This window comes from Dama dama, chromosome 19 (assembly GCF_033118175.1).
Source record: "Dama dama isolate Ldn47 chromosome 19, ASM3311817v1, whole genome shotgun sequence".
Taxonomy (NCBI): domain Eukaryota; kingdom Metazoa; phylum Chordata; class Mammalia; order Artiodactyla; family Cervidae; genus Dama; species Dama dama.
The window spans coordinates 87,986,068-88,058,156 of record NC_083699.1 but is presented as its reverse complement, the minus strand read 5'-3'; the positions used below and the strand labels follow the sequence as shown (position 1 = coordinate 88,058,156).

Here is a 72,089-nt window from a genome sequence, read left to right as displayed (position 1 = left end):
TAATGCTCTATAACTACAGAAGATGTTGCCACTGAAGGAAGCTAGATGGTAGGTATATAGGACCTTGCCATACTCATTTTGCAATTTCTTCTAAGTCTATAATCATACCAAAGTAAAAAGCTTTAAAAATAACACTGCTCATAAAATCCTAAGGAATATGATTAAAACAGGGCTCAGAGGAAATATTCATATCCTTAAGCAATTAATACTCAGCAAAGAAATTATGAAAATAATTAAATTATGAATTTGATCATTAGAAAAAGCAGTAAAATAAGCATAAAAATAATAGGAAGAAGGAATTGATAAAGCAAAAAGCAGACATTACTGGCACTGAAGATAGAAAAAGAACAAACTTGAGTGGTGGATCTTTAAAATTAAAGTATAGAAACCACTATGAAGTGAAGTGAAAGTCCCTCAGTCATGTCTGACTCTTTATGACCCCATGGACTATACAGTCCAAGGAATTCTCCAGGCCAGAATATTAGCGTGGGTAACTGTTCCCTTCTCCAGGGGATCATCCCAACCCAGGAATCAAACCCATGTCTCCCACATTGGAGGCAGATTCTTTACCAATTAAGCTACCAGGGAAGCCCAAGAATTCTGGAGTGGGTAGCCTATCCCTTCTCCAGCAGATCTTCTCGACACAGGAATTGAACCAGAGTCTCCTGCATTGCAGGCAGATTCTTTACCAGCTGAGCTACTAGGGAAGCCCCAGAGAAACCACTAGCCAACCAAATTTTTGAAAAAATAAGAAACCATAGTACACAAAATTAAAATTGGAATGAAGAAATAGGCACAGATATAAGGAAATAAAAGTAAGTACAAATATTTCAAGAAATGGGAGATTTTCAAGTAAAATATTTTTCAAAAATTAAAACTGACCTTAAAATAGACAGAAGATCTAAAGAGATCTTTAAATTGCTTAGTTGAAACTGAGTAAGTTGTCAAAGAACTACCCTTCCTCACAAAAGCACCATACCCAAAAGGTTTCAAAGGCAAATGTTACTAAATCCTAAAGGAATAAATAATGCCACTTTGTTTATTTTTCTTTCAAATTTTCTTGGTATTTTTATAAATATATTTATTCCTTTTTTTCCTTTGTACTCTCATTCCCTGTATACCATAAGTTACCTTTTTAGTAAGTTTAGTGTTGGCATATTTTTGCAAGATATGCTTTGTTTTATGATACTGTATTTTTAAAAAATTTATGTAAATAGTATCTTGTTATATATGGCTTGTGCTTCTGAAATTGTAAGAAGTATCTCCTTGCCCTTAGGTTCAAAAACAGTCCCCTACATTTTCTTTCAAAAATGTTACAGTTTTACTATTCACACTGAGGTCTTTAATTCACTTAGAATGCACGTTTGCATGGGCTATCAGGGGGATATATGGTTTTATTTTTCTCTGTATATTGAATCAGTTTGCTCACTCTTTGGCCCTTTCCCATTGATCTATGGTATCAATTTGATGGTGTATTAACTTCCTGTACACACAGGGTTCTTTCTCTTAGTTCTCTATTCTGCTCCTTCAGTGTGTGTGTACCTGTGGTAATACTATAGTGCATTTATTACTTTAGCATTGTAGTATCTCTTAACATTGTTAGGACAAATCCCCATCTTTCAGTCTTCTTAGACTAAGCTATTCATGGGCCTTTATTCCTCAATATAAATTTCAGAGCAATTTTTTCATGTTCCCCCATGAAAAATTTCCATCGAGAATTTTGTTTGGGTTTACACTGGATTCATAGATGGATTTACAGATGAATGGTCAGAATGCTAAATCATCTAATCCAAGAGTATAACACATCTCCACTTTTATTCAATTATCTATGTGACTTTTAATTGAGGTTTTTAAGATTTCTCCAAAGAGATTGTGTGTCTTCATTTTTCTTTCATTTTTCATTTTTTCCCATATTCTTTGTAGATTTCTTACCCTTATAAATAATTTCTCCATTTTTATTATATTTTCTAGTAATTTATGGCTGACATAAAGCAATGCTATTGATTTTTGTTGTTTCCTCTTATATTTGACCAAGTTTCTGAAGCCTCTTATCAGTTCTAACAGATTGTGTGCTGATACTGACTTTTCCTAGGTAAATGATTATATCACCTCAAATAATGAGAGTTCTAAGTCTTCCGATCCCTATACTGCTTATATAAAGCAGTCAAGAGTGGAGAGAAACAGAAGAAAAGCTTCCAAATTCATTTTATGAACTAGTGCAGTATTTATACCCAAAGCAGACAAGATAGTCTAAACAGAGAAAACTACATATTAGCCTAAATCAAAAATATCTGTGTAGACATCCTAAATAAAAATAATCAAAATATACTTTAAAAGAACAAGTCACCAGGAAAAATGGTGTTAATTCCTAGAGTGTAAGGAAGATTAAATGTTATTCACCATGTTGATATATCAAAGGAGAAATTTATATGACCATCCCTTTGGATGTGGAACATCCATTTCTAACCTAAAAATGAAAGTTTGGTAAAATAAATATGGATGACTGACTTAGGTGAAAAACTGATAAGTCCTATTGGCAAGACATTAAAAACATTTCTATTAAAAGTCAAGAATAAGCTATAGATACCACTAATATTTTCCTGGAAGGATTAGACATTGCTGTCAGACAATCAAAAGTGAATAAAGGTATAAATTGGAACTAAGGAGGCAAAACTATATTTAATGCCTGCTGCATGCTCAGTAGTGTCCAACTCTTTTCTTTCTTTTTTTTCAATTTTTTAAAAAAATTTATTTACTTTATTATTTTTTCATTTATTTTTATTAGTTGGAGACTAATTACTATACAATATTGTAGTGGTTTGGGCCATACATTGACATGAATCAGCCATGGATTTACATGTGTTCCCCATCCTGTTCCCCACTCCCGCCTTGCTCCCCATCCCTTCCCTCTGGGTCTTCCCAGTGCACCAGCCCTGAGCACTTGTCTCATGCATCCAACCTGGGCTGGTGATCTGTTTCACCCTTGACAGTATACTTGTTTCAATGATATTCTCTCAGAACCTCCCACCCTCGCCTTCCCCCAGAGAGTCCAAAAGTCTGCTCTGTACATCTGTGTCTCTTTTGCTGTCTTGCATATAGGGTTATCATTACCATCTTTCTAAATTCCATATATATGCGTTAGTATACTGTATTGGTGTTTTTCTTTCTGACTTACTTCACTCTGTATAATAGGCTGCAGTTTCATCCACCTCGTTAGAACTGACTCAAATGTATTCTTTTTAATGGCTGAGTAATATTCCATTGTGTATATGTACCACAGCTTTCTTAGCCATTCATCTGCTGATGGACATCTAGGTTGCTTCCATGTTCTGGCTATTATAAACAGTGCTGCGATGAACATTGGGGTACATGTGTCTCTTTCAATTCTGGTTTCCTCAGTTTGTATGCCTAGGAGTGGGACTTGTGGGTCATATGGCAGTTCTATTCCCAGTTTTTAAAGGAATCTCTACATTGTTCTCTATAGTGGCCCTACTAGTTTGCATTCCCACCAACAGTGTAAGAGGGTTCCCTTTTCTCCACACCCTCTCCAGCATCTATTGTTTGCAGATTTTTGGATAGCAGCCATTCTGACTGGCATGAGATGGTACCTCATTGTGGTCTTGATTTGCATTTCTCTGATAATGAGTGATGTTGAGCATCTTTTCATGTGTTTGTTACCTATCTATATGTCTTCTTTGGGGAAATGTCTGTTTAGTTCTTTGGCCCACTTTTTGATTGGGTCATTTATTTTCCTGGAATTGAGCTGCAGGAGTTGCCTGTATATTTTTGAGATTAATTCTTTATCAGTTGTTTCATTTGCTATTATTTTCTCCCATTCTGAAGGCTGTCTTTTCACCTTACTTATCATTTCCTTTGTTGTGCAAAAGCTTTTATGTTTAATTAGGTTCCATTTGTTTGTTTCTGCTTTTATTTCCAATACACTGGGAGGTGGGTCATAGAGGATCCTGCTTTTATATATGTTGGAGAGTGTTTTGCCTATGTTTTTCTCTAGGAGTTTTATCGTTTCTGGTCTTACATTTAGATCTTTAATCCATTTTGAGTTTATTTTTGTGTATGGTGTTAGAAACTGTTCTAGTTTCATTCTTTTACAAGTGGTTGACCAGTTTTCCCAGCACCACTTCTTAAAGAGATTGTCTTTACTCCATTGTATATTCTTGCCTCCTTTGTCAAAGACAAGGTGTCCATAGGTGCATGGATTTATCTCTGGGCTTTCTATTTTGTTCCATTGATCTATATTTCTGTCTTTGTGCCAGTACCATACTGTCATGATGACTGTTGCTTTGTAGTAAAGCCTGAAGTCAGGCAGGTTGATTCCTCCAGTTCCATTCTTCTTTCTCAAGATTGCTTTGGCTATTCGAGGTTTTTTGTATTTCCATACAAATTGTGAAATTATTTGTTCTAGTTTTCTGAAAAATACTGTTGGTAGCTTAATAGGGATTGCATTGAATCTATAGATTGCTTTGGATAGTATACTCATTTTCACTATATTGATTCTTCTAATCCATGAACATGGTATATTTCCCCATCTGTTTGTGTCCTCTTTGATTTTTTTCACCAGTGTTTTATAGTTTTCCATATATAGGTCTTTTGTTTCCTTAGGTAGATATATTCCTAAGTATTTTATTCTTTTCATTGCAATGGTGAATGGGATTGTTTCCTTAATTTCTCTTTCTGTTTTCTCATTGTTAGTGTATAAGAATGCAAAGGATTTCTGTGCATTAATTTTATATCCTACAACTTTACTATATTCATTTATTAACTCTAGTATTTTTCTGGTGGAGTCTTTAGGGTTTTCTATGTATAGGATCATGTCATCTGCAAACAGTGAGAGTTTTACTTCTTCATTTCTTTTTCTGCTCTGATTGCTGTGGCCAAAACTTCCAAAACTATGTTGAATAGTAGTGGTGAGAGTGGGCACCCTTGTCTTGTTCCTGACTTCAGGGGAAATGCTTTCAATTTTTCACCATTGAGGATAATGTTTGCTGTGGGTTTGTCATATATAGCTTTTATCATGTTGAGGTATGTTCCTTCTACTCCTGCTTTCTGGAGGGTTTTTATTATAAATGAATGCTGAATTGTGTCAAAGGCTTTCTCTGCATCTGTTAAGATAATCATATGGATTTTATCTTTCAATTTGTTAATCTGGCGTATTACGTTGATTGACTTTTGGATATTGAAGAATCGTTGCATCTCTGGGATAAAGCCCACTTGGTCATGATGTATGATCTTTTTAATATGTTGTTGGATTCTGTTTGCTAGAATTTTGTTAAGGATTTTTGCATCTATGTTCATTAGTGATATTGGCCTGTAGTTTTCCTTTTTTGTGGCATCTTTGTCTGGTTTCAGTATTAGGGTGATGGTTGCCTCATAGAATGTGTTTGGAAGTTTACCTTCCTCTGAAATTTTCTGGAAGAGTTTGAGTAGGATAGGTGTTAGCCCTCCTCTAAATTTTTGGTAGAATTCAGCTGTGAAGCCGTCTGGTCCTGGGCTTTTGTTTGCTGGAAGATTTCTGATTACAGTTTCAATTTCCGTGCATGTGATGGGTCTATTAAGGTTTTCTATTTCTTCCTAGTTCAGTTTTAGAAAGTTGTGCTTTTGTAAGAATTTGTCTATTTCTTCCAAGTTGTCCATTTTATTGGTGTATAGTTGCTGATAGTAGTCTCTTATGACCCTTTGTATTTCTGTTATGTGTTGTGATTTTTCCATTTTCACTTCTAATTTTGTTGATTTGATTCTTCTCCCTTTGTTTCTTGATGAGTCTGGCTAATGGTTTGTCAACTTTATTTATCTTCTCAAAGAATCAGCTTTTAGCTTTGTTGATTTTTGTTATGGTCTCTTTTGTTTCTTTTGCATTTATTTCTGCCCTAATTTTTAAGATTTCTTTCCTTCTACTAACCCTGGGGTTCTTCATTTCTTCCTTCTCTAGTTGCTTTAGGTGTAGAGTTAGGTTATTTATTTGACTTTTTTCTTGTTTCTTGAGGTAAGCCTGTACTGCTATGAACCTTACCCTTAGCACCATCCAACTCTTTTCAACCCCATGGGTTATAGCCCGCCAGGCTCCTCTGTCCGTGAAATTTTCCAGACAAGAATACTGTAATGGGTTGCCATTTTAGGGGATCTTCCCAACCGAGGGAATCAAACTGAGTCTCTTGCATCTCCTGCTATGGCAGGTGGATTCTTTACCACTAGCACCACATACAGATAATATTATATTCAGAAAAATACAAGAATACAAGCAAATCAACTGAACAACTATTACAGATAATAAGAGAATTCAAAAAGGCCACAAAATATGCTCATAAATAGCTTTTCTACATATGAACAATAATTAGAAAATCCAGAGGGAGAAAATATTCCATTTACAGTGGTAACAACTGATGAAATGTTTAGAAGTAATTGCCAAAACTAAGAAAGATATATTTACAACAAACTTTAAACTCAGTCTTCATATAAAATAAGATTTGAATTAATGAAAAGCTCTACCCTGTTCTTGCATAGGAGAACCCAACCTTATAAAAATGTCCTTTCTTTCTAAATTAATACATAAATGGAATATGAAAAGTTTCTCATTTTTTAAAACAAAATGGAATTTTAAATTAGCGAGGAAATGACTTGAAATTGTGCTAGACAATCAGTCACACATTTGGAAAAGTAAGTAAGCTGAATCAAAGTTTGTAAGCTAAAACTGAACGTATAAAGGTTTTAGAAGTAACAGGAATTTTTTGTTTGTATTCTTTAGATTAATCTTAGGGTAGGGAAAACCATTCTAAAACACAAACTTCAGAACCAATGAAATAAAAGTTTGATACTTATAAATTAAAATGTCTGCACAAAACTTTCAATTTAAAAATTTGGATTGAATACACAGATTTATCTTTTTTTTTTTTTTTTGCAAAATTTCACTTAAATGATGAAATGTTGAAGAAAACATATTTTAAATAAGAAGAAATCATGACCCTCATACAACGTACACACTTGGCAGAGGTTTTATTTAACTTCTTAATTAATGAGGGAACTAGTAAGATGCTACGTCTCTTACAATGGAGGCTTTGACTTACAGATTTATATTCCCCACCTAACAGAATCTATTCATTTTTCCACATTCAGGATTCATTTGCATAGTTATAGACTGGAAACATTTGCACTATTATTGTTTTTTTAAGATTTTTTAATGTAGATCATTTTTAAAGGTTTTTTTTTTTAATTGAATTTATTACAACATTGCTTCCGTTTTATGTTTTTGGGTTTGGGGTTGCAAAGCATGTGGGATCTTAACTCTCTGACCAGGGATTGACCCCACACCCCCTGCATTAGAAGGCAAAATTTTAACCACTAGACTGCCAGGGAAGTTCCTGCATTATTATTATCTTCTATCCCTGAAGTGTTGGGAAATAGCCTAGTCAAAGACAACCAAGGATAATTTGGATGGCTAGGTAGACAGGACAGTTAATAATTTTTTTTTTTTTTTTTTTTTGCCTGTTTCAAAGACTTTCACAATTTTCCTGATCCTCTCCCCTACTTGTAATCATAATAATCTCAAGAAAGATTATTCCTGATGACAAATAACACTCTTCTCATAAGGTTTGACCTGGTTATTTACATAGGTGCTGGAGGAGTGTTCATACAGGTCTCTAAATTTGCCATGTGGTATCTAGAGTAGCCTGCCAAGAAGGAGACACAGGTTCAATCTCTGCATCAGGAAGATTCCCCTGGAGAAGGAAATGGCAATCCACTCCTGTATTCTTGCCTAGGAAATCCCATTGACAGAAGAGCCTAGTGAGCTACAGTCCATGGGGTCACAAAGAGTCAGACATGACTTAGCAACTAGGCAACAACAAACAACATCTAGAACAAAACAAGTTTGAACAATTACAAGATTATCTTCTATCTGAAAGTCTTCATAAGGCAACTCAGATTGAACTTTTAAAAACATCTATTATTTGCCATCCCATGGCTAAGAAACTCTCTACTAGATTTTACTTGCAAAGTTCAATGACTCTCTTTTCTCAAGATTCTTAAAATAACTTGGGTTTCTTCCCCCAACGGAAGTCACCTTCCTTACTACCCATGAGTCTGGACCTCTAAACAAAGCACTCAGACCTGTTTTCCTGGGAGGCCATAATAGGCAATATCTCTTTAAGTACTACCAGACTTTGTTCCTTAAGATTGACTTGTCATGCCTGATTAAAAGAGCATTGTACTCAAATATAATACTGCAGGAAGACCTTGGATGTTAAATCAATTTGTTTTATTATGTTTTCATGTAAAGAAAGAGTCTTATTAAACTTACACAAATAATTATATCGCCATGAAAAGGAGACTCAGTAAGAGTTTCTGAATTAGTTGGTAAATTAGATATCACTTTTAAATCTTTCATTTTAGTTTAAAAAAGCAGAGTCTACCAAATTGCTATAGGCTACAAGGAGCATGAGAAGACACAGAAAGGGCATCCTTATAGATCTGGAAAATATATAGATCTGGAAAAATTCAAAAGGACATCAGCAATATTCCAACAAATAACCACAATAAAATGTTGCACATCAGTTCATTCAGTTCTACATAATTAATTCTTGTTCCGCTGGATCTTGGGTTAGTAGTCTCATGAAGCCATCTGTTTCCCAGTGAAAAGAGTTCTGGAAATCCCAAATCACTCTGTTGATATGGTCTGAAAGTTGCTTAAGTGATTCCAGCTCAGATGCTTCTATCCAAGACTTCATATTTTGAAAGGTCAATATTTTGCAGTACCTCTTCTCACAAGGTTCTGAGATTTTCCTTGTTTGTTGAAGACACAAACTCTGGCTATTGCTTGTAAAAGAGACTTCATCAAGAGTTAGGGTAAAACACAAGCTATTTATAAAAGACAAAGTTATAGTTTTTTTGTCACTGAAAAATTTCAAGCATAGAAGGACTGATGAGAGTTTGTAATAAACAAAAGAATAATACAACTGGGACTTCCCTGATGGTCCAGTGGCTAAGACTCCATGCTCCCAATGCAGGGGAGCTGGGTTCAATTCAGGCAATTAGAGCCCACGTGCTGCAACTAAGGCCCAGTGCAGCCAAATATATAAATAAATATTTTTAAGAAAAGAATAATACAGTTGACAAGGATATTTGGGTGTTTGGTTGGTGGCATGCAAAACAAAGATAATAAACCCATCCTCCAAGAAAACATTTTAAATATATATATCTTAGCTCAATGATAAAGTCTATTTTCTAAGAGGCCAGTGAATGCTGCATCTGATTTATAAAATTGGATTTTATAGGGGAAAATATCTTGAGAGATGACACATGATCATCCTTTGATATACTATATAATGTTCTTAGACTATTGAGTAAAGAGATTCCATAAACTTGAAAGGGCTTAGACACCTATATAGCTGTAAAACTTCAGGATTAAGTCTGATATGCATTGAGACCCACTGGCCTAAAAATTACTCAGTTTGAAGTCTTTTTAAAAAGAAAAAAGACTGGCAATCAATATGCTAAATAATAATTGAAATATATTGTTGCTCAATATTATCAGGTATTGATAACACTACCAAGATTCAGATAAATAGGGGGAAATTCAACAGAACAATTTTATAAGACCTTCAATCAGTGTTTTCTCTGAAATTAAAACATACAGAAAGTGAAGCATTGAAAAATCTCCCGGAGTATCCCATAAAGCATAACATTTCCGGAATGCTTTTATTAATAACACCTTACCTATAAAATTTAACTCAGGGAGGGGTGAGCATCTCTTCTGATTTAACTCTTTCCACACAACTCTCCAAACCTGATTATTATTAAAAAAAAAAAAAAAAAAAGCATCCCTTTTTATAAGGTAAAAGGACAAAATTTTGTGAGTTTCTTCTAGGAATCCTATGGGAAATCTCAACAGCTGCTTTAGGTGTGTAAGATATCTGGCAAATTTTATTATCTTCTATTTTTCAGACCTGATTTTTAAAAGACAGAAATCAAGAGCTGTCAAAGGAGATTTGGACATTTGATTAAGACAGAATAATGAGTACCTGAGAAACAATACTTGGTTGCTTATGAATCAAAGGAACAATAAAACATTTTAAAATAAACAAGAACCTTAACACTTTCATAATTGAGGAATCTTTTTCTTTCTCCTCTTGTTTATAATTAAGAGTATAAAGTCATCATAAAGCATGTAAAATTATTCAGGTTAGTCACAGAATCAGTGCATTCTAGGTAGATTATACAGAGAGTATATAAAGTAACCAGTCATCCTGATTTCCCCAAGACTGTCCTGGTTTTAGCACAGAAAACTGCATATCCCCAGAAACCCCACTGTCCCAGGCCAATCAGAAAGGTGGGTCACCCCAGAAAGAATAACCATTCAAACTGTAAGTGAAAACATTAATCAGAAAACTAATGGAGCAAATCCATCAAGACTGAGAACTTTGCAAACATTTTAACACATTTTGCAGCTTGTGAGATTTAGTACTATAAATCAAGACAAATAAAATCTACTTGTTTGATTCAGGACAAATCCAAGTTTTATCTTTTATTATGCTCTTTTATACTCACCAAGCCTGATTACTTCTAGCATCTCTTTTATTCTAACACAGATCTCAAGGGGTCCACATGTTCAAATCTAATTTTGTAATAGTATTTAGAGGCTATTTCAGTTAGCATGCTATGCATTCATCATTGCTATCTTCAAGTGGATAAATGAATATTTTAAGTCTTTCTCTTTCTCAGTTTTGGTTTTTAATAAACATAACTAGCTATAAACACATAAATAAAAGCGTTTTGTGCCCTCAACAGGCACAAAGTGGTTTAAAGAACAAAAATCCCAAGAACCACTGCTTATGGAAAAGCAAAAATATGGCAGTCGTATTTCTGTCATTATTGCAGTTGCAACCATTCATATTAATTATAACTTTTCACTAAAGTAATTAACTTCTATTTCACAGAGAAAATAATTGAGAGAATTCTGTCATACTGAACCATTTTAGCAGATTAGCACAGTTTATAATACATTTTTTCCAGTCACATGCATTCCTGTGTGGCAAAAAATAAGCACATCCATTAACATGACTCATGTCTACAGCTTCTCTTATAGCACATACAAATACACAAAATTATGCTTTGTAATCAGTGTGTCAGTGTTACAGGCTCTTAGAAAGTCCTAGATATCCATCAATTACATAATTAATTTAATTTCATATTAGCTTAAAATTTTAAGTTACCGAGAGAGCCTGGAAATGATCTTCAAGCTGACATACTACAGAACACAATTACTGCTGAAGTTGTTTATCAGAATCATGATTCGATGGAGTTGGACATAAATTTACATTTTCCATCCTCAAATATTATGGAGGAGTCACGTGAGCTAATTCAATCAACAAACCTGTAATCGTTTGGGGAAAATATGCCCAATTAGAAATAAGTGTTTGCTTGAATTACAGCTGACACTTGAACAATGAGAGGGTTAGGAACACCCACCCTCCATTCAACTGAAAATCCCCATATAACTTTACAGTCAGCCCTTCCTGTCCACAGTTCAGTATCTGCAGAGTCAACTGTGGATCCTGTAATGAGAAAAATTATTTAGCAAAAAAAGTCTGTGTATAAGTGGACCACTCAGTTCAAACCCGTGTTGTTCAAGATCAACCAGATACTTAACAGTGATAACTCAGAGAAGACAAAGTTGTTTTTATTAGCGCATGTTAGTAAAGTGACCTTGTTTGCCAAACATTTACTTTAATTATGTGAATTTGGATTCTTAAAAAGGTTTCTGAGTGAGCTGCTCAAAGAACAATTTTTAGCACATTTAAAGTGTTAGAAATTTAATTATCCTATTTTTCAGGACTTTATATCAGCACTTATTTATTCCATAAACCAATCAGAACAAAGCTCCTTTCATTTAGAAGACTTTATAATCTAATTAATTTATACCCTCCAGAAACAGGAAAATATACACAAGCATATTGAGAGGTAAAGTTCTTTCTAAATTATAGACAGAGAGCTTACAGCTTCAGTTTTATGACTTGTCACACAGGTTAAATGACACAGACACAGAAATTAAAGAAACTTCTTTTTAACATTTTATTTATTAAGAACAACTGCTCTCTTCCTTAGTGGGCATAAATTTTTTAACTAATTTGTATTCAAACACATGAGTAAACAAATAAATAGCCAGATTCTGTGTTATCTCTCACCCAGCAGAAAATAGATATCCATCATTCATCTACAGAAATCACCAAATGGTCAGACCATTAAGCCAAGTTCCCAGTCATTGCTGTTGGCAATGAGGTATAATTCATGGGCTCTAAGTGAAACAAAACCAAAACACAAAACTAATTGAGAGGGAAAAATATCCCAGAGAATGCAAAGCTGGAAAGGTTAAAATTCTATTGACATTTGGGATTCACCTCTAGGAGCCAAGAAGGAAATGTGCTCTGGCTGAAGCTGTCCATGAAGATACTCTGGGCACAGAGCCTAGATGATTCTGTCCAGGTGAATTGATTGTGTGTCTGAGCAGCAACTCCAAAATTATTAAAAGATGGTTTTTTAAAAAGATGAAATCATAGCTCTCATATAAATATAAAATGAACACTTAAATTAACTCATTAATTAATGAGGCAACCATTAAGATGTTGCAACTGGTTCAAATGAGGATTTAACTTATAGAGATTTGTAATCCCTACTGGACAATATATATATATATATATATATATATATATATATATATATATATATTAAACATATTTATATCATATATGTATGTATGTGTATAAATACATAGAGAGAAAGAGAGAGCAAATAGAGGACATGAGTATACATGTGGGAAGGGAAGGAAGAGCTGGTATGAGTGTTACATCTTCACCATTCATTGACAGAAGTCAACAAAAAATGTTCAAAATTGATATAATTTTTAAAGTGATATAATTTTTTTAGAACTGCAGAGGCAAGGGCCAGCAAAACAACTAAAACAACTAAAAGTCATTAAAAATAAAAAAAGAGCTTCTTCTGAAAAGTAGGAATTTAGTGAGTAGGAATGGGATAAAAGACTTCTACATTTAAAAAAGGTTTTATTGAGGTATAGTTGGCATATTGATACAATATAATGTAAGTTTCAGATGTACAACACAATGATTCACAATTTTTAAAGATTATACTTCATTTATAGTTATTATTAAATATTGGTTATATTCCCTGTGGTATACAACATCATTGTAGCTTATTTTATACATAGTAGTATAGTAGACCTCTTAATAGTAGTACCTCTTAATTCCCTACCCTTATCTTGCCTCTCCCTCTCCCCTCTCCCCACTGGTAATCCTAATTTGTTCTCACTCTATTTCTTCTTCATTATATTCACTAGTTTGCTTTATTTTTCAGGCTCCAGATGTAAGTGATGTCATACATATTTTTCTTTTTCTGACTTATTTTACTAAGCATAATAAAGTCCATCTATGTTGTTGCAAATAGCATAATTTCACTCTTTTTGATAACTATGCAATATTCCATTGTGTATATACAAAGCACATCTTTATCCAGTCATCTGTTGATGGACACTTAAATTGCTTACATATCCTGGCAATTATAAATAATGTTTCTATAAACACTGAAGTGCATATATCTTTATGAGTTAGTGATTTGGGTTGATTTGGATATGTATCCAGAAGTGGAACTGCTTGGTCATATGGAAAGCTTATCCATTTATTATAAGCTTGTAGTGTTTTAATTTTTGTAATATCTGCATGCAGTCTTTTCAAAAATGTAGAAAAATATGGAAAAAGTGTTGTAAAGAAAGGTAAGAGCAACTAAGAGAAATAATTATAATAGTTGCACAGTAAGATTAATTTCCTTAGTATATAAAAAGCTCTTTAAATCAATAAACAAGACTAACAGCACAATTTCAAACGAACAAAGGGCATGAAAAGGAAGCTTGTAGAATAGGAAAAATGGTTCACAAAAATTTGAAACTATGTACAACTGTACTTACAAGAATCCATTTTAAAACAAGAAGATACACTTTTTTAAACCTATATGACAAAGATTTTTAAAATTATTTTCTCATGCATGAGGCTGCCAAGAATGTGATGAAATAAGACCTCTCATAACTGGGAAAACCTACTTGAAAACCACTTTGACATTTTCCTTAATGTGCACAAAAACATTTGTACACAATAGATCAGAATAGCACAGTTTGTCATTATAAGTAATGCTAATAATCTAAATGACCTTCGGCTCAGGACCAGCTAAATTAAGTATGGTACTTGCAATCAATAGGATACTATACAATGGTCAGAAAGAATGAAAAAATTCTCTCTGTATTGATATGGAAAGTTTGCCAAGATAAGTAAAAAGAAAACTATAGATCCAAGTTTGTATATTTTCCTTTTTGGATAAACAGGCAAGAGGGAGAAAATATTTCATATTTGGCTTTCCACACATAAAGAAATTCTGAAGCAATTGATACAGATGGTTTTGCATTTGGCAGTAGCAGCAGTGGGACCTGAACATAGGCGAACGAACATTTTCATTGTGTTTTATATGTTTTCATGCTACCTGAATTTCTAACCATGTGAATATGTTACCTGTTCAAAAATGCAATAATATATGAATAAATGAGTAAATAAGAATGAAGTAGATCATGTATGCTGATTTGGAAAGATTTCCAAGATATATTAAATGGATACGTCAAGCAGTCCTTAGGACTGGTGGAAGGAAAGCTCAGTGGAAGAAGTTTTCATCAGGTGTGACTTTCAACGACAATCCAGGGATTCTTGGAGAGGAAGGAACAGCCGCCTTGGGAAGAGGTGGTCTGGGATGACTGCCTGCCAGCTCCTTACCTCCTCCTGACTATTGGTAAGAAGATGAGGAGGGTGGACAACAAGAGAATTGCAATTGGGCCCCTTTCTGGGCCAGAGCAATTTGATCCAGATATGAGGGTTTGTGACTTCCTGCTCTCCTAGCCTGCTTTCTGGGAGCAAAGTTGGAGAAGCACAATTCACATAAAACTAAAGCCAGACGCAGCGCTGCCTGGTGGCTGAAGGAAGTCTCAGGTCTCCTCCCTGTGTCTTCAGGTGAAGACAAATTCAATGGCTTCTACCCCACCTGAGTAAACAAAATTTTACTCAGGGCCATGTGGAGATCTGGATCTGGAGTCCCACCTCTGGCAGCAGGGGGCACAGACTTACCTGGTCTCCATAATCTCATGGGAGCATCTGGTTGCGAAACATTCAAACTAATTCACCTCCATGGCTGAGGTGGGCAGTCTGCTCAGCCAAGGGCAGTGCAACTAGATGCTCCTCACCAGCCCAGCATTGGTCCAAACGCAGCTACATGCTCCCATGTGGCTTCCTTGAGACCACTGTGGGCACAAGGGCGGCCATGGCCATTACTAATACCTATTCCTTAGGCTTGGCTCTCCTGAGTCCAGGGAGCAGCACCTGCAGAAAGCACTTTTATGGTCCCCTTTTATGAGGGACCTCATAAAAGGGGGCCATAAAAGGCTGGTGTAGGGACTTTCCCGGTGGTCCGGTGGTTAAGACATGGGTGGTCCAGGGGACACAGGTTCGATACCTGGTCCAGGAAGATTCCGTATGACACAGAGCAACTAAGCCTGTGCACCACAACTACTGAGTTCACAGTCTAGAACTGAAGAGCCACAACTACTGAGCCCATGTGCCACAGCTACTAAAACCTGTACACCCTAGAGCCCGTGCTCCACAACAAGAAAAGCCACCACAGTGAGAAGCCCGCATACCACAACAAAGAGTATTCCCCACTCACCACAACTAGAGAAAGCCTAAGTGCAACCAGCTCAGTCAAAAATTAAAAAAAAAAGAATCCCTGGTCATGGAGCTACAATCCCACATGCCTCGGAGCAGCTAAGCCCATGCACCACAACAAAGATCCCATGCCTGCAAATAAGAGCCAACACAGCCAGATAAATATTAAAAACAACATCAACAAACTGGTGCTTTTTCTGGCTCAACATCTTTGGCCACCCTCTGCTCTCTTTTTACACATGCATGCATGCATACTAAGTCCCTTCAGTTGTGTCCGACTCTTTGTGACCTCATGGACTGTAGCTTGCCAGGGATTTGTCCATGGGATTCTCCAGGCAAAAATACTGGAGTGGGTTGACCTCATTGGAATTCATACTTGCTTGCTTTTTCCCTAGCTCCCCCATGTCTTAATGTACATAATGTGCTGTATCAATGGTTTTCCCACTTTGGCAAGTATCAGAATCACCTCGGGAGGAATAAGGCACACAGAAGCTCAGCATCCTTAAAGTAGCATAGGGCCTGCCCTCTGTGTTTTCACCTAGTTTACCAAGTGATTCCTATAGGGCCAAAGCTGGAGAATGACTGCACTAAATTTTTTCAGCCATCCAGTTTAATCTTCAACACTGCTTTAGGCTGTAACTACTATCTTCCTCAATTAGAAAATAAGATCCAATAGGCAAGATATAAGAGTGTCTGGATTCAAGTCTACCATCTTCTTACTAGCTGTGTGACCTTTGGGAAGACACCTAACCCCTCTGAACCTCATCTTCATCATCCTTATAGTAACATCCCCCTATCTTAAAGGGTTAAAAGAGACTTAAGGGCTAAGAGAGTTAAAAGAAATAAGTCAGGACAAATTCTCAGCACTCACAAGGTCATAATTTTTTTGTAATCAAGGGTCAAGCCACTTATTGGGAACAAAACACTATATAATAAAAGTTTTTGAATTGGAACATCTTCATTGATTTTAACACATCAAATGGCATTTGATAAATGGTGGGAGAGTATATGGACCAATACATTATTGATTAACTCACCAATGCTTTCATTTAATTTGAAGTCTTAAAAAGAAAGATTGTTAGTAACTCATAACTCCATCGGTAGTCAAAGTCTTTCTGCTCTTCCTTCCACAGAAAATGCAGAAAATTGGGTCTTCTGCTGCGGAAAGTCCCTCTCCTATTCACACACAAGACAAGCAATTTTCACTCTATGAACATTTGTTTATTTCTCATCTGCCATTTCATAGGCACTGAGGATATCGTGGTAAATAAAACAGAAAATGCCTCTTCGTCTCAGGGAGACAGACAGTAAATAAACAGATTGTGCCTATTTGGGAAATGTGAGACATGCCTTCAGTCTGGTAGAAGGAAAGATTAGTGGGAGGAAGTTTCTATCGGTTGTGAAGACAATGGCAATCCAAAAATCCTTGGAAGAAAGGCAGGAACAGCCCCCTTAGGAAGAGGTGGTCTGGGGTGACCCCTGACACCTCGGGACCTCCTCTGGACAGTTGGTAAGTCAGAAGGAGGGGTGGAGGACAAGAGAATTGCAAATGGGCTCCTTCCTAGGCCAGAGAAATTTGATCCCTGTGGTCCTGGGAGGGATGAAGGTTTGTGACCTCCTACTCTCCTGGCCTGCCTTCTGGGAGCAAAAGTAGAGAAGAAGCACAGTTTGCATAAAACTAAAGCAAGACCCCAGGTGGCTCAGATGGTTAAGAGTCTGACTACAATGCAGGAGACTTGGATTTGATCCCTGGGTCAGGAAGATCCCCTGGAGAATGAAATGGCAACCCATGCCAGCATTCTTGCCTGGAGAATTCTATGGACACAGGAGTCTGGTGGGATACCGTCCATGGGATCGCAAAGAGTCAGACATGACTGAGTGACTAACACTTTCAAAGCCAGGCCCAGTACTGCTGGTGGCTGGAAAAAGTCCCATGACCCTTTCCTCCTGGGTCTTCAGGTGAAGACAAGTCTGAGGGAAAGTCTAATTCCCATAATAAGCACATTTAGCTGGATGAGACAAGCAAGTCAAAAGGGCGTTGCTCAACAGAAAGAAAGGGCTCTGCAGAGAAGCTCAGTGAACACCCAGTTGTTGACATTTGTCTTCAAAGGGCACGTCTTTACCCCTCATGAGAAGGAGAGAGGGCGGAGCTGGGCAGGCCTGGGCTGGATGGGCTTCCTGGCTTCCCGGAGCCAGCCTGGAGACCAGCTGCCTACAGTCAGATGCTCTGAAGGACTTCAGGTAAATACCTGGGGATCTCTGCTGTGTGTGCTCTTAGCTGAATAATTTATCTCAGATCCAGGCTTCCAGAGGTCTACATCTTCACTTTTAGTGTGGTCTCAAGAAAGTTTCTTTCAACTTAGACTTTTATGACTGATGAGTTTTCCCAGTCTTCGGAGTCACCTGAAGGATTCTACAAAGCGTCAGGTAAACAAATTCAGTAGTGGAGACACCCAGACACCTGAGAAGATGGGACATCCAAGTATGTGATTTGTTAGTATGACTGGAGACTTAAGGAGCCTTGTGCTGTGCTTAGTCGATCAGTCGTGTCCGACTCTTTGCAACCCCATGGACTGCAGCCTGCCAGACTCTTCCATCCATGGCAATTCTCCAGGCAAGAATACTGGAGTGGGTTGCCATGCCCTCCTTCAGGAAGGGGCCCTAAGACAGAACTTTTGAAACTGGAGTTCTGCTGCCAATTCTAAGATGAGTGTGTTAGTATTAGTCACTTCAGTCATGTCCAACTCTTTGCGACTCTACAGACTGTACCTGCCAGTCTCCTCTTTCCATGGGGTTCTCCAGGCAAGAATACTGGAGTGAGTAACCATTTCCTACTCCAGGGGATCTTCCCAACCCAGGGTTCAAACCCGAGTCTCTTGTGTCTCCTGCATTGGCAGGTGGGTTCCTTTTTTTTTTTTTTTTTTTTCTCTTGAATCCTCCTTCTTGATTCCTTTTTTTTTTTTTTTTTTTCCATTTATTTTTATTAGTTGGAGACTAATTACTTTACAATATTGTAGTGTTTTTTTGCCATACATTGACATGAATCCGCCATGGATTTACATGTGTTCCCCATCCCGATCCCCCCTCCCACCTCCCTCCCCATCCCGTCCCTTTGGGTCTTCCTAGTGCACCAGCCCTGAGCACTTGTCTCATGCATCCAACCTGGGCTGGTGATCTGTTTCACCCTTGATAGTATACTTGTTTCAATGCTATTCTCTCAGATCAACCCACCCTCACCTTCTCCTGCAGAGTCCAAAAGTCTGTTCTGTACATCTGTGTCTCTTTTTCTGTCCTGCATATAGGGTTGTCATTACCATCTTTCTAAATTCCATATATATGCATTAGTATACTGTATTGGTCTTTATCTTTCTGGCTTACTCCACTCTGTATAATGGGCTCCAGTTTCATCCATCTCATTAGAACTGATTCAAATGTATTCTTTTTAATGGCTGAGTAATATTCCATTGTGTATATGTACCACAGCTTCCTTATCCATTCATCTGCTGATGGGCATCTAGGTTGCTTCCATGTCCTGGCTATTATAAACAGTGCTGCAATGAACATTGGGGTACACGTGTCTCTTTCAGTTCTAGTTTCCTCAGTGCCCAGGAGTGGAAATGCTGGGTCATATGGCAGTTCTATTTCCAGTTTGTTAAGGAATCTCCACACTGTTCTCCATAGTGGCTGTACCAGTTGGCATTCCCGGCAGGCGGGATCTTAACCACTAGCGCCACCTGGGGCGCCCTCTAAGAAGAGTGGTCCGTGAATAAAAGGTGTAGAGGACAATACTAGCTGAGTTGTTGAATGACAATTGCTTTCTTTCATCCACTGTCCCTCACTTTTCCCCCTTAGAACCTTCTCCTATTGCCCACCCCCCCCATCCACTTCACAGAGAGATCTGAGATGGAAGATCGTGCCAAAGCTGTGTTTCATTGAAGACCTGTCATATACTTGCTAGGAGCTTGAGCTATGACCCCTGCCATTGCCACTACCTTGGAATAAACCTGTGCTATATGCTAGGGACTCTGCCAAGAGCTTTATGTTTATGACCTCCTTTAATTCTTACCATGACTCCAAGACTCAAAAAATAAATCTGAAACTCAACTAAGTTTCCAAATACCCCACTGCTAGGAAATAGTGAAACTGGATTCAACACTGGGTGTACCCAGCTCCAAAACTTTTTAAGATTTTATTTTTCCATTGTTTCCCTTGTTTTCCCCCATTACTCTCTACAGTGGTTGTCAAATTGTGGTCCTGGACCAGCAGCATTAGCACCACCAGGGAACTTAGTAGAAATGCAAATTCTTGGGTCGCACCCCAGGCCCTTTGAATCAAATTCTAGGAGTAGTATCCAACAATGTGTGGTTTTATAAGTCCTCCAAATGAATATGATGTTGTCTGGAGTTTGAGAACCACTGCTCTAGAGGCTCCTCTTAAGTTTTTAAGATATTTACACCTACATTTCTTTTAAACATCTAGTCAATCAACAGTTCTAGCCTCCTTTAGTACCTGTTTACTTCATGTCAATCAGCTAACTACTCACGTGATCAAAACACAGGATTTTAGTTTGGGTTGAAACTAAATATTTTTTACATAAACAATCATGAATGAATTCATGAATAAAAACAGTTGTATTCATTTTTATTAAGTAAAATTTACATATATTAAAAAGGAATATATAGTAATTGTAGAGTTTGAGTTTTGGCAATATTCTTACAATCACCATCTCAACTATAGAACATTTCTATCCTACCTCCCCAAGAAATTTTTATGTGCCTTTTCCTATCTTTACTTCTCTTCCCATAACATCAAATCACTGACCTATCTTATTATCATTGTAGATAAGATTTGTTTTTTTCTAGACTGTCATATAAATGGAACCACGTAGTATGTGATCTTTTGTGTCAACTTTCTTTCCCTCAGCACAATGTTTGAAATTCATCCAAGCTTATATATATATATCAGGAGATTGTTCCTTTTACTGTTAAGCAGTATTCCACTTTGTGAATATATCACAATGTATTTATTAACTTGTTGATGGATGTTTGAGTTATGTCCAGTTTGAGGCTATTAAATGTGAAACTCTTTTAGTTTTTAAAATCCTCACATTTTAATTAAGTGTGCTGGGTTTGTAATTTTTATACTAAAGTATTTCCCCTTATCACTCTAAGATATTATTCCATTGTTACCTTCCATCAGAGTTGTTTAGAAGTGTGATATCAATTTGATTATTGTATTGTTTATAGTAATCTATATGGTTGTTTTTCTTTTCTCTGTAATATTTAAAGTTTTATTTTATTTTGATGTTCTAAACTTCCACCAGTGTTTTCTGTGTTACACACATCCTGCATATCTCTCCTCAGCTGTGTTTAATCAGTTATTTAACTCCTGTTATATTTTAAATTTTAATGACTGTATTTTAAAATTTTTAGTACTCTCTTGTCATTTTTAATATATCTTTTTTAAAAAATCATTTTATCCTTTTTTATGTTTTTAGATGCTTTAAACTTATTTAATTTTACAATATTTATAGTTTATTTGATTATTTTTATTATCTGAAGCTCTTGGAATTCTTTTTTTTTGTTTGTTTTTTGTCTTTTTTTTTTTTAATTATCATTATTATTATTTTTTTTTGTCATACATTGACATGAATCGGCCATAGATTTACACGTATTCCCCATCCCGATCCCCCCTCCCACCTCCCTCTCCACCCGATTCCTCTGGGTCTTCCCAGTGCACCAGGTCCGAGCACTTGTCTCATGCATCCCACCTGGGCTGGTGATCTGTTTCACCATAGATAGTATACATGCTGTTCTTTTGAAAGCTCTTGGAATTCTAACTGGACTGTATGTTTCTGCCAATGCTCGCTTTCTGGTGGATTAATTTAATGTGTGTTTTGTAGTTTTGGATTATGAGCTCACATTTGGCATGGCTTCATCACAGGGAATTCTGGCTGGGCTGGTTTGAAGGTGTGTCCCTCCAGACAGCTTCTGCATTTACTTCTTTCCAGCAGCCTACAAGTATTGCAAGCTTAAGACTACATTTATTTTAATATATTGGCTACCAGGAAGCATAAATTCAAACCCTAAACCAGAGTCAGAGCAGGGAAGAACCTTTTTTTAACTTAATGCGTGCTCAGTCGCTCAGTTGTGTCTGACTCTTTGCCGACCAGGCTCCTCTATCCATGGAATTTTCCAGGCAAGAATACTGAAGTGGGCTGCCATTTCCTATTCCAGGGGATCTTTTCAACCCAAGGATCGAACCCATGTCTCCTGTATCTCCGGCATTGGCAGTCAGATTCTTCACCATTGAGCTACCTGGGAAGCCCAACTCACATAGAACCCAAGCTAGATTTTGGCTTTCACATTCTCACTGAGGGACTAATCCATCACGCATTTTGACTTTATGCAAGCCTCTCAGTTTCAGCTTCCTGCTTACACAGTGTAAACGCTCCCCACCCCCATCCCCAAGACTTATAAAACTCAAGTCCCTGGGTTTTTGCAGTTGGCAAACCCATTCTTTTTGTCAACCTCCTTTCCTACTAGCACAGGTTTTTCTGTTTGCTTGTTTTGCTACTTTCTTGCAAGGAAGGCCTATAGGGCAGGAGTCCCCAACCTCTGGGATCTAATGCCTGATGACCCGAGGTGGAATTGGTGTAATATTAATAGAAATAAAGGGAACAATAAATGTAATGTGATTGAATCATCTCAAAAACATTCCCGTACCCCCAGCCCATGGAAAAAACGTCTTCCATAAAACCAGTCCCTGGTGCCAAAAATGTTGGGGACTGCTGGTAGGGGTCCCCAGGAGACTCAGGTAGGGGTAGGAATCTGAACCTGGAGGCAAATACCTATCTCTCAACCCAGGAGGCTGAATGCTCAGCCTACAGCAGATTCTGGCCAGACTTCAAAGGATGAAGCCCAAGCCTCCGTTATCTGTCCACTTCTGCTGCCTTCACTCATTCTCCATTTGTTTTAAAGTTTTCCTTTACTCCTCTTTCCCTTTCATCCTACATTGGCCTTTGGACAACAGCTGGGCCATTTTTTTTTTTACTGTGTGTCTTTCTGACTCTAGTATATTTACTGAGAAAAAAATAAATGTACTCTTTTATACCCCCAAACCACACACACTGTTACTAAAAGTTGTGGGGTCTGGCTGCTCACCACCCAAAAGTCAATAAACAGGCCAGGCTGGTGGGAGGGAGAGTTTGCCAGCAACTGGTGGGGAGGGCAGACATCTGTCCAAAGGCCAACTCCGCCTACTGGCAACAAGTGGGGTAAGAGCTTTTATAGACAGAAGTGGGGGGCTACATGTAAAAACAGCACAGTCAGTCCTGACAGTCATTTTTGTATTGGTCACCGATGGTCGGATCAGTGCATGTTGATTGTTTTAGGTACAGTTAATCTTCAGTTCTAGGGTTGGTGTGTTTCCATTTCTTTGAAGCCAGTTCTTAGAACTATGGCAGCTCATGTCATAGGTACAGTACGATCATCATGTAGTTAACTTCTTCACCTGGGGTTTTCGGTATCTCTAAGACAGCTCACAGGATATGGCTCAGAATATTGTCTATAGCCCTTGAGAAAGAACTAAAGATTCTTGACTATGCTTAAGGAATACATTATTATTATTTGGTCTTCTGTGACTATTTTCCTTTGCTCTTCTATGTTTTCATTTCTCTGAGTAAACTTTTCCTTTGATTAAAGTTTTACTCTGGCAAAAGGCAACCAGAGGATGTGGTGAGGGGGCAAGGACCATAGGGTCCTTCCCTGTTTCAACAGCAGAACCATTTGCTTAGATTTAGAGCTTCAAAGTGTCATAATTAAAATCGGAGATTCGTGGTTTATCCATCTCAGTCCACACCTCCGTTCTTCAGAGTGTAGTTAGGGCTCAGGTCGCAACTCTTAGAACCGTGTCAGGGCAGTAAGTCAACCTGTCTTCTGACCTACTGGGGTAGCCCATTTGAAGAACAGTCCTGAACCAAGAGTCCTTGTCCAAATGCCAGCCACACACCCCTCCTTGGTCAAGGTAATCTTCAGCTTTTTCCTGGGGTCTCAAGCAGAGTCCCACTACCCCCACTACCTTCCATCTGGCCTTCCCCTGGGTTCTGCTTGCTTTCGGCAGATCCATGCTCTGAAAACATGCTTTTCTTGAGTAACCCCACTGCTTAGATGCCTTGGGGTACCTTACCGGAAAGCAAGTGAGAATAAGGTTCTCAAATCAAACCCCAATCCAAGCTGCCTTTTCCAAGCTGAACTTGTTCAGTCACTCAGTCGTGTCTGACTGTTTGTGACCCCAAGAACTATAGCATGCCAGGCCTCCCTGTCCTTCAGGATCTGCTGGAGTTTGCTCAAACTCATGTCCATTGATTTGGTGATACCATCCAACCATTTCATTCTCTAATGTCCACTTTTCCTCCTGCCTTCAATCTTTCCCAGCAGCAGCGACTTTTTCAGTGAGCCAACTTTTCACATCAGGTGGCCAAAGTATTGGAGCTTCAGCTTCAGCGTCAGTCCTTCCAATGAATATTCAGGACTGATTTCCTTTAGGATTGACTGGCTGATTACCCTGCAGTCCAAGGGACTCTCAAGAGTCTTCCAGCACAACAATTTGAAGGCATCAATTCTTCAGCGCTCAGCCTTCTGTATGGTCCAACTCTCACATCTGTATATGACTACTGGGAAACCAAAGCTTTGACTATATGAACCTTTGTGAGCAAAGTGATGTCTTTAGCACTCTGTTTTAACAAAACTCTTTTCCTTAGAGCAATGGAGCCAGACAGACCTGGATTTGAATCCCAGGTTGGCCACTGACCAGTAGTTACCTGGCATGTGATTTCACTTCCTTGATACTTTCTCATCTGTAAAATGGAGATGTTTAAACATAGCTCAGAGCTCTTGTAAGAAAACAAGATGAAGGATGTCTGGTGCCCAGTCCAAAGTAGAGTAGAGGTACTCAGGTGTGAGTTCTCATGTCTTGTCTTCACCAGCCAGGCCAGAAATGCTGGCTACATAACTGAGAGACTCCAGCTGAGGTTTGAAGCTTCATGTTGTACTTGAGGGGTGGGCACTGGGTATTTGCTGGACAGAGTGTTCTGTATGGGGCCAGGGGTTCTGTGGGAGCCCAACCAGCCAAAAATGAGGTCACCAGGACACCTATGCCTGGCTGTGCCAGGTTATGAGTGTACATTGCTCATAGTCCTGCTGAGCTTTGCAAAAGAAAGGAAAGTTCCTTTGGGTTGTACTTGTGATCTTTGAGCTTGTTATCTTCAAAGTCATAAGCCTGGCCCACTGGATTATAAAAGTAGCTCATTCTAACATGTTCTCCCTGCAGCTTGCTCCTTGCCATCCAGCGCACACCCACGGTAACCAGAGGCCACCACCATGACAAGGGACCAGAATGGAACCTGGGAGATGGAGAGTAATGACAACTTTGAAGGCTACATGAAAGCCCTGGGTAAGGGGGATGCAGGAGGTGGGAGAGAGGGGAGGTGAAAAAGGGAGAGAGGGGGCAGCTTCATAAGGACTGTGGTCTGGTCCCTCTGACAGTGCCACTGTGGAGTTCCCCAGACCTGTGTGCAAGTCTTGCTCCCCACTTCTTACCAGCTGTGTAGTATCAGGCAGGCCATACTCATTTGCTGAGGCTCAGATTCCTCGTTGGCAAGTTGGGAGCAATAATAAATGAGGCTATGTCTAGAAGGTTCTCAGCACACAGAAAAGATTCACCAAATGGAGAATGCACATACACACACACACACATGCACACAAAGGCACATGCATGCATACATAAGGAAAACCAGACTTGAGAGGAAAACACAGCAGGTCTCCTTTCCTTGTGATCGCCACCAGCTGGATCTGATATTATACACAGATGACCCCTGCATTGCTCCTTTGTTAGTCTTGCAGTGGAGAAGCAAAAAAAAAAAGAGCGGCTAACAAATCTTTTAGCCGAGAGAAAGTCAGGCCCACAGAAGGCTAGGAAGGGCTTTCGTCACATAGATCAGACAATTTACTGTTCGCCTGACTTCTGAACTAGACGCCAGTCCAGGGGCTCCAGCAGCATGTGTACTGAGTTAATCTTTTGTGGGATCTCTTGTGGGGCAGGCAGGAAAAACATGAAACCAGAGGAGCTGGGCCCATGGAGAGGAGTTTACTTTTGGGGGCAGCTGCTGTAGGCCCCAGGTGGTGCTAGTGGCAAAGAATCTGCCTGCCAAAGCAGCAGACACAAGAGATGCAGTTTCAATCCCTGGGTTGGGAAGATCCCCTGGAGAAGGAAATGGCAACCCACTCCAGTATTCTTGCCTGGAGAATCCCATGGACAGAGGAGCCTGGTGGCCTAGAGTCCAAGGGGTCTCAAAGAGTTGGACATGACTGAAAGTGACTTAGCACACACTGTAGGCCAGGCCCCAGACAAGGAATCTTGCCTGTCCTTATTTCTGTGATGGCCTCTGGATCACCTTTTCTAGCTTTAGATCTCTCCACATAGAGAATTCCCAACTGGAACTGCTGTATACCAAGCATGAGAAAAATGGCTACAAATGGGGTTTGAGGCCCAATAATTTGGATGTGATGATAGAATGTCTCATCAAGAATGGGAATCATAGGTGTTTCTGTACAATTCACTTCTACCTTGATGACACTTCCACCATGTCAATGAATAAGAAGAGCTCATGTGACATGTTGTGCAATTTTCAAAGACTGGAATTTTTTCATGGACTTTAGACATGTTTCCAACACTGAATAGATTTTTTTCCTCCTGGCTACAGTGTTGGGCTTCCCAGGTGGTGCTAGTGGTAAAGAACCCAGCTACCAATGCAGGAGACGTAAGAGATGTGGGTTCGATCCCTGGGTCAGAAAGATCCCCTGGAGGAAGGCATGGCAAACCCACTCTAGTATTCTTGCCTGGAGAATCCCATAGACAGAGGAGCCTGGTAGGCTACCATCCATAAGGGTTGCAAAGTCAACAACTGAAGCAACCTAGCCTGCACGCACACACAGAGTGTTACCAATATACTTGGGAGAGGAAGGAGGAGGTAAAAAATCCTCCTACCAGAGCCCTAACCCTATTGCCCCTGCTTTTAGTACTGAGTGAGGATAGTAAATGGAATCCTGCCTCTACACATGGGTAAATACTCTGGAGCTGAGCTCAGGACTAGGATTCTGAACAACATCATACAGAGGAGGAAACCAAACCAGAAGTTCAGCTGCGGCTTTCTCTCTGACCAATTTTTTAACCTTTCTGACCTAGTCTATTCATCCACCAAATAGAGATACCAGCCTTGCCTGTTTCTCCAGATGATGTTGGATGTGCTTGTTATTTGGAATGACTGAAAGTACTTTAACAAGAGCTATTCGGTGGTTTCAAGCTTTCTGCAGTAAACTGAACAAGCCCAAGTCAGGGAATATAATCAACAAGCAATTTTGTGTCCTTTGCTGCTTATTCCTAAATAATAAAAAGTCCTTTGGTGACTTTAGGTACAAAATCAAGTCTCAGTTTAGTTTTCTTCTGTATAGGGTGGGCCCCTGGAGCCCCTCTTTCTAGGCTGGAGGTGAAAGGCATGCAGTCCTGTTACCATCCCCTGACCCCTCTGGGGGGGTGCCAGGAAGCAGGGCACCCTGTCAGCTCTTTCAAACAATCCTCTTCTAAAAGCCTTCCACTGAACTCTTTCACCTCAACTTACAGCCTCCTGATGGAGGAGGAGTGTTTGGATCATGAATGTGAGGTGTGGCTGTCTTGTTGCAGGAGGTTTTGGAGGGAGTGGTCTTTCTGGTTCTCCTTGGCATTGGACACCTCTTATTTCTTAGAGTTGCAGTCATGACTTTCCATTCAACATCTTACTATGTTGATTTCACTCTAGCGAGCCAACGGGTTGGCCTCTTTGTACCAGTCTCTGCAGAGCAGAGGGGTGGGCTCACAGTTCCTGGTGGAGACTAACACCATAGGGAATGGTACCAGCTAACCCCAGAATGCAGATGTGCTCCGTGCCTCGGCTTGCCCAACTGCCTCAGTGTTCCTATGGTGTCCTAGGAATGTGCCCCAGCTTGAACCCATGACTCTGTGCAGAAACGCCGCTGCCAGAGTCACCTTCCCACTCCAAGAGAGGACCCCTGACTCCACTCATCTGCCCGTGGGGACACAAGTGGGCCAGGCAGGCACTGGCGGTGACTGGAGACAGGTCTCAAGGGCTCAGCCAGAAGCAGCTGAGTGGGGCTGCACGTCCCCGCTCACCACCCTGCAATTGAATCTGCTAATAGAAACCCAGCAGATCCATACAGTTCCCTCCACATCCACCTCACAAGACAAAGGTTATGGCCCCAATATGGACAAGTTGAAGCCTGTCTTTCTTGCCCCTTGGAGCATGAGGCCCTTGGCATTTGGGAAGAACATATGTGGAGATCCTCCCAAGTCCCCAGAAATGGAAATAACACTAAGTATAACTCCATCCCCTACCAAAGAGCCTTTGCTTTCTTAAACCTTAGTCCCTAGCACCAGGGAGTCGGCTTTCTCTGTGAACCTGGAAGCCAGTTCCAGAGGAAGGAAGTATTCCTCTTTTGTGGGGTGGGGGGGAGGGGGTTGGGGGACAAACTGGCTTTGTTCCCAGCTGGCAACTCACTCCACACCCGGCCTCCCCACATGACCTGGCTGCCAGCCTCAGCAGTGACATGTCAGGGCAACCTTTGGGCTTGCCCCAAATTAGCCAGGTCATTAGCTGTTCAGAGAGTGAGTGCCAAGGGTCAATGGTACCTTGTTTCCTGGTGTTCCTTAAGGCCCTAGATTCTTTCTTGACAGTGAGAAGAGCAGCCAGTGAACTCCTCTTCCCTGAGGAATCTGTCATGTCCTGAGGTCCTCCTTCAACTTGGATCAGGGGGTCAGAGAATGGAGGAGCAATCTTCAGTCTAAGGGGCAGACCCCTCAAAGTGAGGTCCCAGTGCTGTGACAGGACAGCAGGGGAGAGTCCATTCACTCTGCTCCAGAGTGAAGCCAGCACTGCATGTACATGGGGTATCATTCAGCTTCTCTACCAAAGCTTTAGACGTTGTCTGTGGAAGCCAGGGACTGTGCCATCTGAGGCAGGCCCAGGCCCAGTCTCTGTTCTCAAAGAACTGAAAATGGCGCAGCCAGTCAAGCTATAGCCGTGTACAAGTTGCATTCCTATTTTCTACTACAGTGTGATTAAATCATCCCCAAAACATAGAGGCTTTATTGTCTTATACAGTGATCTTATTATTGCCTCTCGTAGATGTGGGAGCTGACCAGGTTCACCTAGAGAGGTCTTGATAGGAGGCTCTCGCTCCATTGTAGCAGGACAGTGGCTGGGCCATCTCAAAGGCTTCTTCATTCCTGTGTCTAGCATTCGGTGCTGGCCAGCCCCTGAGACCTCAGCCAGGGCTATGGTCTACTTGTGGTGTCCTTCATGGCCTGGGTTTCCTCACATCACCCTGGCTGTGTGCAAGGAGAGAGGAGGCAGCAGCTGAATGACCTTTTATGACCCAAACGCAGAAGTCACACAGCATCACTTCTGTTGTATTCTATTGGTTGAAGCAGTCCTGAGTCCACCTATATTCAAAGGAAAGGTACATAGATCCTGCCTCTCAAAATATCAAAATCACATTGTAAGAACATCCAGTAGGATGAAACATAGTGTTGCAACACTATGTTGCAACAGCTATTTAAGAAAGTATAATCTGCCACAGATAAGACAGCAGGTGATTCTGTCCCTTGGGTCTGAAAGGACTATAGTTACAATAGAACAATGGTGACCGCAAGTGTGTAAGCTGTGTGGAGATGGATGGTAACCAGGCTTGTGGTGAGAATCACTCTGCAGTCTACACAGATACTGAATTATGATGCTATACATTTGAAATTTACATAGTTGTTTTTTTTTTTAAGCGTGTGTGGTGGTGGGTGCTTGTTGGAGAGCTACAATAGACGGGTCATTGAAGGCTTCCTGGGACTTCCCCAGTGGTCCAGTAGCTAAGACTCTGAGATTACAATGCAGGGGGGCCTGAGTCTAATCTCTGGTCAGGGAACTAGATCCAACATGCTGCAACTAAGACCCAGCACAGCCAAATAAAATAATAATAATTTTTAAAAAACCTAATTAGCTAAAATTGTAGATGCCTATTCTTCGGGCTTCTCTGGTGGCTCAGTGGTAAAGAATCAGCCTGCAATCCTGGAGACACAGGAGACTTGGGTTCAATCCCTGGGTCAGGAAGTTCCCCTGGAGGAGGAAATGGCAACCCACCCCAGTATTCTTGCCTGGAAAATCCCACGGACAGAGGAGCCCATGGGCTACAGTCTATAGGGTCACCAGAGTTGGACATGACTGAGTGACTGAGCAGGCATGCATGAAGTCTTCCTAAGTGCTTCTGGGTGGAGTTTTGAAGGAAGGAGAGGAGTGCTCCACACAGAGATAGAGCTAGCTCTGGCCCTGTGGGCATATGCCAAGTTTGGATTGATAAGGATGTTCATGGCCAAGGGAAGCAGGAGTCATGTTACCAAGGCAGTGGGGCAAGAAGAGTCAAAAAGGTACCAATGCCGGATCATGAAGTGATGTATCACATGTGGACATCACCCAAGGACATCATGCAAGAAGAGAATCCTGGGAAGAACTGTAGAGAGAAGAGAGAGTCCATGAATGCCCTGACAGCCAGCAGAGATGGTCGGAGAACTGAAGAAGCGGTTACAGTGGCCCTGGGAAGATGCAAGAGCGGCGCCAAGGAGGGCAGCCAGGGGGTTGTCCATAGCAGGAAACAGACCAGATTTGGTGGCTAAGTGGAGAAGAGGCAAGAATGAGCCTAGAAAACAAAACACCACCATGTAACTTTAATCAGGAAAATAGGAGTGTATAATGGAAGGCATCTCTTCTGAAAATACCCAGTTAACATTGAACTTAGAATCTTTTGGGAAATTTTTATTCCAAACATTGTAAACATCAGGAAAAATACAATTCCCTTAATTCATACAAAAAAGTGAGGATCATCTTTGATGAAGAGCATCTTTTCACTGAAATTTTCATGCACAGATTTAAAAGAGCAGTGGCCACTGCAAAAAGTCCTAGTGGGTCTCTGAAAAATTTTACCAGGATGGCAGTAGCCTTAGAGACTGAAGTCAAGGAACTCCCACCTGAGTGGTCTATGCCAGGAAGCATTTCCTGATTACCCACAAGGTTCAAAAGCCTTACACTCTGAAGGAACCAAAGTGTAACATTAGAGGTGAGCACAGGTACAAACAATTCTCATGCCATGATAAGTATCATGCTATCATGAGCTTCCTATATATTTTTTCTTTCATTTAATTAATTCAGTTTCAACAAATGCATGAGCACCTATGCAACACCAGGAAGTGCTCCGGGCATTGGCGAAGTGTAGTAAATGAGGCAACAAACTCCCTTCCTTTGTGGAGCGTGCATGCTAGTAGGAGAGAGAGTAACAGTTTAAGATGATGTACTTTAAAGAAAATAGAAAGGAATTGTTGGGAGGAGAGTGATGGGTGATCAGGGAAGGCTGTCTGAGGAGGTGACCCTGGAGGTGAGGCTTGAATGCTGAAAAGCGATGTTTCAGGTACAGCAAGTACACAGGCTCTGGGTGTGTTCAAGAAACATGCAAAGACTGGTGTGCTGGGCATGTGCTGAGCCCAGTGGTAGGTCAGGCCTTATGATGGGCAGACTTAATCCATCTTATTTATATTCTTTAAGGTTTGCTATGGCTACAGTGTGAAGAATGAACCACAGGAGGGCAAGACTAGAAACAAGCAGGCCCACTCAGGAGGTTTCTGTGTTGTTCAGGCAAGAAATGCTGGTGGGTTGGGTTGGGGCGATACCTAGGACTAAAGAAGAGAAGATAGAGATTTAGTGAATATTTTGGAGATAAAGCCAACAGGGCTTTCAGATGAAAATTGAATGGGAAGAAATGCAGGTGACCCCCAGGTTGAAGCCTGCATAGTTGGGAAGACCATAACTCCATCAGCTGACATGGGGAAACATGGAGAGGAGTAAGTTTGGATAGGGGTGCTGGCTAGGGGGCGATGCATTAAGAATTCTGAGTTGCTTATTTTGATTTCAGATGGCTGTGATGCATCCAAGGAGAGTGTTAAAATTGGCATCTTGATATAAGATCTAGAACTCAGTGTAGAGTCAGGGATAAAGCCAAAGGAATGCTTGCCATTTTAAGGAGTAAAGAAGCTTAAGGTCAGGAAAGTGGAGAAGCTTTCCTGGGGTCACTTCTGGCTGGAAAATGGTGTTGCTCAGACGTGAGCCCAGCGTGTCTGCTTCTAGCCCCCAAGCCCTTGCTGCAGCACTGTCCCAGGTGCCGCCACTGCTGCTAAGTTGCTCAGTCGTGTCCGACTCTGTGCGACCCCATAGACGGCAGCCCACCAGGCTCCTCCATCCCTAGGATTCTCCAGGCAAGAACACTGGAGTGAGTTGCCATTTCCTCCTCCAATGCATGCATGCATGCTAAGTCGCTTCAGTTGTCTCCGACTCTGTGCGACCCTATGGAAAGCAGCCCACCAGGCTCCTCTGTCCACGGGATTCTCTAGGCAAGAATACTGGAGTGGGTTGCCATTTCCTTCTCCCAGGTGAGGGTACTAATATGGAGTTAGGGGAGAGGGAGCTTCACAGTGAGCAAGGTTCATCAGGATGGGGACCTCCAGAGAAGGCAGGAGAAACTCTCAGAACACTGCAGACACACTACAGAAACGCTGCAAGAGAATAATTCAGAGTCCCTGGGTGAAATGAATGAATAAACGAATATATGAATGAATGTCTGATGACCTAACAAAGAGTTAGCTTCACGACATTTAAATTGCTGCTGGTGCTCACAAATCAATGAAGTTAGACACTTGCCAAAATCTTTACTTGATTGGATTTTCAAACAGGGACAGTGTTGTGGGAAAAACCCCGCTGAAGATAAGTTTGGTCCCTTGCTATGGGTCTTCCCTGGTGTGTACTGGCAGCTCCTCCTCCCTGACCCCCATCCCGGTGGTGAGGACCAGACTATGGGTGGGGCACCAAGTCATTTTTTCAATCTAGAGAAGAAGCAGTGTTTGATTCAGTTTGCATAGAGATAAAAAGTACAAGGGGGCATGCAGGCTCCCCAGGGTCTCCAGCCTGCCTCTGCTGTCTAGGGAAGGCTTTGAATATATTTGGAGAAGTCCATGAGGGTGAGAGAGGAGGAGGCAGGAGGGGGCAAAGACAGTTCCTCTCTTAATGGATTATCCCGAGGAGGAAATGGCATGGAAAGATGGAGAAGATTGCTCTTTCACTCTGCTTCTCACAACTGCTTAAGTGCTGATGACTTGTGAATTAAGAGTCCAGTTTTGAAGTCCATGGAAGCTGCACTTGGAATGGGTCTCAGATTTCATGTGATGAATCCGTGTGCATCTCTGCTCTTTAATTTACAAAGCTCGCCTGCCCTTTTAGCCTACCACTTTAGCTTTTTCCACAAGCACATTACAAAGCATTTTAATGTTGAGTAGCATACTCATATTTCAACTTTATGGCTTGCATTGTTCAAAATGCAGTTATGAAAAGTATGCTTTAATAAAGTCACTTCAGTGGTTTTTTTTTTTTTTTTTCTTCTGCAGCAGCTACAAGCCATATATATTATTCAGAAATAGCTTGCCTTTGGACCTTCTCCTCTGAGATAGAAATTCATTTCACCTGGCTATAAATCAAGCTCAGAGATACCTTTAATCCAGAAAAGCAGATCAAATATATTTGATAACCCTGGTGTTCAAATACCATATCAGGAAAATAATTTTCCCTGCAAAGTACAAAGAGGAAGTGTTTTTGTAATCTCTGTGTGTGTGTGCTTGTGTATTCTACAGCAGCAGTTAAACCTTTCCTTTTGATTAGAAATATCGAGAATCCACCAAGAGAATGTTTGGCTCCCTTCCCTGGGGTGGAGCAGAGGTGACATGATTAACTAGCTGGCGCATATGGTAAAGGGTAGCCAAGAGGTCAAGCTATTTTTCAATCCAGAGAAGAAACGATGTTTGATTCAATTTGCATAGGGCCTCTAATAAGATTCCCTGGCTCTGGTCAGAAAGACTGACTGGGGCTGGTATTTCCAGGACAAACCTGTTCTCTTGGCAATAGACATTTTTAGATGCGATCTACCTCTCTGAACAACCAGGGACAAGCAATAATTTCTGTTTGGGGAGCCTTAGTTGTAAATGATAAACAGAATGTACTTGTAGGCAGAGTCGGGAGCACTTCCTAGCTGGGTACCTCTGAACCAGTCACTTAAATTCTCTGAGCTTTGATTTCCGTATCTGTGGAGTAAAAATAGACTTGCTCTCTGAAGACCACTTAAATTTAGATTTCTAAATTTCTCTGTAATTCCCAATTCTTCCTTAGTGCAGTCGACCCTTGAACAACAGGGGCAGGGGTGTGGGTGTGCAGTTGGGAGCATGTTAAGGGTCCTGACTCTTCACGCAGTCAAAACTGTGCACAGAACATGTAGTTGGCCCTCCCTATACATGTAGTTCCTCCGTATCCGTGGTTTTGCATCTGCAAATTTAACCAACCACAGATGGTATAGTTCTGTAGCTACTATTGAAAAAAATCCATATATCAGTGGACCTGCACAGTTCAAACCTGTGTCATTCAAGAGTCAGCCATGGTTTTGTGTGGCACCCTCCCCTCTGTTTCATCGGGTTAACACATGATCCGTGGTTTTATTTCCTCATCTCCTACCTGTGACTCCAACAGGGTTTAGCATAGCCTGGACCTCACTCAGCACAGAGGACTAGAGCAGGAACTCAAGTTTCTACCCTTTGGCCAAACTATGGTGTGAGGAAACCAGTCCATGCAAACGAAGGTCTGATCAGGCTGGATTAAATGCCCTTGTGGGAAGCCAGGGCTGTATGAGGGAGGGAGAGCATAGATTAGTCAGCATTCTGACTGTTCCTTCAGAGCCCAGGACCCTTGGGCTGTGTGGAATGGCAGATGGCTGTGGAGATGCATAAATAGGGTCTGAATGCTAATCTGGCCACTGTTTTGTTTTTTAAGCATTTAAAAAATATTTTTATTTATCTTTGGCCATGTTGTGTGGCCTGCAGGACCTTAGTTCCCTGATCAGGGATTGAACACGGGCCCTGGCAGTGAAAGCCTGGAATTCTAACCATTAGACCACCAGGCCTTCCTGACCACTGTTTGATCAGAACAGAAAAGATCAAAGAGAAGGCGCCAATTGCATCAAATACCCACCAGCTCCTTGGCACTGGGTAAAGCACTTTCCTATCATTTTAACGGAATCCTTACATAAATAATGCTATGAGATGAGCTTTCTTTCCCCACTTTACTATGAGAAACAGACTCAGGACAGGAAAGTGAGTTCCCTGAGGTCACACAGCTGGGAGATCAGAGACAGGATCTTTGCCCAGATCTCACCCTCACTTTTTTACACCAGGAATTCTAATTGTGGACATGTGCAGATTGCTTAGAAGGCTTGTAAAAGCAAGAAGGGCCCAACCCTCTACTGTAGGTATAGGGTGGATCGCAGAATATACATTTCTAAAAGGTTTTCATGTACCTGCTTGCTGGCCCAGGGGTCTTACTTGGAGAACCACTGTCCTAGACCACAGTGCCCACATTAGCCAATCCATAAGTATCTCTTGAGCTCGCACTGTGTGCCCAGCGCTGGGGCCTGTTTCTATGGGGACACAGAGCAAAAAGCCAACATCATCCTTGGCCTCACAGTGTTGAGACTTTGGAGAAAAGAGCAACAAACCTCATGAAAAAGAGGAGAATGTCAGGTAGTGCCTCCTGGGAGCTAAAATTCTGGGCCTGGAAAGCAGGTGAGGAAGGAGGCAAGAAAGGGTAGAACGTGCTGGAGCAGGTGAGGCTGGGTGGAGAGGGGCAGGGATTCAGGGAAAGAGGTACAGGGAGTATCTGGAAAAATGCAAAGAACTCTGAGGAATCCGGGGGCTGATTTCAATGATGCCAGCAGCTACCACTTAAGGAACCATTACCATAGCCACCAGCTCCCAGGCGGAACTCTCCTACACCATCACATTTAATCCTCAAAATAGCCTGATGCAGTTAGTAAATAACTCCACTTACAGCTGCTGCTCTGTGCTGCTTCCAGATCTGGACCCTAGTGACCAGGGATGTGGCTAAAGTTAGACTCCCAGACATCACCTGGCTCATTAGGCTGTATTTCCAGGGCAGAAGGAGAGAAACATGAGTCGGAGGATGATATTAGCCTCTGCCTAGCATAAGCACATGTTTATACCAACTGGAAGGTGGAAGACTCTTTTTCAGCTTTTAGCAATTTTAAGGAAGGATTCACTTTAAAATGAGAAATACTTGACCACTTGGTCCTGCTTAGTCCTCCTTGCCAAACAAGGCAACTGTTGCCTTAAAGGGAGAAAAATTGAACAGCGGATATTTTCACAACTGCAGGGACGAGGAGACAGAGATAAAGGCCTCAGGAGGAGTTTTGTCAGCCCTTCCTGTGTTATGTTCTGTGAAACCCTGACCAGCTGGAAATCCCACCATAGAGGGTTCTACAGCCATGTAAGGTTGGGAAAGGGCTTCCCAGGTGGTGCTAGTGGTAAAGAACCCACCTGCCCACGCAGGAGATGTAAGAGAAGCAGGTTCGATCTCTGGATCAGAAAGTTCTCCTGGAGGAGAGCACAGCAACCCACTCCAGTATTCTTGCCTGGAGAATCCCATGGACAGAGGAGCCTGGCAGGCTGCAGTCCATAGGGTCGAACAGAGTCAGACACAACTGAGCGACTTAGCACACACGCAAAGTTGGGAGAGGCTACATCTTGTACCCTGCTTTTGGAGCTACAAAGAATCTTTTCCAGATTAAAGGCTCCTTGAAGCTTTTTAGCATAGAAAACAGCCAGCCTGTCTTGATTTTAACTCCTCATTTCTCAAACTTAGGTGATCATGAGTTCCCATTTGAAAATAATTTTGACCACTAGTCTTTTATGGACTGAACCCATGGCAAACACCATGAGGCACCCTGGGCTCTGTGAATGCTGGCCGAGATGCCCAAGGGCTTCACAGTGGCAGAGAGGGCATTTATCTCCCCCCACACCCTGGGGCCTACACACCTTCCCCCCAAACACCCAGGCTGTATGGCTTGAAAGTGCCCAGGTACCATTTTGTAAGCCACAAGGCTGAAGCCATCAGTAAACGTCCAGGGTTGGAGTGTAGTTCCTCCAGTTCTGAATTCCTGTAGAGTTGTAGGCCTAGTAAGCAATTTCTGTCTGGTGGGGACAGTGCACATGAACTCTGGGGAACATCAGCTGCTCCAAACAGGGAGGGCTCACACAGTTGGATCGAGAAGCCCTGTGGCTCCAGGGGAAATGTAGAGTCAGAAGTTCCTGGTATCTTGGGCAGCCCCTGAAAGCGCACAAACTGCAGTGGTCTAATATGATGCGATGGGCCAGCCCAGAGCTTATGGAGCACAGAGCTAGCTCTGGAGACAGGCCATCATTTACAGGTTCTATTACCACCTCTATTGCTTCCTCACTGTATAATCCAAGGCAAGTGGCACAGCCTCTGTAAGCCAGGTTCCTCATTAGTAAAATGGAGATAATATAGAATTGATATTCATCTGTGGGTTTTGTGAGAGAATGGAGTGAGTGAAGTTTCCCAGGGAAGGTTCTACCATGGGGCACCATTCCTGGTTGATTCCAAGGCACGTCTTAACTATCACCCTGAAGGTTCTCAGACAGCATGGCCCCCAGAGTCACCTTACCTAAAACTTAGCTCCTAAGTGCCCCTGTAAAATTTTTTCTCCAATTTGTCTGGTTCTACCTTGGTTCCCTAAGCTCAGAACCTCTGTTTTCACCTCCCAACTTGATCTTCCATACATCCATCCAAATGCCAAACCCTCTGATTGCTTCTCAACTGTGTAACCTTAGACAAGACACTTAACGTCTCTGGGCCTCCATGTCATCAGAGAGATTTGCAAGTGAGATGCCATGAGAGATTTCTGCAAGTGAAAGAACCTTAGGCCTCTGAGGAAAGAATTCAACAAAGAGACCAAGATTATAAAGAAAGCATAGAGTTTATTAGAAGCACAGTATGTGTGGAAGAGTGTACAAAGAAGCAGTTTATTTAGGGCAGAAGCTGAAGTTGCATCCTTGAAGAAGAAGAGCGCAGGTGTTCTTACATAGAGGGGTGTGAATAGGGGTAGCTTAGTTTGTGAATATGGGCTTAATCTTACCAGGCTTAGGTGGGAGTGACTCCCCTTTCCGTCTCCTATGATTGTATCATCCGTAATTCCTTATTTGGACTTCCACCAGGCTCCATTTTGAATCTCTCCCATAGCACCTACTTGAAACCCACAGGCGTGAGGGTGGGGTCAAAACTGCAATGCTGATCATATTATGATGATATTACAATGTGGCCAGAGTTACTAGAAGATGACTTGACATCATCTCCGCTCCTGTGTTGGGTGAAGAAATCCTCTTGATCACAAGAATGAGGAAGCTGCCATGGCTGCTTTGTCTTTCATCCAATCGTCGGCAGTCTTTACATTTTTATTGCGCATACTCCACGGTTTTCGCATCAGAGTCTCTTGCTCAGATGCTACAAAGTTTTTGTCTTGGGTGCGGTTCCTCCATCATCACCTCATTAAGTGCAAAACAAGGAGATGACTTGCCTTCTGCATAATACCTATGCATGAGGACCCTGTCCTCGGGCTTAGCCTTGACTTTTCCTACCTCATGCTTAAATAGCAGCTTTCAAATTTCTTAAACTATTGAAGTCTTTCCCCAAAAAGCAACCCCCTAAGGAAATCTAAGGTCAAAAACTATCCAGAGATTCAGGGTCTGAGATAAGGCCCAGAAATCTATACTTTTTACATCTTCCCAGGTGATGCAGATGGGCAGCCAGTTTGGGTCCCATCGGTGAATTCTTAGATGTGGCAAGTTCTCAATAAATAGTATTAATAATGAACAGTAGTTGAGCAAGGTGCTGGCATTCATGTGTCAGCTTAGGGCAACTTGAACCTTTTTGTCTCTTCAACTTATGGTATGTAATCCTTTTACCTTCTGGGTTGCCTAACATAACTTTATTCCCTTATGATTAAATTATTCCCTTATGATTAAAGTGTTAGTAGCTCAGTCATGCCTTGACTCTTTGCAACCCCATGGTCTGTAGCCCACCAGACTCCTCTATCCGTGGGATTCTCCAGGCAAGAATACTGGAGTAAGTAGCCATTCCCTTCTCTAGGGTCTTCCCAACCCAGGAATTGAACCTAGGTCTCCTACATTGCAGGTGTATTCTTTACCATCTGAGCCACCAGGAAAGCCCCTTATGATAAAAGCTGGCTTTATACAACTTAGGATCCCAAAGACCATCCAGTTGAGATCCCTCCTGGATTCTGCTGTGATCCAGGCATCCAGCTTGGACCTCTTCTTGGTCCTTTGTGAGAGAGAAAGCGGTAGTGACCAAAGAGGGATTCAGAAATAAATGGGTCAGAAAGGAAATGGGGGGAGAAGGTGAGTGAAGTGATGCTTCACTTCAGGGAAGTGAATCGCTGCTATCCAGGGAAGAATAGCAGAAAGGGTGGGGATGCAACCACTGGAGCTGTTCATTCTCTAAATTGACAGTTACTCCATGAAGTGTTGATAACTGCTGGTCTCACTCTTGGGCACAATAGTATTTATCCCCCACCAGATAGTACACAATGTGAAGTTTAATCAGCTACTACCATAGAGGTGAGGCTGGAATTCTCAGAGAAACAGCACTCAGTGAATTTGAACTATTCTTACTCTTGAAGTCATTATTACCTTGGGTTATGAGAGAATCAATCTCAGTGTGTTTTGAAATCTTCTAGGTAAACTGTCTCTAAAAAAAAAAATTAAAGATTTAGACTGACATCCAACGATTCTGGAGAATCGTGTGTGTGTGTGTTTGTTGCTCAGTCGTGTCCGACGCTCTGTGACCCCGTGGATTGTAGCCTACCAGACTCCTGTGTCCACTGGGATTCTCCAGGCAAAAACACTGGAGAGGGTTGCTATTCCCTTCTCCAGGGGATCTTCCTTACAGGGATCAAACTCAGGTCTCCTGCATTGAAGGCAGATTCTTTACCATCTGAGCTACCAGGGAAGCATGAAATTTCACAGGCGTTAAGGTCAAATGTCAGATATGATTTGGCTAGAGACCAAAAGCTTAATGATGTTTGTAACAAGGATAGGAATGTAACAGTTCTGGTACTATCCTCTGTTTCTACATCATTTTCACAGGACAGTAACATTTTGGCTTGGGTGCCATTTTATGTACAGAGTTTAGCAGGAGGCAGGCTCAGCACTCAGATTCTTGCTGTAAAATGAAAAGCTTAGGAAATGAAACACACTATTGAAGGGCATGCTCCCTTTTACTTACAAATAGTCTCTAGGAAATGAATAAGATTTTCTTTAAAATATCAAAGCAAAGAAAAAGTGTAAATGGAGTAGATACAACAAAAACTGAACAGTAATGAACTCTGCATGGTGAGTGTGCTGAGTTCCTTGTACTCTCCCCTCTACTTCAGTTTGTTTGAAATTTTTTGTAATAAAAATATAAACAATTATTCATCTTTTCCTTAAAGACAACAAAAGAAAGCTCTGAGCAAGTGTTGATTAAGTGTCTGATGTATGTCTAAGCTGTGCTGGGGGCCATGACTAAGGCAGAACAACCTCCTAAAGCTGCTATAAAATGGAAGTTTGTACATATGCTTCCTTTTGGAGAGCATGAATGAAAGTGCTGTCTTTACCCAGGATCTTGACTGGTTGCTTTTAAACAGCCTGTTTCTGTTTTAGACCACAAAGACTTCTGTTCAGCAAACTCTTAGGAGGAAGCCAATACGTCAATAGATAGAAGGGAGCTGCTGTGGGGGAGAGGTGTGTGCATGTTGTATATATGTATGCATGTGTGTGTATACGTGTGCACACACACACCCTGGGGAGTTGCAGCTCAGGGGTGAGCCCTGCCTGCTACCTCCTGTTCTCATCAGGGCCCCCAAGTAGGCTCCCAGAGACCCTGGGTTTCCTGACAGTTGACTGAGATGCCTGGACTGGCCGTGTACAAGACGGCTCTTGCTTGCCACTTAAGTGGCCTGCCTGAGATCCGCGTCTCTGGTCTTGAGTGCTTGGCCTTGTTAAAGAAATGAATGAGTCTGGCTGAGCACCTCATAACCTTCACAACTCCCTGTGCCAACAGATATTGATTTTGCCACCCGCAAGATCGCCATCCATCTGACTCAGACGAAGATCATTGAGCAAGACGGCGATAAGTTCAAGACGCAAACCAAGAGCACATTCCGTAACTATAATGTGGATTTCACAGTCGGGGTGGAGTTTGAAGAGCATACAAAGGGCCTGGACGACCGGAAAGTTCAGGTACTGACTGGGCTAGAGTTTTCACTGCCATGCTCTTGGTACAGGGGCTGGTTTTTGGCTTTACAATGGAACAATGACTGAAACAACCTGCGAGGCATCAGGAGAGGGGCACCAGAATGGACTCAGTGATGCTGGATAAGCAAATATTGAACGTTTAGTGGGAAGAAGCAGGCTGGCCTCTGCATGAAGCTTATAAGCCAGGGAGAGATTAAAGGATACTGACCTCTCAAGTATCCAAAGTAAGAGACTGACTCATAGACTGACGTGGGCCTGGCAGGCAAAGGGAAGAAGGCCAGGGGGAGTCATAGGGAAGGATGATATTGATGCCAACTGAATAGCATAGCTTCATCACAGGGCAGCCCTCCTCAGCAGCAGCCAAGCATTGCCATAGAAGATGAAGCCCTCATATTGCTAGAATTTTTATTCTTTTCAGGAGCTGTTGAGCATTCATATGTTCCTATATGCAATATCTCCATTTTAGATGATCCCAACTGATTTATTTATCTTTTAGAAAATTGCAATGCAAATCACACCCAAAAATCAGTAGACTAGATGAAGTCAGGCTTTCTCCAATCCTAGTAACTCAGAGAAATCTCTGTCAAGTTTGTGTCTTCAGTCTCAGCCTCACCTTAACTTGCAGGACATAATCGAGGAAACCCTCTGTGCATCAGAAGGCAGACTTCTAGCCTCTAGTACTGTTTGGATATAGGGAGGCACCTAAGGCAAGCAGACAACTGAGTGCAGAGTGGGAAGTGATCTCCAAGCCTGAGAACTGGAGTCTGCAGAAGAAGCAGGCCCTCACCCAAGGGGCCCTCAAGGATAAGGCAGAGATTGGTAGTAGCAGGGAGAAGTGGGGTGGTGGTGAGGCACACGAGGCCAACAGCAGGTCCTTCTCTCCTCCTGGGTCACCTGGTGGTATCACAGCCCAGTGACTAACTCTTGTACTGTCCACACTCATGCTCAGTGTGAATATCTTTGGTTTTCCAAATGCAATTACACCTGGGTAGTCCCAACAAACACAAATGGGGAGAAATCCAATCTCAGTCATGTCCACACTCACGATCAGTGTGAAGGTCTTTGGTTTTCCAAATCTAATTGCACGTGAGTAGTCCCAACAAACACAAATGAGGAGAAATCCAATTTAAGGATGCCCACGCCCAAATCTTAGCATCATACAAGTGCCCTGAGATTGCACAGTCCAGCACAAGTCCATGCTGTTCATATAGGAGTGGTCAGCTTGAAGCCTCATGGTACCCACTCCCTCTGTGCCAATGCAGCCACCAAGACCTCTCTCTTGACTCCCAAGCTGAGGAGGGCTGGACTAAGGCTCCTGTGCCCAGTTATCACCTCTACAGAAGGCCAGCCTCTTGGAGGGTCACAAGGAAGTAGGACCCACCAGCCTGCCTTTCCCCCTGAGCGCCTCTCACCCCAGAGTCCCACTCTTTCTGGTGCTTCCAGGAGCTCCTTCAAAGTTGGAGATCTCAACTCTTCCCCCAGAGCTCTGGCTCCTCTCCTGGTGTGTGGAGGAAAAGAGGTCATCATTCTCTGAGGGCAACTCTAAAGCCAAATAGGCAAGATTTTATTTCTCAATCAAGTTGTCCTGAGACATTGATCATCTTAGTCATTCAGTCTGGGTTGAATGGCGTTTAATGCCCCTTGCTGAAGAAAAGTGGAAAATGGAAAGCACTTTGGAAATGCTTCCATCAGAGCAGTCTTGGCAGGAGACCCGAAGCTCAGCCCTTGTGGAATCGCTCCCCAAGGGTTTGCTGGATCTTCAAGGCTTTTCTGAACTGTGTGGCTGCAAGGTCAAATCATCAGACACCAGAACTGATAGGAAGATTTGTCTCAGGATTTTTGCATCCCTTTGCTGTTTTAACCTAATCAATTCTAAATGATTCATTTTCCCCTCACTTCTCAGTTTTGGGTGTGGGTTGTTGAAAAGCAGGCCTGTCCTCTGACTCATTCTTTTATCACCTTTGATGTTGGAGAACTCACTTTTGCTGAAATAGATCATGTCCTTTTGATCCTTTGTGACTCTTAAAGGACTCCATCCAATAATACCTACCCTTCTTTCTCTCCCTTCCACACACTGTCCCCTCTGAGAGCCATCCATCCCCTCTCCCAGATCAGCTCTTACTTTCTCACTTCTGGTTGATGTTTTGCCTGCAGTAAAAAGCCAGGGCTGATGAACATACATAAACACACACACACACACACACACACACACACACACACATACAATGGGGGTGCTGAGAAGTACCTAGACAGAGTTTTCCCAGCCTCCAGTATGGGCTGTTCCCATGAGAAATACAACACAGACCAGGTGCCCTCGGCACTACCTTCTTCTTGTGACCTAACTACAACTGTTTAGCTGAAGAGGGAGAGGAGAAAGTGGGTGAGTCTATGTCTCTGATTAATTTCTATTGCTCACACTTGATAGCACACCTGAGTGCACGCAGAAATTGTTCTGTATGCATGTGCACATTTGTGTGTAGTGCTCCTCTACTCCTCGTCCTCTTATTCTCCAGGATCCAGGACACCACTGTCTTAACTCCTTGGTCATTTGCATGAGCCCCTCTGAAAATCTCCTCATTCAGCAGTTTGGAGGAGAGAGGTTGGGGATGGGTTGCAGCAGAGGCCCTTCAGGGCCCTGCAGGGCCCAGTTCTGTGATGTCCAAGGGCAGGAGTGAAGAAACCACATTAATCGTGCATCTCACTCTTTTCTGAGGGACTCAGGGACCACCTTCTTCCTTCCTGTGGGTTGAATAAATTACTAGCTTCCTACACTTACTTATTTCTCAGAATTTAAAGCCCCATCAAAAATACACAAGCTAGGGAGTTTTGGGGAGAATGGATACATGTATAGGTATGGCTGAGTCCCATTGCTGTCCACTTGAAACTCACAACATTGTTAATTGGCTATACTCTAATGTAAAACAAAAAGTTTTTTAAAAAATAAAATACACAAGCTACCCAGAATAAAATAAAACTATGAAGCAGTAATTGATGTTCACACCACAGGATGTCATGCAACCATATAAAGGAATGAAGTACATTCACATGTACTATAACATGGATAAACTTGGAAACTATTACGCTAAGTGAGAAGACAAACCCAAAAGGCTACATATTGTATCATTTATACGAAATGTCTAGAATAGGCGAATCTGTAGAGACATTAATGGTTGCCATTAGTAGTGATTGCTAATAGGTACTGGGTTTCTTTTGGGGGTGATGAAAATGTTCTAGATTTAATTAGTGGCGATAGCCTTACAACCCTGTGAATATATTAAAAATGACTGAATCATATGCTATAAAAGGCTGAATTTTATCTTATCAGAGTTTTATCTCAATTAAAAAATAATGGTAGGGGAAAACGGATATAAAGATGGTGGTTAGAGTCATGATTTTGAGAGGACCCATGAGAGCCCAGGGAAAACAGGCTCCCCAGGAGGGGCCCCACCTGGGCGAGGCAGGAGGCAGAACTGACCCTTACTAGAGAACAGATGTACTGGGGAGAGTTTTAACATGCTAATAGTGTCTTTCACTGCTCCTAATTTAAACAGCTATTACTTTCCTTTAAAGAAAACTTATTTGGGAGTGATTCAAATTTACAGAAAAGTTTCAAGAATGTAACCAAGAATATCTATACACTCTTCACCAAGAGTGACCAGTTGTTAACATTCTGCCTCATTTGCTTTATCATTTGTTCTTACTCTTTCTAGTATATACACATTTTTTTTCCTGAGCAATCTTATGGGTTACCCCTAAATAATTGAGTGTATATTTTCTAAGAATTAAGATGTTCTCTTATATAAGCACAGTGTAGTTACCAACCTCTATAACTTTAACATTGACACAGTACCTGTATCTAATTTACCATAACAGGCTGTTATTGTTGTTGTTTTCTTGTGGCCATTTTCAGGGGCCTTAATGACTTCAGTGTCTTAAAGTCTCATAACATGGCTTTCTTATCACCAGCTTTTTCTAAACATGTTTCTGCAGAAACACATTCAGGTAAGCAGATTCATTGACTGGCTGTCATAGGCTGTTTTTAATGTTAACTTTGTGGGCTTCCCTGGTGGCTCAGATGGTAAAGTGTCTGCCTGCAATGTGGGAGACCTGGGTTCGATCCCTGGATAGGGAAGATCCCCTGGAGAAGGAAATGGCAACCCACTCCAGGTCTCTTGCCTGGAAAATTCCATGGACAGAGGAGCCTGGAAGGCTATAGTCCATGAGTTCCCAAACACTGAACAACTTCACTTTGGACATGGTAATGGAGAAACTGCAATGTGAGGCCAACTTCCTTCTTTAATTTCCTACAAGTCATCCTCTTCATCTTCATGGAACTCTACTCTCCCTCTTCAGCATGGCCCAGAACCAGTGGTTTTCCTCTCTTATATCCATCTCTTCAAACTCAAGATCTGTGAAGGCAATTGAATCTCTTTTTAAAGCCTCCTCCAATGCATGGATAAAGGACAACTAAAAGCAAATTGAGTGGTGGCATTTTAGTTCATATAACTATTTTCTTCTCCCTTCTGATTGTTTGCTTCATGTAAGAATGAGGCTACAGTATTATAGTTATTACCATAAATCATTAGTAACTAATTTACTCTGGGGTCAGAATAACTTTTAGTTAGTCTTGTTCCCTAACATGAGTTATTAAAAGAAAACATTGGGACAAGCCCTCATGCACCAACATTTTTCCCCTTTGTTCCTTCCACAAATTTGTTAAGCCCCTACTACCTGTGAGGCCTAGGTCAGGAGCTACTGATAAATAATGAATCAGACCCCCTTTTCTGCCCTCAAAAATCTAACAGCCTCTTGAAGTAGCAGACAAGTAGATGGACAATTACCATCTAGTTCCATGTTAATGGACACATGTACACTCCAGGGATACCAGAACTAAAGCAAGAAGGTGGGGTGACTAAGACACTGTCAAGAACTATCAATGAAAATATCTACACATACTCATTTATTTCCCCATGTGGATTTATCCTCAAGATTCTGTTTCAACAAAATCATTTAATCACAGACTTACTCAACAGTACTTCTCCGGGACCTCCTATATGCTGATGACTATGCTGAGTCTGGGGCTGAAGAAATGAACAGCTGCCATGACCTCTTCTTTTATGAAGCTTGCTGTCTATTGGAGACAGACATTCATTCAGTCAACATGCACTAGGTGTCCTTGATATGTAAGATAATATGGGCTGGGGACTGGAAGACTCTGTCCTTGCCCAAACAGAAGATGTGAGTCCTTTCTTGTCTATTTGGGAGGGATCTCTGGAATATTCCAGATAATAAATTCCTTCCAAAAGGACAAAAAAAGCAACCTATGACTTAAACTTCTCTTTCAGAGGGTAAAGCGTCTGCCTGCAATGCAGGAGACCCAGGTTCGATCCCTGGGTTGGGAATATCCCCTGGAGAAGGAAATGGCAACCCACTCCGGTACACTTGCCTGGAAAATCCCATGGACGGAGAAGCCTGTGGGCTACAGTCTATGGTAGGCTACAGTCTATGGGGTCGCAAAGATTTGAACACGACTGAGCAACTTCACTTTCACTTTCAAGACATTAAAAAATGTGAGGCTTAGGATGGCCCTGAAGGAAGAGGAGATATATTTTCTTTATTAAACATGTAAAATTGTATTGTTAAATTAATTGGGGGAATATTAATATATATACATGTTTAAAAAAATTAAACACTATAAAGTGAAATTCCTTCCTATCCTGGCCCCCAGCCCCTCAGTTCCTTCCCCAGGGACAACCACTATTAAAGATTTTCTTGACTCCTTGCAGAGAACATATTCAAAACATATGCATGCATCCCCAATCTCTCTTTCTTTCATGCACATGGCCCTCCTCCTTGCTTCTTTGACTTAAACTATACACTATGGAGACTGCACTTCCCCATAACATAGAACTGTCTCCTCCTTCCAAGGACTGCAGAAAAGGGAGGAACCACACTGTATTTAACCAGTCACCCACTGATGGGATTTATGAGGTTTCAGGCCTTTGCTGTAACAAACAATGCTGTGATGGGCTGAGGAGTTAAATAAGGAAAAATAAAATTGTACATAAAATATATAATTTGGTCAAGGTCAAATATTATTTTAGAAATAGGTAGATTTAACAATCTATAGAAAGCAGATTTATACCAAAAAAAAAAAAAAAAAAAGATAGACCTGAAGTTGCAAGGACAGTGAATTAAGATAAACACACAGGTTTGTTTATCACCAACTGGGTTTGCAAGATAGAGAGGAAAATAAATGTCTGGTCCTTAGCATAATATCATTCATAGAGGCATAATATGGTTTGCACATACTTGGAAGAAAACCAGCTCACATCAGGATCATCCTTGAGGAATGATAGTACCCACACACCACCACTGTCTGGATGGGAATGATATCATCACTTCACGTTCAAGCCTAATGTGGGCCCAGAGGTGGGTGGCCTTGGAGGACCGCTTAGGGATAGTACAGATTGTCCCTAGGCATGTAATAGGACAGGTAAAGAGGGGAACAGAAAGAGGAGAAGTGGGGCAGAGTGTGAACTTTGTAAATATGTAAATTTAATAAAAGGTTAGAGCCTCTTGTGGCATCTCCAAACTGCTGGTCAACTTAGCCAGGTTGTCTATCACAAGCTCTGCATCTCTGCTACCTTCTCTGTGCCAAATGGTCAGCAGTGCTGCCTGGAGGAAACCCAGGACCAAAGGAAAGTCCACCTCCTGGTTCTAGATGACAAGGTTAGCTTTGGAGTCATCCATGCAGTCCACTGCTAACTAGGGAGTTTCCCTGCCTTTATTCTTGCCCTCCAGTGGGCAGTCCTCCAATGTGTTTCCTGCAGGGAGAATTCCCAGAAGTAGAATTTCTAGGTCAATGTTATATTTTCAAAGGTAACGTAAAATTGCCCTCCAAAAGATTCATACCGATTTATATACCCACTGGCCCTGTATGAGGGCCCATGTTTCTCAGCATCCCCTCCAACTCAGTGTGTTATTAGACTCTTTGATCTTTGACCACAGGATGAATTGTATCTGAAAAACAAACAACCTTAAAACGTGCATGTCTCTTATTTTAAGTGAGGTTGAATATGTTTTTCATGTTTAAAAGCCACCTGCTACGGGGGTTTTGTTTTTGTTTTGTTTATTTGCCTGTATTTTAAATTTATTTATTTTTAATTGGAGGACAATTGCTTTATAATATTGTGTTGGTTTCTACCATAGATCAACATGAATCAGCCATAAGTAAACATATATCATCTCCCTCTTGAACCCCCCCTCCATTTCCCACTCCATCTTACTCCTTTAGGTTGTCACAGATCACCAGGTTTGAGCTCCCTGCAAAATACAGCAAAATTCCCACTGATCATCTATTTTACACACAGTGATGTCTATGTTTCCATGCTACCCTCAGTCTGTCCCACCCTCTCCTTCCCCTCCTGTGTCCACAAGTCTGTTCTTTATGTCTATGTCTCCCCTGCTGCCCTCCAAATAGGTTCATCAGTACCATCTTCCTAGATTCCTATGTGTGTGTGTGTGTTAATATACGATATTTATTTTTATCTTTCTGACTTACTTCACTCTGTATAATAGGCTCTTAGGGTTTTTTTTTTTTTTTCTCCTTATAAGTTGTTGGTTTGGTGTCTTATGTTGAATTTCCTACAAGATTAATGATCTTCTCCTCATTGATTTACAGGAGGGCTTCCCTTGTGGCTTAGCTGGTAAAGAATCTGCCCACAATGCGGAAGACCTGGATTCAGTCCCTGGGGTGGGAAGATCCCCTGGAGAAGGGAAAGGCTAACCACTCCAGTATTCTGGCCTGGAGAATTCCATGGACTGTATAGTCCACGGGGTCACAATGAGCCAGACTGAGTGACTTTCACTTTCATTTTAGCTTCGCTGATAGCTCAGTTGGTAAAGAATCAGCCTGCAATGCAGGAGACCCCTGGTTTGATTTCTGGATTGGGAAGATCCACTGGAGAAGGGATAGGCTACCTATCCCAGTATTCTTGGGCTTTCCTTGTGGCTCAGCTGGTAAAGAATCCACCTACAATGTTGGAGACCTGGGTTTAATCCCTGGGTTGGGAAGATCCCTTGGAGAAGGGAAAGGCTACCCACTCCAGTATTCTGGCCTGGAGAATTCCATGGACTGTATAGTCCATGGGGTCACACGACTGAGAGACTTTCACTTTCACTTTGTATATAAGGAAATCAGGTCTTTGTCTGATATGAGTTACAACTACTTTTCCCAGTTTGTTATTTATCTGTTGACATTGAGTTATTTTTCCCTCCCAGAAATTTTACATGGCAACATAGTTAAATTCATCATCATTTTCCCCCACTGATCTAGAATACTGTCTTTACCATATGGTAAAATGGAAGAATAGAAATCTTTCCAAGAGAAGAGAACTAGCCGTGATTAGCCGGTCTGGCTGGAATGAAGAGTGTGTGGAAAGGAGGCTGGGGGCAGGGTAGGGAGGGTGAGGCTGGCATGGCTATGGCTTGAGGGCTGTGTCCTGGAGCCAAGCAGGAGCCCGGGAGTGGCTGCAGGTTACATGTGTTCAGTCCCCATCAAGACCATGGGTTTGATTTTGCCTGGAAACCTCTCATTACAGACTCTGGTTGTCTGGGAAGGCGATGCCCTTGTGTGTGTGCAGAAGGGGGAAAAGGAGAACCGAGGCTGGAAGCAGTGGGTTGAGGGGGACAAGCTCTATCTGGTAAGTCTCAGGGTCCACCCAGCTTCCCTCTACTCTGCTTTTGCCAACTGCTGGTTCACCTCACCATGCACTTTGACAAGAAAAATGGCCCTCCCTCCTCCCCTAAGCTCCAGCCAAACAAGTGTGGTCATACAGTTAGAAAATCATTCCTTTCTGGCTCAGGGGACTCCAGGAGGAACTCTATATGGCTATTTCTGTGAATGGCTGCAATTAAAAGGAAAGTTCAAAATGCTGAGTTAGGAAGCTGAGATCCAAGGAGAAACGTAGAGAGTCTGTTAAAGATCAGCTAGGGAGAAATGTGAGGCATAGAATTAAGAGGCCCTGGAGGAGGCTGAGACCAGGCCTCAGTGATGTGAGCCTCGGAGGAGAGGGGTCACCATAGGGGTGGGATGCCATGGGGACAAGTTGTACTGGGACCAGCTGGGCCTGGGAACTGCCTATAGATCACAGGCACTCCCCTCTCATCCTAAGGTACATCCACCTGATCCCAAAATATTTTGTGTTAATTTGGCACCAGAACAGAGCAGTTGGAACGATTGCTGATTTCCTTGAATAAATTATGCCTGTCTAAATAGCTTAATTTTTCACACTTCAGTCTTTAAAATTGATGCATCCAACATTCAAAGAGTGAAAAATCTTTCACTCCTTCATGCATTCAGTCACTCATTTGTTAACTGAATGACTCATTCAATGGATGACTCTTCACTCATTCATTCATTCACCTGTAGAGTCAGGCAGATACCTGCCCCCAGCATCAGTATTCAGGTCACACTCACAGGGTGTCCTTCAGAGCCAGCCTGACTCACCTGAGATCTTTATTTCAGAGGCAATATCAACCAGTGATGAATGGGAGGGAGTCACCATGTTTTCCATCGATGGTTTTCCCTACGTGCTCTGGTTTGGATGATAGATTTTTTTAATTGTAGTACAAACCCTGGTGGTCCCTATGGCTAAGACAATGGATTCATTGTCAACTGGAAAGATTTTTGTGGTTGTCCCACACTCGTGTTTCCTCTCCCCTCAAAGGGTCATAAGATGCGGGTAAGGCCTGGGGACTCCCTCTGTCCAGATGAAAGGCAGCATCTTTTCTACCCAGGCAGGCATGGAGGAGCCCCTCTGCAGCCCAATCTACCAGACACCAGAAAACCCCTCACCAGGCCTTCCAAACACTCTCCTTTCAGATCCTTCCCTTCACTGTGGCTTTGCTGCCTTTTTTAAATTAAGCGATGTTGCTTTAATCATGAGAGTAGGAGAAATCCCGCCCAAGAGGGTAATTTCTTTGCATTTTTCATTTTTATAGCTGTTTAAGCTCAATTCAAGTGTCAAAATCAAATTACTGCTACCTGCAGGGCACGCCAGCTGATTGGGTCTCTGAAATGCTTTTTGCCTGGAATGACTAACTGTCCTCTTTATTCCATCTCCCCTCCTCTATGACTCAGACACCCAGAGGGCTGGGGGTGGGTGGAAGGAAGGCCTGGCTTGTTAGTCGCTCACCTGCTTTTTGATGTTGCAGGAGCTGACGTGCGGCGACCAGGTGTGCCGTCAAGTGTTCAAGAAGAAGTGATGGTTTAAGGAGGGCCTACTGAGCGTGCACTCCACACTCCCTGTGAAGAGTTCTCTGCCAGCATTGGGGAGCAGCCATGGGGACCCTCCTGGTCCTGACAGAGCCCATTAAGATATCTGGACCTCTCCTGCTTCTGAGATGGCCCACACTATGTCTATGGAGTGTGTTTCCTCCCTGAATAAACCTTTTTTCTCTTTCAGTTCGGTTCAGTTCAGTCACTCAGTGGTGTCCGACTCTTTGTGACCCCATGAACTGCAGCACGCCAAGCCTCCCTGTCCATCACCAGCTCCCAGAGTCTACCCAAACTCATGTCCATTGAGTCGCTGATGTTATCCAACCATCTCATCCTCTGTCGTCCTCTTCTCCTCCTGCCTTCAATCTTTCCCAGCATCAGGGTCTTTTCAAATGAGTCAGCTCTCTGCATCAGGTGGCCAAAGTATTGGAGTTTCAGCTTCAACATCAGTCCTTCCAATGAACACCCAGGACTGATCTCCTTTAGGATGGACTGGTTGGATCTCCTTGCAGTCCAAGGGACTCTCAAGAGTCTTCTCCAACACCACAGTTCAAAAGCATCAGTTCTTCGGTGCTCAGCTTTCTTTATAGTCCAACTCTCACATTCATACATGACTTCTGGAAAAACCATAGCCTTGACTAGATGGACCTTTGTTGACAAAGTAATGTCTCTGCTTTTCAATATACTCTCTAGGTTGGTCATAACTTTCCTTCCAAGGAGTAAATGTCTTTTAATTTCATGGCTGCAATCACCATCTGCAGTGATTTTGGAACCCAGAAAAATAAAGTCAGCCACTATTTCCACTGTTTCCCCATCTATTTGCCATGAAGTAATGGGACTGGATGCCAAGATCTTAGTTTTCTGAATGTTGAGCTTTAAGCCAACTTTTTCACTCTCCTCTTTCACTTTCATCAAGAGGCTTTTTAGTTCCTCTTCACTTTCTGCCATAAGGGTGGTGTCATCTGCATATCTGAGGTTATTGGTATTTCTCCCGGCAATCTTGATTCCAGCTTGTGCTTCCTCCAGCCCAGCGTTTCTCATGATGTACTCTGCATATAAGTTAAATAAGCAGGGGACAATATACGGCCTTGACGGACTGCTTTCCTGATATGGAACCGGTCTGTTGTTCCATGTCTGGTTCTAACTTTTGCTTCCTGACCTGCATACAGGTTTCTCAAGAGGCAGGTCAGGTGGTCTGGTATTCCCATCTCTTTCAAAATTTTCCACAGTTAAATGTGATCCACATAGTCAAAGGCTTTGGCATAGTCAATAAAGCAGAAATAGATGTTTTTCTGAAACTCTCTTGCTCTTTTGATGATCCAGAGGATGTTGGCAATTTGATCTCTGGTTCCCCTGTTTCTAAAACCATCTTGAACATCTGGAAGTTCATGGTTCACATATTGCTGAAGCCTGGCTTGGAGAATTTTGAACGTTAAAAAAAAAGACATCTGGATGGGTTTTAAACAGGAGTGTGTAACAGGAACAGACATCAGACATACTCTTCCTTCATTGAAAGCTGGCATTAAACCAAATCAAAAATCACTCCTCTTCTTTGAAACCCTTTAATCTATTCCCATTTATTTCTATAACTGTCAGTTTTATTCATAAGCAGAAGTGATTGGCTATATGGTGGTTTTCTGTGAGGCTCTTGTTATTGTCTATTTTTTAATTTAGTTTAGCCTCATTTGTTTTTTGTTAGTTTCTGTGTGGGGTTGTTTTACCTGGAAACATTCTCTGACCAACACAGCAGCCCCTATTAATTCTTGGACATTGTCTATTTGAGATTCATTCCTTTGGATAGCACATTTATGTCTTCAAGATTCTATTTTAAGAAGCTGATGCCTTCCAGCTTGTTATTTCCCTGGAGAAGCCTGAGTGGAACTACCTCTAAAAGCCTCTGCAGGTCTGCAGTACCAGCTGCTCTTGGTTCAGGTCAGCCCTACAGCTCTAGGCAGACCAGCACGCCGGCAGAGAGGTCACGAAGCTCTGCAAGGTAACCTGAGCTCAGGTCCTATTGCTGCACTTCTTACTGGGGTTACCATAGGCAGATCATTTGACTCTCTATCCTTGTTTTCCTCCTCCATAAAACAGAGAAGATAAAAATAACATCTTCTCCACTGGGATGGGTCACTGTGAGGATTAAGTAAGTTAATACCAACAGATTGCTTGGAACAGGACCTGGTATGTATAAAGGGCTCTCCTAGCTCCAGTCATTATGTAGAGTTACTCCCTCTAGAAACCCAGGGGTCCACATGAGTGAATGCTAAGTAGCAAGAGGTCAGCACCTCCAAGGCCTCCCGGTGCTTCCAGAACATTGGGTTCGTTACTCTGAGCAGCCTTGTATTTTCCTGCTGGGTTCACAAATGGAATAGTGCACATGCAACAGCAGAGTAGTTAACAGGGATGGACTTAAGGTGGATCATTCATGGGGTCCTGGGAAGGCATCTCCTCACTCCTCTGTAATGAGGCCTGGAACCCCATGATCAGACAAGCCTTGCCTTTGAAAAGTAGGCTCATGCCAGGAGGGGTAGCAGCTGGTATTAGCACACTCTGGTATGAGTTGAATGATCATCGATCCCAAACATCCTAAATGGGTTTGGGGATGGAGAGAAAGGCTGTCAGCTGCCTGAGTGACCCAGGGTCAGTCTTGGCTCAAGCCCTTGTGACAGGAGGCTGTGACATGGGCCTCCTGGCAATCTGTGCTCCCCTAAAACCATGTGATGTGCAAGGAAGTGACCCATGGAGCTTCATGTTGGCTGGGGACCCAGGGGAAGTGGGAGTTCTCCCCATGGTTGTCGGGGGCAGGGAGCCTCCTAAGGAGGGGCAGGTCCATCTCCTGGGGCAGGCCAGGATCCAAGTGGAGGAACTGGTGAAGGGGGCCCTTGTCCCCAGCTTCCCAGGAGCCTCTCTGTGTTACTGAATGACCTCCTCACCCCTAGTCTTACCCTTGCTCACTACAGCCTCAAATGACCCCCTCATTTGTCCCCCAAGAAAACCCTATTGAATGAGATCACTGGGGACTAGCTGAAAAGTATTCTTCACACATAAGGGGTTATATTTATTAGTAATTCTTGATCCTAGTTTTTGCAAAGTGTATTCTAGGGAATCTTAGCCCCCCAAGATTCTGCTCAAATCTTCGTGGTCAAATGAATTTCAGAAATGCTGAGAACTACATCCTCTTCTTAAGAACACGCAGTGAGAATTAGTATTTTAAAGCCCTACAAAGTCCTTCAGCCAAGTAGCTTGGCCTTAAACCCCAGCACTCCCTTCACCCTCCAGTGTTTCCTGTCCACAGGGTGTTTTGGAAACACTGTATATCTGCATTCAATGAGAGAGAACAAATGACTTCATTTAAAACCCTCATTTCCAAATTCCATATATATGCGTTAGTATACTGTATTGGTCTTTATCTTTCTGGCTTACTTATAAAAATAAATGGGAAAAAAAAAAAACCTCATTTCCCAAGTGGGATTTTCTCAGTATATTTTTTTCCCCACAAATGGAGAGTAACTGAATTACTTTATATATGGTATGAAAGACTTTTGCAGTGTTCATGCTACTAATCGTTCTTTTTCAACTAAAATGCATCTGAATTCATCAGAAATGGTCAAATGAGAGGTACCCATTTTATCTATTTTTTATAATTTTATTTACTTATGCTTTAATTTTATTTGGCCACACCATGCAGCATGTGGGATCTTAGTTCCCTGACCAGGGATCAAACTCATGTCCCCTGTATTGGGAGTGTGGAGTCTCAACCACTGGACAACCAGGGAAGTCCCTAGAGGTCCCTATATTAAAGCCAAGGGAAATACTTGGGACCTGGGCCAGTTGCCCAGTCCTGCACTCACTGTGAGTGAGGTAGGGCAAGTTGCCTGCCTCTTATTTCTGTTCTTTCAGCCCATTTCAAAACCAAATCATGACAGGATTGCCTCACCCCGGTACCGACAATGCTGTATGGGGACAGAGAGGAAGGGGTCACGCTGGTGGGAAAGACACCCAGACTTTCAGGACCCCAGCCTTCAGAGTGTGTTATAAGGTTGGGGTTAACTATAAACCTGGGAGCTGAATCTTGAAAGTTAAAGAGAACTTGTCACATGAAAATCTCAGCTCACAAATGGGCAGCGCTACCAAGTGGTTCAAGTGCAGACTTCCATGTCAGCCCTTGGATCAAATCCTGCCCCATCTCTTTCTAGCTGTGTGATGGTCTGGCAGTTACTTCTCGTCTCTGAGCCTCTGTCTATCAGCAAAGTGAGGAATATGGACTGTGATTCATGAGGAGTAGTCAGGATTGAATAAGATCTTGGCACAGTGACTGAAACAACAGCCAATATCATTATTATCCTCAGTGCTCTTTATCTGAGGATTCCAAACTTAGACCAGCGGTTTGGCTGAATTCATGGATTCAAAACCTGCAGATGTGGAGAGTCAACTGTATTATGGCATTTTATGTAATGGATATAAGCATTTCCAAATTTTTGTTTCCATGGGTGGCCTGGAATCAACCCCATGAATACTAAGGGACAAATATGTGTTTGTAAATATACAAATGTATATACATATATGAACTTCCCTGGTGGCTCAGATGGTAAAGAATCTGCCTACAATGCAGGAGACCCAAGGTTCAATCCCTGAGTCAGGAAGATCCCCTGGAGAAGAGAAAGGCAACCCCAACCCACTCCAATATTATTGCCTGGAAAACCCCATGGGCAGAGGAACCTGACAGGCTACAATCCATGGGGTCACCAAGAATCAGACATGACTGAGTGACTAACACACAAACACATATATATACACATTCTCCATCCCAGTTCCACATATTTATACATACATATATAATAAGTGATTCCCTTCATTAAAATTATTTGCTTTCTAGAAGCTTTAACCCTAAGATTCTGACTATAGTCCTCTAATGTAAAGATCACCAGGAGGACTTTGATTAGAATCACAGATTCCTGCCCCTCCCTTTCAAGATTCTGACTCTGAGGTCATAGGCACAGTCCAGAAATGTGTGTTGTTATAAGCTCCCCAGGTGAGCACCCACAGGTGCTTGGCAAGCACATTGAAAAACCCTATCTTGTTCAGTAAAGCATGATTGATTCACTTTACGTACACAATATCAAGCAAAAGCCAGGCCCATCTCTGCAGGTGGCCAAAGGTCATGTGAACCATCCACACAGTTCTTTCTGCTGTGTGGTATCAGGACTGCTGCCCGTGTGGCTGAGCCCTGTAACAGAAGTGATGTCCACTCTTTGGAGCCGGTTCATGACAGGGAGGCCTTCAGACCCTGGAGGATGATGGTGGATGATGGGGACAGGGCACAGCAGAGAAGGAAGTGGCCAAAGCAGGAGGCAGAAAGGCAGCGAGGGATCGGGGTGGTGGGAGTGCCACACCTACCTGTGATGGTAAGTGAGGAGCTGGGTGAAGAAGGTAGTTATTCAACCAAGGCAGGTTCTGAAGGCCTTGCTGGGGCCCACATCAGTGGGAGCATCATGGGGGCCAATGTAGGCTTCTGAGAGCCAAGTGATGTGATTCAACTCACAGGCCAGCAGCGGTGCTCAACTGTTGGCAGGCAGGATGGAGGTGAGGAAAGGGACTCAGGCGGCTGCAATAAGTCATTCGTATGAAGAAGCAGTGAGGGACCCACGTTAGGGCCAGGGAGTGGTTGCAGGAAGCAAGTGAGGAAGATGAAAGATGCTGGGAGGGAACCCTGTACTAGGTGGTGATTGCACGAAGCTCTGAGAGGAACTGAGGCCACAGGATGGTGTGAATTTGGGGAAAAGGGAGAAGAAGGAGCCTCAATGCAGCTTAGAAGCCGAGGGGAGAGAGGGCCAGAGAGAAGGTTGTGGGCTTGGGTTAGGCCTGCTGCGCAGGAGGTGAAGAGCAGTGATTGCAAAGCCCGCGTGCCTTTCCCATCACCCACTGTCATGTTCCAGTGGCCAAGTGTCACCCCCTACATCTTACCTCCCTGCTGGGGCAGGACACCGGGCTGGGGCTGAAAGAGGGCCAGGCTGCAAAGACACTCTTGAGGCGAGGAAGTGATGATGACACCAGGAGGGAGGGGAGGGAGGAGGAGAGGGGGAGGGCGAAGAGAAAGGAGGGGACAGGATGGGAGAGGGGAGGGGGAAGGGCAGAGGGAGGAGAGGGGAAGGGAAGGGAGAGGGGAGGAGGAGAAGAGAAGAAGGGACAGGAGGGGGGAGGAGGAGAGAGGAGGAGGGACTTGGGATGGAGTCCGTATTCACCTTGAGTAAGGGCAGAAAAGAGATGCAGATGCAACCTTGACTAACCAGGCAGAGCAGCAGCAACTGAGACACACCCCAGAGACTTTCTCTAGTTTTGCTCCCCTACATACACAGGGAGTTTTGCTCCCCTGAAGCATGAGTGCCTGCTCAGTCACTTCAGTCACTCCGGACCCTCTGTGACCCCTTGGACTGTAACCTGCCAGGCTCTTCTGTCCATGGGATTCTCCAGGCAAGAATACTGGAGTGGGTTGCCATTCCCTCCTCCAGGGGATCTATCTTCCCAATCCCAGGGATGGAACCCGAGTCTCCTGCATCTCCTGCATTGCAGGTGGATTCTTTACCACTGAGCCACCTGGGAAGCCGTAAGCATAGGAAGTTTTCTTTAAATGCAATTGGCAAGTCAATACAGAGCAGGTGTGCTTACAGGCGCTCAATAGATCTGGGTCCTTAATTGGTATTCAAAGAGAGGATACAGGCACTTTTGTTAATTCATCAGTGCTAGAACAGTTTCTAAGACTAGGACAGGAGATCCCATTTTACAGAAGAGGAAGCAAGCTCTGACTGGCTCCAACACTACGCAGAACTTCACATCTGGTAAGTCATAGGGCGAAACTTGAACCCAGGTGGGTCTGTCACAGAGTCAGAGACCCTTCGTGGGGGAGGTGGCCCCTGGCAGGAACAGAGTGGCTCTCCCCATCCCTTGATGTCCAGACCCACCCCAATAGGCTCTGGACCCCTGGATGCTCAGGAGACCAAAGGCCATTTCTTCCTCGTTATTTGAAATCAGGTTTTATTTTTCCTAAATTAACATTCACTATGTCTCTTCCAAGACTAAGTCTGTGCACAAGACATGACTGGAAGTCACTTGTTTGCATTCTCCCGGCTGGGGAGTTGGGTCCCGCCTCTGTGAAGAGCCTGACAGGACAGGCTTCCTGGAACTGATTTTTCCACTTGAACTGACTCTTTTCCCTCATGATTTATGATTGGTTAGAAGGTCAGGGGTTAGGGATATTTAATTTTGTCTCACTGATTACATTGGTTATGTAGATGGATGCAGTTAAAAGCTGGGGCTTAAGAAAATGAAATAGAAATGAACTAGATAGAATTTTCAAGAACTTCCAAGATTTGGTCATAGATTTTCTGGGGCTGGACTCACTTTAGTTGCTCCTCATGCTTCTTGGATTGCCAAGGTTATGGAAAGTGAAGGGGCACCAAGGAGAAAACCTGGAAAAGATGGTCAAATTCCACCTTTCTTTAGAATATTCTAACAGAAAATGCATTCGGCCAATAAGAGATTAGTGAGCTCCTGCCAGGGTCAGAGGCTGGAGACACAGATGAGTCGGTTTACTCCTGTTAGGGAAACAGCCTTGCCAGGCATTTCTCATGAAGGGGATTCAGTAGAGGGAACTGCTTACACAGAAGACAGAAAGCTTAGAAGCCTAGTAGGAGAAGTGAAGCATCCAGAAGCTTGGCAATAGCAGGAAATCGCCAGTACCACCTATAGGGATGGATGCGTCAGGAGGAACATAGTTATCAGAAGCCAGAAGCCAGCTGCCAGGCGGGGCTGGACCATAGCAGGAGGAGCTATCAGAGAAGGCCAAAAACAGAAGATGGAAGAAGAGATGGAGAATCACCCTGTCTTCTTCTTCTTTCCACTTTCCAATCTCCCATCAGTCCTCCCACAAGTAGAAAGTAGCCCAAAGCCTGCTGCCAAGCCTGGGAAATGGAGTTCCCTGCAGGGCAGAGCAGCGCAGGGAAAGGAGGGGAAGGCATCTGAGAGCAAACGGGCACGAGGGGCACTGGGGGAGTGGCACCCTGGCCCTGCCCTTCAGGAGCTTCCAGTCTGACTCGGGCCATCTCTGCAGTACAGGGAAGAGGGGACGGGTCATCATCAGCTGACCCTTCCTAGTGCCTCGAGTGTGCCAGGCGCTTTCCATATGTCTGGTAGACCTCTTAATCCTCAACACAGCATTGCACAGCAGTTCCATCCCCACTTCACACAAAAGGAAACTGAGGCTTGGCGGGGCAGGGAGGGTGACAGCAGGGATGTGGTGGGGGTGGCGGAGCTGTGGGTACAGCCTCGCAGAGCCTAGGCTCCTGTTGGCATCCCCAGTGCCTGCGGCTGCCTGGCTCCTGACAGCCATCACTCTTCAGGCAAACGTTACCTTTTCCAAATGCAGACAAACCTTAACCCCAATCTTAGAGGACAATGAAGCTAATAAAAAGAAAGCACTTACTGAATTGAAACAAAACAGACTATTTTATTCACCTTACTTTTAACTCCTATTAAGTACTTAGAAGCTCAATGGAAACGTTTTATTAAAGTTCACTGTTTTAAACTTTAAAAGCAATGGAAAGTTCTCTAAAACTTCCCCAGAGCCCAGATCCTTGGCTAACCGTAATCCCACAGGCCACATCACAGCTCTAGCCGGTGTACCTACATGTGTCCAGGTGAGTGTGGGATGTGAGTGACTCTGAACCCTTTCTTTGTAGCACTTTTTGAATTGGTAATTGCTTAGCGATTTGGAATTCTTGTTCTATGTCATTCCCATCCTCCTGGATCACAAACTCCTCAAGGGCAGAGGCAGCTCTGGTTTGCATACTGCTCTCTGTAGCCTCCGATGCCTGCTGCTGCCTCTGGCCTTTGCCTGTCTGCATTGCAGACATGGTCAGTCAAGAAGTATTAATCAGACACCCTGGTGCCAGGGCCTATGATAGATGCAAACATTTTTCTTCATCAACCTATTCATTCCAGGAATGTTATTGATCATCCACCAGGCCCAGCAGGTGGACACTGATGGGACAGAGGGAAGCCAAGCAGCCACGTTCCCTCCTCCCACATTTTTGGCCTCACAGCTTTGCAAGGCAGGCATCATTATCCACATTTATAAATGTAGCTCAAACAGAGTGAGAAGGATTCCAAAAGCACACTCATGATTTGGAAGTAACAGAGTCAGGCATCTCTTCTCCCTGCCCGACACTGCTTCTCCTTGCTGGATGGGGCAGGAGATAGAGGGAGAACCTGCAAATTAACTAGAGAAATCAGAAGATGCTGCTGCTGGGACTTTCCTGGTGGTCCAGTGGTTAAGACTCCGCACTTCCTCTGCAAGGGCTGCAAGTTTGAGCCCTAGTCAGGGAATTAAGATCTTGTAGGCAATGAGGTTTAAAAAAGAAGATGCTATTGATTTATGTGTTTTCCATAATGTTGTTGTTGTTTTGTCGCTAAGTTGTATCTGAGTCTTTGGGACCTCATGGACTGTAGCCTGCCAGGTTCCTCTGTCCATGGGATTCACCAGGCAAGAATACTGGAGTGGTTGCCGTTTCCTCCGCCAGGGGATCTTCCCGACCCAGGGATGCAACCCAGGTCTCCTGCATCGGCAGATTCTTTACCACTGAGCCACCAGGGAAGCATGATAAAAAAAAATACAAGGCCCTTATAATCCACCATCCACAGATAAACAAGATCTTATCTATAAGGCCCTTAACCCAGAGCCTGGCAAGTAACAGTCAGGCAACAGATCTAAGACAGTAGTCTGTAATTCCTGTTTTTAAAGAATAAAATGGGACTATTTTTTAAAGCCAGAAAGGAAAAATTTTGCCCTCCAGGGGACATTCAGCATTGTCTGGAGACCATTTTTGGTTGTTGTAACTAGGGGTGGGTTGCTGCTGACATCTAATGGGGAGACACCAGGGACACTAATACCCTACAACACATAGGATGGCCCCCAAAAAGAGTGTTATGGCCCCAGATGCCAAAAATGCCAAGGATGATAAGGTGGTCTTATGGAGACTTCTCTTGCAGCATTAGTTATTTCTTAAAACATTATTTTCAGCAGACACAGAGTGATCGGCTCCCTGGTTGATGATCTAGGAAGGCTCTTTTTTTTTCCTTGTAACCTAAGTATAGGATTAATCGGCTTTACCCCAGCTTCACAGATGGGCTTCGGGTACTGCCACTGTCTGTCTCATCCCACATGCCCTCTGGCTTCTTGGCTCGCTCAGGGACCACGGAAGTTAGACAAGTCCTACTTTTTTGCAGAGGTGGGACTTCCAAGATTTAGTTCCTATATTTTAAAAAGGATTTTTACAGATCAGATGACAAGTTAAGTATTTATTTATTTGTTTGTTTTTGGCCTCACCATGCAGCATGTGGGATCTTAGTTCTCTGAAAGAAAAGTGAGAGTTGCTCAGTCATGTCCGACTCTTTGTGATTCAAGAGTCGATCCAAGAATTCTCCAAGCCAGAACACTGGAGTGGGTAGCCTTTCCCTTTTCCAGGGGATCTTCCCAACCCAGGGATCGAGCCCAAGTCTCCTGCATTGCAGGCAGATTCTTTACCAGCTGAGCCACAAGGGAAGCCCAAGAATACTAGAGTGGGTAGCCTATCCCTTCTCCAGGGGATCTTCCCAACCCAGGAATCAAACTGGAGTCTCCTGCATTGCAGGCAGATTCTTTACCAACTGAGCTATGAGGGAAGCTGACCAGAGATCAAACCTGTACCCCTGCAGGGGAAGCTCGGAGTCTTAACCCCTGGACTGCCAGGGAAGTCCCTAATTCCTATTTTTAAGTGCTTGCCCTGTCTGAGTTCCTTCTCTCCCTGTTGCAGGCCTGGAGGCCCCTCTTAGCCCCGTTAAGACCTTTGAGGAATGTTAATACACTTCCAATAATGGGAAATCTGAAAGCCCATGCCATGTGACGTGAGCCCAGCCAGATTAGAACAACTTCAAATCCCTTTGGACTCGAGGAACAATGGCCTTGTCAGAATTGCAGGGATAATTAGAAAATGTGGTGCTACTTTCTCTAATCAGGGTGAGGTTCTGGGACCGCAGAGGCATCTACAGGGACGTGGCTACATTTTCTCTAACAGGTGAGGTTACAGAAGACCTTCCATGGTCAAAACTCGAGTCCCTTGGCCAGAAGTCAGGTCCCCAGTTTGCTGTATGTTAATTACAGTTCAATAAAGCTCTTTTTGGACCTGGTTATAACTCTGGCTGTAAGGGTAGGGATTTCAATAAAATTCACAGAACTGAAGCTAAGACGTGACTTGGTGGTCATCTGACACTCCTTCCCTGCTAGAAGCCAGAGAATAGACTTGCTAAGATGTCTTAGCGATGAGGACACTGGGACTCAAATTCAGATTTTCCCGACTGTCACTCCACGCTTCCCAATTATGGTTCGGCTTAAGGAGAATAACCTCCTCAATGAAGACCTGCTGCCCACTCCCATGCTTTTCTTTCCAAATAGGGAGAAATCACAAGGGAGAGCAGTGGGGTCACTAGAAGGGCCACCTGACACTCGTGAAGCATCTTTCAGTTTGTGCAGCATTTTCATACTTGTGTGCGATCTTAGTGAAAACCAGGAAGAAAAGGCAGGTAGTGTCAAGATCCTCTTGGCAGAGAAGAAAACTGAGGCCCAAGAGGGCCAAGTGACTTTTCCCAGGTCACTCCAATGCTTACAGCAGAGCCAAACCTCAGATGTAGTTCTCCCTGCTCCTCTGGGGACCACATTTGCTCTGGCCCTGGGAAATCCAAAAGGCAGGAGAAACCCCAGAGTGCCCCGAAATTCCTAGTGAGGGCCATCCAAGTTTGGGAGACTCTTTGGAAAACAAGAGAAAGAGCCTGAAAGAACCAGGCACTCACTGACCCAGAGGGTGGACGTCTCGATGACCAGAGGAGCCCGTAGCCTCTTGTTGGCACCTGGAAGGTACAGGGCAGGGGGTGGAATGGATAGTCCCTGATTCTGGTTCTCTCATCAGAATAAGAAGAAGGAAAAGGCCATACACACCCATCTCCCTGAACCCCTCCAGGTGGCAAAGGTCAGGCCCCACCAGCCCACAGGTGGGCCCTGCTCCTTGAGTACTTTGAAAACCAGCTTGTCCAAAGTCCAGTTTCCAATCCCTTATTTTGTACCAAACATCAACAGGGAAACTTCATGGAAGGAACCACATCTTCCAATGGATGAGCCAGTGTCTTCTCCTTGATGGCGTTGATGGTCCAGCTGAGAGCACCCATACCGATCGGCCCAGATCTGCTCAGATGGGCTTCATTGCCACGTAGTCTGGAGTGGGGATGGGGGGCAGCTGCCCCAGCCTCCCTGCTTAGGAATGTCCTTCTCTCTCTCCTTCCTGTCCCCTTTCTGTCACACCCACACTAGAAGGACTTTGTCATTAACTGATAGTGGGGAGTCATGAGACAAAGGTACTCAGAGGTGGGAAGGGAAAATGTGAAAACGCAGGACCTGTGGGTAGGAAGCAGAGGAAGAGCTGGGTGATGGGGAGCTGCTGGCTAAAGGTTAAGGGCTGGGGGCTGGGACAAGTCTAGCACCAAAGTTCTAGGATATGCAGGTGGTGGGGTGGTCCCAGAGGGCGTTGTTATGTACCAGTCATATACACAGCAAAAATTCAATTGTCTCTGGGCCTCCATGGGGCACTAGACCACAAAGGAGCTCTGAGTGAGCAGGGAGGGGAGAAAAGACCCACTGATGCTTCTCTACCGATGTGAGCATGAGTGCATTTCTTAACCTCTCTGAGCCTTGTTGTGGCAGGTAGGTAGACTAATCCTTGCCCACCTCTCAAGGTTGCCATGGGTCTTTGTACGATCAGGCCACTCAAGATGCCCCTTCTCTTTCTCTCTGGACATCCCCTGCCCAACTAGTGCCTGCTGCACCTACACCCTCCGCACAGGATTGACCTTCCTGAGTGTTTGCTTCTGGCCCTAGCTAGTGGTTGTTCTTATCAAAGAGGTTGTGAGGAGTGTGCCCCTCTGCTGGCTTCCCTGGTAACTAATGAGCCCACCTGACATCAATTCCCCTATAACTGGCAATCTCCCCTTCCCCTGGGGAACAAAAACTGCTGCCATGTCCTGCCTCCACTGCACACAGTGGGGTGTTGCTGTAAGTCCTTGCTTCAGATCTATATTGCTAACTCTGGGCTCTTTCTTTGGTCTTGAAGCTGGACAGCTCATGTAGCCCTCCTGAGTATAGCCTAACAATCTTCAAGAAGCTAGAAGATGTCACAGTCCTAAAATTCTGGGAGTGCTTCCCGTGAACTACGGTGAGGCATGTGTCTGTTAGAACATGCTGGGGAGTTGCTTGCCCACCCAATCCACAATTCTGCCCTGCGCCTCTCCTAGTTCAGTCTCAAGTTTGTTCTGAGACCCACTCAGCTCCGGAGGGAAACTGTGTTATTGATTCTGGGGCACCCTAAATTGCCCAGTTGGGCTGAAAGGATTTATATTTCATGATTGGGGAAGGGAACTCTTGCACTCATCCCCCACCCTCACAAGAAGGCAGAGACTAGCCATTTTCCCTGCAGCCACCTTGAGATTCTGAAGAAAACCATCTTGGGAGGATGTCCACAGCAAGGATGGCAGAGCCCAGACACAAGGACAGCCTGAATTCTTGACGTCGTCATTGAGCCACCTATAGTCCCTCACCTGTGTAGCTGAAATTTGGCCTCTGTATCCCGACTCCAAACTGAATCTCAGAGACAGAGTTTCGGGTGAAGTAGAAAAGAATAGCTTTATTGCTTTGCCAGGCAAAGGGAGACACTGCTGCCTAATGCCCTTAAAATCATGTGCACCAACCTGGAGTGGGGAGTGGGGAGTTTTATAGAAATGGTTTCAAAGAGGGCGTGGCCAGTTCATGGACCTTCTTCTGATTGGTTGGTGGTGAGGCACGTGGGAGTTAGCATCATCAACCTTCTGGTTCCAACTGGTCCGGGTCTGCGTGCTTATGGGCAGCACAAGTTAACTTCTCCCACCTGATGGGGGTTTCAGTATTTGCAAAACAACTCAAAAATATTGCTGTGTGTATCCTTTGATGGGAAACCAGGACCCTGCCCCAAGGCTGCACTATTTCTCCTTCGTGTCCCCACATCCCCTCCCTTCCCTGATTAACAACTGTTTGAACCTGCCCATTGGAACTCAGGGAAGGTTATGAAGGCTGAATGGAGCCTACCTGTGAGAAAGGAAACCTTGTGGGGTGAAGGGGTGGGCAGAGAAGCAGAAAGGCTTTCACACCCAGGAGCCCCACGGGGTCCTGCTCAGTTCCATCTGAAGCCTGCCTTCTCCTGTACCTCTAAATTTGTGAGAAAACAAATAGCCTTATGTTTCAAGCCTATGTGAACTGGAGTTTCTGTGACTTGCTACTCAAACATCTTAACTGCCCGCAGTGATGGTTTCTTTCTCACATTAGCCACTGAAGCCATCCTGCATGCTGCTGGAAACTGCCACACTTCTCCACACACACTAGGACACAAAGCAGCCACACGGTGGTGGGACAGAGCAAGGTCACCATCCTCCACCCCCCCACCCCCGCCAGGATCAACAGTCACTCTCGGGTCCTGCCCTTACCCAGGCCACCCCTCCTGCCAGCCTGCCTTAGGCCCTAGAATGCCTGCCCCAAATCTCTGCTCCCATTCTGCTCCTGAGTCTTCTCTAGACCTGGATTGAACCCTGGGCCCTGATGCATGAAGGCCCAGACCCCCAAGAAGGCTCCCTCATTGGGCCCATACACTTGCTTCTACTCCAGACCCACCCAGGTCCACATGACTCAGAGGGACCCTCCGCCTTGCAGGAAGTCCCCGCTCCTATCCCGGGGTCAGTGGCAGCCACTGAAGGGCTTGAAGTACTAAAAAGACATGTTTTTATAGCTCCATGTTTAGAAAGACCTTACTGGTAGCCATGTGGTCCACCATGGGTGGACCATGACTCCATGTGTCTGGGCCTCCGGGCCCCAGGGCCTGTGTAAGGCTGTAGATTGATGGATCCTCTCTGGAGTTAAAACTTTGACACTGAGCTATCCTTTTGAAAGGAATATATAGTAATAGTAATATACTATATAATCATATGTTATATAGTGATAAAGGCTACCATTTCTGAGTACTTACATCTGAGGCACAGTGCTGCGCCTCTCCCATCCATTCCCTCACTGAGTCCTCACAATAACTCAGTAACCATTTTTGGTCCCCACTTTATAGACGAGGCTCCCTGCTGTTCAGAAAGTTCAAGTAAACACTCTAAGTGCCTCCAGCTGCAAAGCAGCAGACCCTGCAGTAAACCCAGATCCAAAGCTCCCCTTGCTCTTAAGCAAGTGCTGGTTCCAGTCCTATATATCAACAGAACATTTCATAGTGCAGGAGAGGAGAAGTTTTGGCCAATGGGGCTTTTTGAGGAGCACGCTGCCACATAAGCTTGCATTTGTTCATTGTTCACTGGGTGCAGAGCTTTCCCTGAAGAGGTCTCAGGGCCCTTCAGAATCCTGACCACCCCCCTCCACCCTGAGCTCAGGGATGTGAAAGTGATACATGTGGGAACAACCAGCCCCCTTGTATTTAGGTCATGCTCTCTTTATGGGTGGGCATGATGCAGGGGAAAAAGGATGCCAAAAATTCCTGAGACTCTTGTGTATCCAAGAGATGGGCCCTGGGTGAGCAAACAGGTCAGTCTACAAGCAAGACACCTGCAAACACAGAAGAGGAAGAAAAGTTTACAGGTTCTGTCTCCTTCTGGATGACACCACCCTTGTGGCAGAAAGTGAAGAACTAAAGATCCTCTTGATGAAAGTGAAAGAGGAGAGTCAAAAAGTTGGCTTAAAGCTCAACATTCAGAAAACTAAGATCATGGCATCCGGTCCCATCACTTCATGGCAAATAGATGGGGAAACAATGGAAACAATGGCTGACTTTATTTTGGGGGGCTCCAAAATCACTGCAGATGGTGATTGTAGCCATGAAATTAAAAGACACTTACTCCTTGGTAGGAAAGTTATGACCAACCTAGACAACATATTAAAAAACAGAGACATTACTTTGTCAACAGAGATCCGTCTGGTCAAGGTTATGGTTTTTCCAGTAGTCATGTTTGGATGTGAGAGTTGAACTATAAAGAAAGCTGAGCGCCAAAGAATTGATGCTTTTGAATCGTGGTGTTGGAGAAGACTCTTGAGAGTCCCTTGGACTGCAAGGAGATCCAACCAGTCCATCCTAAAGGAGATCAGTCCTGGGTGTTCATTGGAAGGACTGATGTTGAAGCTGAAGCTCCAATATTTTGGCCACTTGATGTGAAGAGCTGACTCATTTGAAAAGACCCTGATGCTGGGAAAGATTGAAGGCAGGAGGAGAAGGGGACGACAGAGGATGAGATGGTTAGATAGCATCACTGACTCAATGGCCATGAGTTTGGGTAAACTCTGGGAGTTGGTGATGGACAGGGAGGCCTGGCGTGCTGCTGTTCATGGGGTCCCAAAGAGTCAGACACGACTGAGCAACTGACCTGAACTGAATGGGAAATTCTGGTAAGAATCCAGCCAGACTTCAATCAGTAATGTTGTTAACTCTCTAGAACCTTAGATTTTGTTTACATTCACTTGTCTTTTATTTTTGCTCATTTACCACCGTGCTTTGAAAATTGGTTCCATCCCTGGTGGAGGAACTGAGATCTCACGTTTGACAAGGCGACTAAGCCCTCAAGGCACAACTACTGAGCCCATGAACTACAACAGAGAGCCTGCATGCTGCCAAAGACCTGATGTGGCCAAATCATAGTTTTTAATTTTTTTAAAAAAGGAAAGAAACCTTCAGCGGATTGCACAGCAGCATCCCTGATCAGCCCATCTTTGGCCAGGTCCTGCCTTCCCCCGCAGTATTTCCTCTGATTCAGAGGCCAGGCAGGCCACCCTCAAGCCTGAGCAATCCCTGAAGAGAGTCTAGCTGAACCCCCAGTTCCCAACCACAGGCTTTTCCCTCCCTGGTTTCAACCTTGTTAATTAAGAAAGCAGACCGGGGCTTGGTGTGAGAGAGACTATTGTGCCTGCATTTCATAAGCAAAGGCACCACTGAAAGAACCAGTTGGCATGGTGACTGAGCCAGGAGGATGCTTTCAAAATGGGCAATTTAATTTAAACAATCATTGCATTTTTAACTAAATGTCACATTCCCATAATTGTGAGGACAGCTAATTGGGCAATTAATTGTTTGGAATCTTTTATTTCTGTTCTCTTGGTCCACTTAATGTCTGTGCATGTGTGTGCATGCATGCACACACACACACACATACACATCATCACTCACAGTATGGGCCAAGTTACTAATCCCATATGAGGAAAATTCTGAAGAGCTCAGTCTCAATGACTGACCATTTGATGGCGGTTGATTCATCAGTGTCATCACTTCCTAATCGTGTTCAATCCAAGACACTGCCCCTAGAAGCTTCAATCCCCAATTCCCACACCAAGGATGTTGACAAGGGTCAAAGTATTGTCAAGCCCCCCCCCCCTGCAAATGCACACCCACTGGACAGAGGTGAAATTTACCTGGTGGAGGGACTTGGACTTGTAAAGTTATCACCTGGACCTTCATGCAATGAAGCCCTTGGCCTAGGTACACATCTAGGTTCACTTGTGTATCCATTATTTTTAATCACTGCATGCATGCTCAGTCACTCAGTTTGCCCAGCTCTTTGTGACCCCATGGACTGTAGCCCACCAGGCTCCTCTGTCTGTGGAATTTTCCAAGCAAGAATACTGGAGTGGGTTGCCATTTCCTTCTCCAGAGGATCTTCCTGACCCAGGGATTGAACCCACGTCTCCTGCATTGGCAGGTGGATTTTTTTTACCACAGAGCCACCTGGGAAGCCCTAACCTCAGTGAAAAATGCAGATATTGTCCTCTGAGAGAGAAATTGCCTGGACAATGTGCAGGTATGTTACTTGCATGAATCCTGGATTCCATGGTTACAGGCTTGGGGCCTGAACTAGAACTCAGCCCTTTGAGTTCACTGCTTTGACATAATAGCTGCCATAAAATAATCTTTGTTTTGCATGCATGCTCAGTTGTGTCCCACTCTTTGTGACCCCATGGACTATATGTAGCCTGCCAGGCTCTTCTGTCCATGGGATTTTCCTCTGCCCGTACTATATGGGCAAGAATACTGGAGTGGGTTGCCATTTCCTTCTCCAAGGGATCTTTGGGACCCAGGGATAGAACTCACATCTCCTGCAGTGGCAGATGGATTATTTACCATGGAGCCACCTGGAAATCTTTGTTTTAAATGTTTCCAAAACTCTGATCCAGTGAACAACTCTGTTTTGCTGGGTTCCTGAGTTAGCTGACTTCAAAGAGAATGTTTTCACCCTACCCTGTCTGAGACAGACTGTCCCTCCAAAAACAATGTGGTTCAGTCATCTTAACTATTTTTTTAAATTCAAATTGCTGTTCTGAATAAGCTACAAGGAGCCGAATGTACTCAACTTGTGTTTCTGCCCAGGTCAGCAGGCTGGCTCTGCTGTTTAATTGAGCTGAAATCCAGAGATGAAGAGGTGGGAAACAAGAGTCTATCACCCCGAGGGAGAAATGGAAACACTGCTTACTTGTCTCAGATGACAAATGCCATTCTGACCTCTCAACATTGATTGTGAGCCTTTCCAGTGCAAAGCATCCTCTTTTGTTCTGATTTCCTGACAACCGTTTAATCATAGTCTATTCATAGAAATTATAGTAGAAATCTCTTGTTTCCCACATATCAAATAAGATAATGCACAGGGAAATCAAGTTCTGGAAACAAATAATTGAGTTGAAAGTCTCCCACCAGGAGTGAAATCCTAAAGTGTGTTTAAGGCTAGATATGTGGATACAGACCAGAGGATAGGGAGAGAATTTGTCCTCCACAAACATTTCCACATAAATTTGCCCTCAACCTAGGGTTCAATTATTAATAAAATAAAAAGAATCTAATTTTAATGCCACAATGGAAAGACTTTAAAGAGTGAAACTGACATGTATTGAGTATCTCCCATGTATATTATTTTATCTGATTCCTACAATGACCCTATAGCATAGGGTCTGTTGCTGCTGCTGCTAAGTCGCTTCAGTCGTGTCTGACTCTGTGCGACCCCATAGACGGCAGCCCACCAGGCTTCCCTATCCCTGGGATTCTCCAGGCAAGAACACTGGAACACTGGACTTGAGTGGGTTGTCATTGCCTTCTCCTAGCATAGGGTCTATTAAGCGCATTTTATGGACAGAGAAGTGTTTCTCAAGTGGTGCTAGTGGTAAAGAACCTGCCTCTCAATGCAGGAGACATAAGAGACATGGGTTTGATCCCTGGGTTGGGAAGATAGCCTGGAGGAGAGCATGACAATCCACTCCAGTATTCTTGCCTGGAGAATTGCATAGGAGAGAGGAACCCAGCAGGCTATGGTCCATAGTGTCAGAAAGAGCTGGACATGACTGAAGTGACTTAGCACACACACATGCATGCATGAACTGAGAAACAGAGGCTAGAGAGGAGAAATAATTGCCCAAGATTGCCTGCCCAACAGTTTCTGGGTTCTTTCTCTTTTGCCACCCCATTCTACTTCCCAAAACAATTCATCTGCCACAAGTCCAATGTCCCAACAGATGCCTGTCTAGCTGGCCATCAGTAGCTTTAGGTCAAACAACTGTTGCTGAAACTCCTCAAGGGCTTGGGGCTATAGAACTGTCCTAAGGCCAGACAAGGTGTTTGGCAAACTCACTACAAAGCAAACATTGACCTGGTCTCATTCTGTCTAGTCCATCTCATCCCAGGTGGCTACAGGGACCTTGCAAATCCCCTGAGCTCAAGAAAGGCGGAAGAGTGTACAAGCTTTTTTAAAAAATAAAATCAATACATATATGTGTAAAAGAAAAAAGTCAACTCAGTACAGAGAAGTGCAGAGAATGAGAAATGAGAGTGGAAAATGAGAAATCCTAACATCCAGAGACAGCCATTGATAATATCTTAGAAAACACTCTCTTGGGCACTTTCCCAAACGTAAGCACACAACTGCAAGTATGTAGAGTGGCATCAAAGGGGTCTTCCTTCGGAATTTCCCTGTGGTCCCGTGGTTAGGACCCCACACTCTCATTGCTGAGGGCGCAGGTTTGGGAAACTAAGGTTCCACAAGCTGTTCAGCAGGCCCAAAAACAAGACAGAGAGTGTCTTGCTTTACATGTTGCCCCATATCCTAATTATTTTCACTCAGAAATGTTTTAAAAATGCAAGTCCCAACATTCAGTCTCAACACTGCAAGGTATTCCACTGTATGAATTTCCACCATTTATTCAACCAATTTGTGACTCTATAAAATCTTTTTTGTTTACTATTATAAACAACAGTAGAACAAATATCCCTGAATATACATTGTTTTTGTTTGCTGAGGGGCCCTTCTTTGATTTTCTCCTTAAGCATGAATTGCCAGAAGTAGAGGGCTAATCAGAGACCTAAGACATTTTCTTCTTGTCTTTTTCTTTCACTGTTATAAAGGTGAACAGCCAACTAGACAAAAACAGCTGCCTCAAAATGCATCTCTCCTTTGCCTTCTTCATATTGCTTGCTTTCTTTTTTCTTTTTTTTTTTTTTTTTTTTTTGGTCATTATAAGGTAGGCACCTCTGACAAAAGTTCATTTG

General features: G+C 43.2%; 1 protein-coding gene and 1 non-coding gene across 2 annotated transcripts; one reads left to right on the top strand and one right to left on the bottom strand.

The window, feature by feature from the left end:
* Positions 1-25,071: 25,071 nt before the first annotated feature.
* Positions 25,072-51,609, top strand: RBP2 (retinol binding protein 2). Its single transcript, XM_061167706.1, has 4 exons — positions 25,072-25,229; positions 40,948-41,126; positions 49,745-49,846; positions 51,360-51,609. Exons 1-4 carry the CDS (start codon positions 25,157-25,159, stop codon positions 51,408-51,410), a joined length of 405 nt encoding a protein of 134 aa, XP_061023689.1. The 5' UTR covers positions 25,072-25,156; the 3' UTR covers positions 51,411-51,609.
* On the bottom strand, positions 45,034-45,167 carry LOC133074311 (small nucleolar RNA SNORA33). The gene has a single exon (XR_009697157.1). It is a non-coding gene; the product is annotated as a small nucleolar RNA SNORA33 (small nucleolar RNA).
* Positions 51,610-72,089: the final 20,480 nt, after the last annotated feature.

Coding starts and splice junctions, on each gene's coding strand:
- RBP2 (XM_061167706.1), top strand. CDS start 25,157: ATGACAAGGGACCAGAATGGAACCTGGGAGATGGAGAGTAATGACAAC. Junction 41,127..49,744: donor TGGACGACCGGAAAGTTCAG/GTACTGACTGGG, acceptor CTCTCATTACAG/ACTCTGGTTGTCTGGGAAGG. Junction 49,847..51,359: donor AGGGGGACAAGCTCTATCTG/GTAAGTCTCAGG, acceptor TTGATGTTGCAG/GAGCTGACGTGCGGCGACCA.